Source organism: Rattus norvegicus, chromosome 2 (genome assembly GCF_021556685.1).
Source record: "Rattus norvegicus strain SHRSP/BbbUtx chromosome 2, alternate assembly SHRSP_T2T, whole genome shotgun sequence".
Taxonomy (NCBI): domain Eukaryota; kingdom Metazoa; phylum Chordata; class Mammalia; order Rodentia; family Muridae; genus Rattus; species Rattus norvegicus.
Genome location: NC_141535.1, coordinates 143,802,642 through 143,874,730, shown reverse-complemented (window position 1 = coordinate 143,874,730; position 72,089 = coordinate 143,802,642). Strand labels below are relative to the sequence as shown.

Genomic DNA, 72,089 nt, shown 5'->3' with positions numbered 1-72,089 from the left:
CCAATGCCTTTCCTTCTTAGCAGCTGCTGAGCATCTAAGCATCTGAATGCCCACTGTCAAAACCTGAATTTATCCAGTGTCTTAGTTAGGGTTTTACTGCTGGGAACAGACACCATGACCAAGGCGACTCTTATACATACAGCATTTAATGGGGGCTGGCTTATAGATTCAGAGGTTCAGTCCATTATCATCAAGATGGGAGCATGGCAAAGTCCAGGCAGGTATGGTGCAGGAGGAGCTGAGAGAGTTCTACATCTTCATGGAACGCTGCTAGGAGAAGTCTAGCTTCCAGGCAGCTAGGACAAGGGTCTAAAAGCCCACACCATCAGGGACACACCTACCCCAAGAAGGCCACACCCACTCTAAGAAGGCTACACTTCCTAATAGTGCTACTTTCTGGGCCAAGCATATATAAGTCATCACAACCAAGAAAGGTTTACATGATGACATCATTCTCTGTCCCCTTCCTGCCTTTGCAATCCCTACCATTTTTCTCTATGGGAAACTATTTTCGACAATTTCTCTTGATTTCGCTTAGAATGTTTGTATTTCCAGAGTAAAACAACTGCTATGTCATCTTTTTGTTACATATTCTGCTTGTCATTTGCATTTTTGGTTAAATATTTGTATAATATGTGTTATTTATTATGTTACCATAATGCTTATGCCGTATCTTTCATTAGGACATATGTGATCTGCAATAAACTGCTTATGTTGAGAGCCAACAGCTTGCTAAGTTTTGAAAACGTGTACATGTACACTACAAAACTATCATGCTAATCAACATAACAGCCCTGCTGCCGATCTCTGACATTGGCTGTGGCTTTATCTCACCCTTTGTTTCCTAAGCTTTCTTTTATTTTATCAACAGATAAGATACATTTGAATCCTTATTTTAATTTCATCAAACCTTTTAAAAAGTTTTGCTACATAGCCCAGGTTGGTCTTGAACTTGTTGCAATCCTGCTGCCTCAGCCTCCTAAGAGTAGGAACTGAAGGCTTGCCCCATTGGGCTTACCTTTTCCACCAGCTGTTGACACTGTCTCTATTTTTGCTTTGTGATTCACATGTATGAGCGTGCCTCCACTTTTCTCCATTTCTCTGCTCATCCCTATCCCAAGCAAATATTTAACTTTAATCTACGCCATTGAGAACAAAATGTGAATCTTTTTCTACACCTGGACCTAAGCATTTTGCTTGATCTGTGGTTTGGCACCAAGAACTGAAATTGATCAACAGAGCTTACAAAATTGTGACCCGTGTAAATGTACACTATTGATTTATTATATTCAGCAACATGACTACATCTTGTAGCTTTAGGCTTTTCTTGTTATTTCTGACTGGCTCCTCCTCTCCCTTCTCATCTCTGATACTGCCTTTTTTTCAGTTTACAGCATGATATTCTAGTTTTTAAAGATAGCATGAAATTCATGGGATTTTTCTGTTTATTCATTTTTAAGCTGCTGCTCCGCAGACTTCAAATGAGACCTATACTCTGTACGTTTGTTGAAAAGCTATCCCTGTAAGTCATGCTTCCAGCATTTTCCAAGTAGGTTGGAAAACCAAGTATGTTTTTTTGTTTACTGTCTTAATTTTCTGGAGCCCATCCTTAAATGACTCCATAGAAAGAATAGTATAAAGGTAAATTTAGAGACCATTCATAATTAAGAATAATGTATGGGGCCGGAGAGATGGTCCAGCCATTAAAGGATAGGTTCATAATAAAAAAATATAACAATAGTGTATAGTATGTGCGTGGTGTGCATGTGGGGTGCGTGCGTGCGTGCGTGCGTGCGTGCGTGCGTGCGTGCGCGTGTGTGTGTGTGTGTGTGTGTATGTGTGTGTGTCTTTTTTTTTTTTTTTCTGGCATCAGTTACAGCCACGGCTGCTGCACCACAAGGGTCTGAATAGTTAAGCTGCATCACCTTGTTAGTTTTGGCCGTCACATAGTTTAGTTTTTCTTTTTTTTTTTTCCCCCTTGTAATGTTTCTTTATTAGGGGAAAATTCTACCACATTTCATCTTTTCTGTCAAAAAACAGAAACAAAAACAATAAAATAACAACAAAAAACCCAAAAACTAACAACAAAACAACCTTTTCTCTCAAATATAAATTAAGCATAACTATTAAAACAGGCTTATAATTCCTTATCTGTTATGTCCTGGTTTAGCTTGTATCTTTTTTTTTGCATATTTATTTAACATTACTTTAATTGAAAAGTTTATACTTTTTTTTTCCTCTTTTAAAATTTATTTAATACGTAATAATAATTCTTTGGTTTCCGGGCAAACATACCCCTCCCCCCTCCCCTTCCTTATGGGTGTTCCCCTCCCAACCATCCCCCCATTGCCGCCCTCCCCCCAACAGTCTAGTTCACTGGGGGTTCAGTCTTAGCAGGACCCAGGGCTTCCCCTTCCACTGGTGCTCTTACTAGGATATTCATTGCTACCTATGAGGTCAGAGTCCAGGGTCAGTCCATGCATAGTCTTTAGGTAGTGGCTTAGTCCCTGGAAGCTCTGGTTGCTTGACATTGTTGTACATATGGGGTCTCGAGCCCCTTCAAGCTCTTCCAGTTCTTTCTCTGATTCCTTCAACGGGGGTCCTATTCTCAGTTTAGTGGTTTGCTGCTGGCATTCGCCTCTGTATTTGCTGTATTCTGGCTGTGTCTCTCAGGAGAGATCTACATCCGGCTCCTGTCGGTCTGCACTTCTTTGCTTCATCAATCTTGTCTAATTGGGTGGCTGTATATGTATGGGCCACATGTGGGGCAGGCTCTGAATGGGAGTTCCTTCAGTCTCTGTTTTAATCTTTGCCTCTCTCTTCCCTGCCAAGGGTATTCTTGTTCCCCTTTTAGAGGAGTGAAGCATTCACATTTTGATCATCCGTCTTGAGTTTCATTTGTTCTAGGCATCTAGGGTAATTCAAGCATTTGGGCTAATAGCCACTTATCAGTGAGTGCATACCATGTATGTCTTTCTGTGTTTGGGTTAGCTCACTCAGGATGATATTTTCCAGTTCCAACCATTTGCCTACGAATTTCATAAAGCCGTTGTTTTTGATAGCTGAGTAATATTCCATTGTGTAGATGTACCATATTTTCTGTATCCATTCCTCTGTTGAAGGGCATCTGGGTTCTTTCCAGCTTCTGGCTATTATAAATAAGGCTGCGATGAACATAGTGGAGCACGTGTCTTTTTTATATGTTGAGGCATCTTTTGGGTATATGCCCAAGAGAGGTATAGCTGGATCCTCAGGCAGTTCAATGTCCAATTTTCTGAGGAACCTCCAGACTGATTTCCAGAATGGTTGTACCAGTCTGCAATCCCACCAACAATGGAGGAGTGTTCCTCTTTCTCCGCATCCTAGCCAGCATCTGCTGTCACCTGAGTTTTTGATCTTAGCCATTCTCACTGGTGTGAGGTGAAATCTCAGGGTTGTTTTGATTTGCATTTCCCTTATGACTAAAGATGTTGAACATTTCTTTAGGTGTTTCTCAGCCATTCGGCATTCCTCAGCTGTGAATTCTTTGTTTAGCTCTGAACCCCATTTTTTAATAGGGTTATTTGTTTCCCTGCGGTCTAACTTCTTGAGTTCTTTGTATATTTTGGATATAAGGCCTCTATCTGTTGTAGGATTGGTAAAGATCTTTTCCCAATCTGTTGGTTGCCGATTTGTCCTAACCACAGTGTCCTTTGCCTTACAGAAGCTTTGCAGTTTTATGAGATCCCATTTGTCGATTCTTGATCTTAGAGCATAAGCCATTGGTGTTTTGTTCAGGAAATTTTTTCCAGTGCCCATGTGTTCCAGATGCTTCCCTAGTTTTTCTTCTATTAGTTTGAGTGTATCAGGTTTGATGTGGAGGTCCTTGATCCACTTGGACTTAAGCTTTGTACAGGGTGATAAGCATGGATCGATCTGCATTCTTCTACATGTTGACCTCCAGTTGAACCAGCACCATTTGCTGAAAATGCTATCTTTTTTCCATTGGATGGTTTTGGCTCCTTTGTCAAAAATCAAGTGACCATAGGTGTGTGGGTTCATTTCTGGGTCTTCAATTCTATTCCATTGGTCTATCTGTCTGTCTCTGTACCAATACCATGCAGTTTTTATCACTATTGCTCTGTAATACTGCTTGAGTTCAGGGATAGTGATTCCCCCTTGAAGTCCTTTTATTGTTGAGGATAGTTTTAGCTATCCTGGGTTTTTTGTTATTCCAGATGAATTTGCAAATTGTTCTGTCTAACTCTTTGAAGAATTGGATTGGTATTTTGATGGGGATTGCATTGAATCTGTAGATCGCTTTTGGTAAAATGGCCATTTTTACTATATTAATCCTGCCAATCCATGAGCATGGGAGATCTTTCCATCTTCTGAGGTCTTCTTCAGTTTCTTTCTTCAGTGTCTTGAAGTTCTTATTGTACAGATCTTTTACTTGCTTGGTTAAAGTCACACCGAGGTACTTTATATTATTTGGGTCTATTATGAAGGGTGTCGTTTCCCTAATTTCTTTCTCGGCTTGTTTCTCTTTTGTGTAGAGGAAGGCTACTGATTTATTTGAGTTAATTTTATACCCAGCCACTTTGCTGAAGTTGTTTATCAGCTTTAGTAGTTCTCTGGTGGAACTTTTGGGATCACTTAAATAAACTATCATATCATCTGCAAATAGTGATATTTTGACTTCTTCTTTTCCGATCTGTATCCCCTTGACCTCCTTTTGTTGTCTGATTGCTCTGGCTAGAACTTCAAGAACTATATTGAATAAGTAGGGAGAGAGTGGGCAGCCTTGTCTAGTCCCTGATTTTAGTGGGATTGCTTCAAGTTTCTCTCCATTTAGTTTAATGTTAGCAACTGGTTTGCTGTATATGGCTTTTACTATGTTTAGGTATGGGCCTTGAATTCCTATTCTTTCCAGGACTTTTATCATGAAGGGGTGTTGAATTTTGTCAAATGCTTTCTCAGCATCTAATGAAATGATCATGTGGTTTTGTGCTTTCAGTTTGTTTATATAATGGATCACGTTGATGGTTTTCTGTATATTAAACCATCCCTGCATGCCTGGGATGAAGCCTACTTGATCATGGTGGATGATTGTTTTGATGTGCTCTTGGATTCGGTTTGCCAGAATTTTATTGAGTATTTTTGCGTCGATATTCATAAGGGAAATTGGTCTGAAGTTCTCTTTCTTTGTTGGGTCTTTGTGTGGTTTAGGTATAAGAATAATTGTGGCTTCATAGAAGGAATTCGGGAGTGATCCATCTGTTTCAATTTTGTGGAATAGTTTGGATAATATTGGTATGAGGTCTTCTATGAAGGTTTGATAGAATTCTGCACTAAACCCGTCTGGACCTGGGCTCCTTTTGGTTGGGAGACCTTTAATGACTGCTTCTATTTCCTTAGGAGTTATGGGGTTGTTTAACTGGTTTATCTGTTCCTGATTTAACTTCGGTACCTGATATTTGTCTAGGAAATTGTCCATTTCCTGTAGATTTTCAAGATTTGTTGAATATAGGCTTTTATAGTAAGATCTGATGATTTTTTGAATTTCCTCTGAATCTGTAGTTATGTTTCCCTTTTCATTTCTGATTTTGTTAATTTGGACACACTCTCTGGGTCCTCTCGTTAGTCTGGCTAAGGGTTTATCTATCATGTTGATTTTCTCAAAGAACCAACTTTTGGTTCTGTTGATTCTTTCTATGGTCCTTTTTGTTTCTACTTGGTTGATTTCAGCTCTGAGCTTGATTATTTCCTGCCTTCTACTCCTCCTGGGTGTATTTGCTTCTTTTTGCTCTAGAGCTTTTAGGTGTGCTGTCAAGCTGCTGACATATGCTCTTTCCTGTTTCTTTCTGCAGGCACTCAGCGCTATGAGTTTTCCTCTTAGCACAGCTTTCATTGTGTCCCATAAGTTTGGGTATGTTGTACCTTCATTTTCATTACATTCTAAAAAGTTTTTAATTTCTTTCTTTATTTCTTCCTTGACTAGGTTATCATTGAGTAGAGCATTGTTCAATTTCCACGTATATGTGGGCCTTCTTCCCTTATTGTTATTGAAGACCAGTTTTAGGCCGTGGTGGTCCGATAGCACGCATGGGATTATTTCTATCTTTCTGTACCTGTTGAGGCCCGTTTTTTGACCAATTATATGGTCAATTTTGGAGAAAGTACCATGAGGAGCTGAGAAGAAGGTATATCCTTTTGCTTTAGGATAGAATGTTCTATAAATATCCGTTAAGTCCATTTGGCTCATGACTTCTATTAGTCTGTCTACGTCTCTGTGTAATTTCTGTTTCCATGATCTGTCCATTGATGAGAGTGTGGTGTTGAAATCTCCCACTATTATTGTGTGAGGTGCAATGTGTGTTTTGAGCTTTAGTAAGGTTTCTTTTACGTATGTAGGTGCCCTTGTATTTGGGGCATAGATATTTAGGATTGAGAGTTCATCTTGGTTGATTTTTCCTTTGATGAATATGAAGTGTCCTTCCTTATCTTTTTTGATGACTTTTAATTGAAAATTGATTTTATTTGATATTAGAATGGCTACTCCAGCTTGCTTCTTCTGACCATTTGCTTGGAAAGTTGTTTTCCAGCCTTTCACTCTGAGGTAGTGTCTGTCTTTGTCTCTGAGGTGTGTTTCCTGTAGGCAGCAGAATGCAGGGTCCTCATTGCATATCCAGTTTGTTAATCTATGTCTTTTTATTGGGGAGTTGAGGCCATTGATGTTGAGAGATATTAAGGAATAGTGATTATTGCTTCCTGTTATATTCATATTTGGATGTGAGGTTATGTTTGTGTGCTTTTCTTCTCTTTGTTTTGTTGCCAAGACGATTAGTTTCTTGCTTCTTCTAGGGTATAGCTTGCCTCCTTATGTTGGGCTTTACCCTTTATTATCCTTTGTAGTGATGGATTTGTAGAAAGATATTGTGTAAATTTGGTTTTGTCATGGAATATCTTGGTTTCTCCATCTATATTAATTGAGAGTTTTGCAGGATACAGTAACCTGGGCTGGCACTTGTGTTCTTTTAGGGTCTGTATGACATCTGTCCAGGATCTTCTGGCTTTCATAGTTTCTGGCGAAAAGTCTGGTGTGATTCTGATAGGTCTGCCTTTATATGTTACTTGACCTTCTTCCCTTACTTCTTTTAATATTCTTTCTTTATTTTGTGCGTTTGGTGTTTTGACTATTATGTCTCAGGAGGTGTTTCTTTTCTGGTCCAATCTATTTGGAGTTCTGTAGGCTTCTTGTATGCCTATGGGTATCTCTTTTTTTAGGTTAGGGAAGTTTTCTTCTATGATTTTGTTGAAGATATTTACTGGTCCTTTGAGCTGGGAGTCTTCACTCTCTTCTATACCTATTATCCTTAGGTTTGATCTTCTCATTGAGTCCTGGATTTCCTGTATGTTTTGGACCAGTAGCTTTTTCTGCTTTATATTATCTTTGACAGTTGAGTCAATGATTTCTAGGGAATCTTCTGCTCCCGAGATTCTCTCTTCCATCTCTTGTATTCTGTTGGTGAGGCTTCTATCTGCAGCTCCTTGTCTCTTCTTTTGATTTTCTATATCCAGGGTTGTTTCCATGTGTTCTTTCTTGATTGCTTCTATTTCCATTTTTAATTCCTTTAACTGTTTGATTGTGGAATTTCCTGGAATTTGTGGATTTTCCTGGAATTCTTTCAGGCATTTTTGCGATTCTTCTCTGTAGGCTCCTACTTGTTCTCTAAGGGAGTTCTTCACGTCTTTCTTGAAGTCCTCCAGCATCATGATCAAATATGATTTTGAAACTAGATCTTGCTTTTCTGGTGTGTTTGGATATTCCATGTTTATTTTGGTGGGAGAATTGGGCTCCGATGATGCCATGTAGTCTTGGTTTCTGTTGCTTGGGTTCCTGCGCTTGCCTCTCGCCATCAGATTATCTCTAGTGTTACTTTGTTCTGCTATTTCTGACAGTGGTTAGACTGTCCTATAAGCCTGTGTGTCAGGAGTGCTCTAGACCTGTTTTCCTGTTTTCTTTCAGCCAGTTATGGGGACAGAGTGTTCTGCTTTCGGGCTTGTAGTTTTTCCTCACTACAGGTCTTTAGCTGTTCCTGTGGGCCTGTGTCTTGAGTTCACCAGGCAGGTCACTTGCAGGGGAAAAGTTGGTCCTACCTGAGGTTCCAAGGCTCAAGTGTGCTCGTGGGGTACTGCCTAAGTCCTCTCCGCGGCGGCAGCAACCGAGGAGATCTGCGCCGCTCTTTCTGGGAGCCTTCATGCACCAGGGTTCCAGATGGCGTTTGGTGTTTTCCTCTGGCGTCTGGATGTGCGCAGAGTGCAGTCTCTTCTGGTTTCCCAGGCGTGTCTGCCTCTCTGTAGGTTTAGCTCTCCCTACCACGGGATTTGGGTGCAGAGAACTGTTTATCTGGTCTATTTCCTTCAGGTTCCGGCGGTGTCTCAGGCGCAGGGGTCCTGCCGCTCCTGGGCCCTCCCCTACAGGAACCCAGAGGCCTTATACAGTTTCCTATTGGGCCAGGGATGTGGGCAGGGGTGGGCAGTGTTGGTGGTCTCCTCTCCTCTGCAGCCTCAGGAGTGCCCACCTGACCAGGCGGTGAGGTCTCTCGTGTGTGTGTCTTGAACATGTCACGGCACACAGGTGGAGGTCAGAAGAAAAATTGCTAGAGTCAGTTCTCTCCTTCCAACATACAGGCGGTGGGGTTGAAAAGCTGGTCATCAGGGTTGGCAGTGCCTTTGGGTGCTAAGCTATCTCACCACCTCTAACATTTATTTTCACTGGCTTATGGAGTAGTGAGAGACAGCTTTTTCAAACAACTTTTGTTATGGCTGATCTTGGGTTCAAGTTGACTTCATCTAGAATCAACTAACACACAAGCTGCTGGGACACTCCGATAAGGGATTTTCTTGATCAGATTGTTTGTAGAAGGAATATCTTCCTTAATGTAAGCTGAACTTCTTGGTGGCAACCTAGATAAAAGGACATGACGAAGTAAACTGCGTTTTGCCTGCTTGCCTTTACTTTCTCTGGCAAGTTTATCAATCCTGTTGCTGCATGCATAAATGAATGTTTGCATGTGTGCACAAATGTATGTAGAGGCCAGAGGTCAACCTTGGTGTGCCCAGGAGCCATTCTTTTTTTAAACAAACAAACAAACAAACAAACCAAAACCAAAATTAAAATCAAACCAAACCAAACACAATCTCTTAACTGGGACAGTATGAAAAGTATTGCCATCAGCTCTTTCTTAAAACTTTTGTTGAATTCAGTGGTAAACCCACATAGTCATGGAAGTCGCTTCCTGGGAAGATGATTGCTTCAAACTTTTGTTTGTTTTTGGACAGTTAATTATACTTATTATTTTATTTTATGAGCATTTTGTTTGCGTATATATTTGTGCACCATGTGTGTGCCTGGTGCTCTTGAAAGGAAGTCAGAAGAGGGCGTCATATTCCTGGAATTGGGGTTCAAGATGGTGTGAGTCCCCATGTGGGTCCTGGGAACTGGCTCTTCTTCAAGAACAAGTGCTCTTAACCACTGAGCCATCTCTCCAACACCCGCCTCCCCGAATTCCCACCTCAGTGCCCTAGCATCCCCTTATGCTAGGATATCAAGCCTCCACGGGACCAAGAGCCTCCCTTTCCATTGATGCCAGATAAAGCCATCCATCCTCTGCTGCATAAGCAGCTGGAGCCATGGGTACCTCCATGTGTACTCTTTGGTTGGTGATTTAGTCCCTGGGTCTGGTTGATTGATATTATTGTTCCTATGGGGTTGCAATCCCCTTCACCTCCTTCTGTCCTTCCCCTAATTCTTCCACTGGGGTCCCCAGGCTCAGTCCAATGGTTGGCTGTGAGTATCTGCATCTGTATTGGTCAGGTGCTGACAGAGCCTCTCAGGGACCAGCTATACCAGGCTCCTGCCAGCAAACATTTCCTCACATCAGTAATATTGTCTGGGATTGATGTCGGCAGGTGGGATGGATCCCTGGGTGACATGGTCTGGATGGTCTTTCCTTCAGTCTCTGGTCCATCATGTGTTTGTGCATTTTCTCTAGATAGGAACAATTCTAGGTTAGAAATTTTGAGATGTGTGGGTGGTCCCATCCCTCAACTGGAGGCCATGCTTATCTACTAGAAATGGTTTCTACAGTTTCTCCCTCCCCTTTGTTGGGTATTTCAGCTAATGTCATCCCTGCTGGGTCCTGGGTGCCTCTTGCTTCTTTGGCATCTGGGACTTTCTAGTGGCTACTACCAGTTCCCCATTCCCCACTGCCACATATTTCTGTTCAATTTCCTTCTCTTCTGTCCCTTACCTGATACTGCCCCCCTTTTCCCTCCCCATCCTCTTCAGTTTAAATGGTTTTTCTCTTCTAGGTTTATTATATTAGTTTAGAAGTTTTACCATTTCTTTCTATATTTCTAGATTTCTTTTGGGATATATGTTTCCAAAGTATCCCCAAATGATTTGTACTCCATGGGAGTCTTTTTATCTCTAATATGGGAGATGAAATTATTACACAGGTCTTTTGTTTCTGTTAGCTTGACTAGAGATTTTTTTCAATATCATCAATCTTTTCAAAGAACCATGTCCTTGATTGTATACATTATTCTTTTAGTCACTATTTATGTATTTATGTTTGCCCTAATACTTGCTATTTCTTAGAATCGCCCATTCTTTTCTATAACCTTGAGTGCATCACACATGACTAATTTGGGACTTTTCTGATTTTTGGACAAGATTGCTTACAGCTATAGCCTTTCTTCTTCAGACTGCCTTGCTATGTGCAGGGTTCTGGTTGTGTGCTAGTGTTGCCATTGATTCTAGGGAGTTATTAGTTTCCTCCCTGATTTTAGTGATTCAGAGGTGTATTGTTTAGTCTCCAGGTAATTGTGCAGTGTATGGGGTCATTCTCACTGTTGATTTCTAGTTTTATTCTACTGTGTTCTGATATGTTACAGGAAACCATTTAAAACATTTTTATATTAACAAGAGAGTTACTGTGTGGTGTTTTTTAGCACAAGTTTTAGAGAGACTCCATGAGCCATTGAGAAGAATGTGCGTTCTCTCTCTGTCCAACGATATAAGTTATGTTGATGCTAAACTCACTCTATGGTCCAAGCCAACCTTGAATTCATAGCAATTCTTGTGTTTCAGCCACCAAGTGCTGGGATTTCAGACATGGGCCATCATGCTTAGCATTAGTAGACTTTTAGGAAGCATAATAATTCCATCTGTGAACCAGTAACATTGTTATTACTTCAATTGTGCCCCTAAACCATAAGCAAAAGAGATCTGTGGGTGGTCTGATCCCCCAGTAGCTCAGAATGTTCTTATTTGAAGTAATCAATTTAAAATAAGTTCATTGAGCTGACCCTAACCAAAAACAAGGGTATCCCCAAACAAAACAAAACAAGCAAATCGAAATCATGTGTGAGAGTTTGACTTAAAAAAATGTGTCTAAAGGGAGATGACATCTGTGGATGAAAGGCATAGATCAGATTCTTCCCTTACAGCTCCCCAGTCTGCTGACACCCCACCCCATCCAGATGTCTAGTCTCCAGAAGTTTGAGCTGATATTTCAGAGAAGTCATCCAGTTTGTGCAATGTACTTCAGCAATATGAGCAAGACAAAAAAGTCGTGCTGTTAAGTTGAAGGAAACAAAGTCAGGAAAGTTAGGTGGCCAATAAGTGGAGCAGAAACACTGGTAGTTTGGCTCCAGAGTCTCTCTAAATGGGTAAGATATTTGACCTGTCTGAACTCAGCTAATGCAGGCAATATACTGAGCTCCAACCCTCCGTGTCAATCTTTTTTCCACACAGTGCAGGCCTGATTATGATAAACCACTGATTGAGGCACACACAATGAAACATAACAACAAAGTATTTTAGAAACAATAGCCACGGGGTTGGGGATTTAGCTCAGCGGTAGAGCGCTTGCCTAGCGAGCGCAAGGCCCTGGGTTCCAGCTCCTGAAAAGAAAAGAAAAGAAAAGAAAAACCAAAAAACAAACAAACAAACAAACAAAAAAAACCCAATAGCCATCCAATACATATATCGACCCCTTCTTTAGGGCACTTCTCATGAGCCAGGTCTTATACCATAAATGATACTACTGAGAAGAAAGTGTTCTCTCATCTCTAAGAATTCACCCTTTAGGAAAGGGATGTGCCCCTTTAGCATGGCACAGGGCACTGTTCATAGGTATAGTGGGCAGATGAATCCAGCTTTCCTGGAAGAGGCAAAGACTGTATGTCCCCATAACTTTTGAGTTGGGTGTAAATGCTTGGGAAGAATTTGTTAGGAGCTCAGTAGGAAAGTTTTAGGAGCAGCTTTGTTTTATGAACAACCCTAGTTTTTAGGAATCCACAAATGAAAGACAAACACTGAAACCAGGTAAGTGCTTGGCAATACTGACTTCATCAAATAAGAGAACGGCCGTAAATAATATGTGTTTCTGCTTTTCGCAGTTACTCTTCAAAAGCCATTGGCTTAAAGTTTAGAAGGCATGCTTGACCTGCCAGGGGAAAGTCTTGGAAACTTTAATTGGATTCAGGGTTAATTGCTTCTGTACTGGTTGAATCTGGGTGCAGTGAGGAGGCTGATTAAAATCTAAGCATTGAGGTAACATTGGGGCAGATGTAGGAGTAAAATTATAGTTCTTGGGTGTAGATCATGGTTATGTTCTGTTTGAACTTTTCTTTATCTTTTAAAAAATTAATAAATTATTTACAGACCAAATGTTGTCCCCATCCCAGCCTCCCTCCCAGAGTTATTCCCTGCACCCCACTCTTTTGCCCCTGAGAAGGTGCCCCCTGCTCCCAGCATACCTCTTCTCTGGGGCATCAAGTCTTTTCAGGATTAGGCACATCCTCTCACTGAGGCCAGACAGATGTGCCTGATCAGTCTATGTATGGTCTTTGGTTGGTGGTTTAGTCTCTGGGAGCTCCGGGGGTCCAGATTAGTTGATACCTATGGGGTTGCCATCCTCTTCAGTTCCTTCTGTCCTTCCCCTATCTTTTCCATAGAGGTCCCTGACCTCAGTCCAATGCTCAGCTGTTAGTATCTGCATCTCTCTGTCTCATTCAGCTGCTAGTAGAGCTTCTCAGAGGACAGCCACCCTAGGCTCCTGTCTGCAACCACAACACAGTGTCAGTAATAGTGTCAGGGTTTGGTGCCTGCCCATAGGATGCATCCCAAGTTATTCATTCAGTTTCTGCTCCATCTTTGTCCCTGCATTTCTTTTAGACAGGAACAATTTTGGGGCCAGAAATTTGAAGGTGAGTTGGTATTCCCATCCCTCCACTGGGGCCCCTGTAGGGGAATACTGGAGGTGAACTCTTCAAGTTCCATCTCCCACTGTTGGACATTCCTGCAAAGGTCACACACATTGAGTTCTGAAAGCCTCCTTCATCTCAGGATTCTGGGACTTTCTAGAGATTCCCCACATCTGTTTTGTTTGAACTTAATAGCATCAACCAACATTCCAAAGCAATAGCTTTCAGAAGCATAGCATCAAGAACTTTGCTTTTATTTAAAAAGATGTCAAACAGTCCGGTAATGATGGGTCTGTATTGCTTTAGGAGATTCTTTTGTGTATTTGTCTAGGTGATTTATCCTTTGTTTAAAGTAGACCCAAGAATGCAAAGAATCAATGAAGAAAAAAAATTGTTGTAATTCAAGCATCCAGTTTTCATAAGGTGACCCATATTAATATTCTGGGCCTCTACTTGAATCTTTTAAGAGTTAGAGAGATGGTTGAGTCATTAAAGTGCTTGATAGGCAAATATGAGAATCTGAGTGTCATCCCTAGCATCCATAAAAGAGGCAGGTGCAGTGGTATGCACGCAATCTCAGTACCAAAGAGGCAGGGACAGGAGGAACCTGCAGGTTTGTTGGTCAGCCAGTGCAGGTGATTGTAACCTCCATTCTACTGAGAGATATTGTCACAAAAAGATAGGAAGTAATCAAATAAGGCACCTGACATTGAACTAAGACCTCTACACACATGTGTACACACACACACACACACACACACACACACACACACACACACACACACACTAGAACTTCAAGACACACTAAAATATAGTGAGTTCAATAAAAGTTTGTTTTCCCTCCCTCAAACATCTAAGGTCATAGGATTCAGGGAAGTTCCAAGCCATGAGATCATCCAGGAGCCCAAGCTCCTATCTGCTGGCATGCTGCCCTTCACTACTTACCCTGGTCCACATGATTGGAGGTGATTCACCATTATCAACAGTAGAATGAAGAAAGAGGAAATAGAAGGCAGCAGGATCTGGCAGTCAACCACACCCTTTCTTCCTATTTATATTCCAATAGTTCAGATGTAATTATATGGCCCCTAAAGCTCTAGGAGTCCTGGAAAAGGTGAGGTTTGAGGGCAGCTATGTGACTAGCCATAACCTGGAAAAGTCAATTACTCAGAGAATAGGAGGGACAATTAGCGGTAGGTTAAAGCCACTTAGTATGTGTGACTTTAGAAAAATACCTAATGTCTCTGTGATCTTGTTTTATGAGCAACATGTAATAGTATGTTAACTTATTTGTCAGGAAAGGGTTTGGCTGCAAATAATAGAGCCCCTACCTGCAATGGGCTAGGTAAACAGTATTTCAGCTTTCTTCTATAACTAAAGCTCTGAAGGCAGATTACTCTTTATGAAGTTGATCACATTTGGGAAAATATTTTGTGAACTGGTTTGGGCAATCCTTTGGCCTTAATCCAAATTCAGTTATCTTTTTATCATTATCAGGAGAAAAAGAAAATCTTCAAAGCTTGCAGTCTTTCAGATATAAATTTATATAATCTCAGGAATTATGTAACCATCCAGGTAACCCTGCAATAATAGGCTGAAAGAGGAGGGTTTTGAGTTGAAGGCCATTGTGGGTTATAAGTAAGAACCTGTCTCAAACAACAACAACAACAACAACAACAACAACAACAACAACAACCCCCAAACCCAAACAAATACAAATGGAGTTATGTAACTATTATAGACCTCAGTTTTCTCATCTCTTATATGTGAAGTTACTGTCTATATTTTGGAATGTTTAAGAATCCATGCATTTAGTCAGTAAAGTATAGCATCTGGCACAGCAGTTACACAGAAAAAGCTGCAGGGATTATTATTTAAGGAAGAATGCTTTGGAGAGTTCTGTGTTTGAATCCTGGTTCAAATCCATGGGATTTTAATGAATTACTTCCCACTCTGAATGTATTTCCTCATCTTGAAAGACAAGGTTAATAGCGCTTTCTTGACAGGGTTACTGTGAAGATCAAGTGAAATGAAGCACCCTTCGAAGGAGAAACTCTTTCAATGTTTAATCTAATATCCATCTTGAATTGCCATGGAGGGAGGAAGGAGGAAGGGAGAAGTGCAGATGTTGAAGGGAGAAGTGCAGATGTTGAGTCTAGACTGCGGAGATAACTTCTAGCACACTCCATAGGGATGGGGATCTACCATGCCAAGTATAGCAGATATGTACCCAGTATGGGAAAGCCAAGCACAAGGAAACCAGTAAAGGAAGCTTAAGTGTAAGGACCAGCTGGCTTTTCTCTGCCCTAGACAGTTGGCTGGGACAGTTTAAACATGTCTGCATGAAGGAGGGCAGTTCTTATTAGCCATGAACCGAGGTTATAGCAGCCTCTGAGGGACTATCCCAACAATGAGTTCTGTGGCAACAGGATAGCTCTTTCAGTACATAGCCAAGCAGCTGTAATGACAGAGGAAGGTGAGTCACTTAGATATGGTAGAGAGTGTCATGAATTACAAGGAGGCTGGAGGTAATGATTATCTGTAAAATATTTGTTTTCTATGAGCAAATATGGCCAAGTAGAGGAAGAGGACCATTCTTCCCCATGTGTACTGAAAAAAATGAGACTGAAGTATGTTTGAATTGTTCAGTGTTTATTCCAACAAGTCTACTCTGTACTCTGCCTTCTCCTCATTCCTCTTTTCTTCCTTCTTTCTTTGCTTATTTCTTCCTCCAATAAATTCTGTACTTTATAATAGCTTTATTAAGATAGGATTTATGTATTATATCAAGCTGACCAGTTTTGAAGAAAATATAAAACAAGGTTTCATTATGTAGCCTAAGCTAGCCTAAAACTCACAATTTTCATGCCTTAGATTCCCAAATATTGGCATGACAGGCATATGACACCATATCCACCTTGATCTAATAGTATGAAATTTACACAGTGAAATATCCATTCAAAAGCAAAACTACCCTGGGCAAGCCTGGGCTCACTCTAAATATACAATGCAGTGAATTTTAGTATGTTCACAAAATGTACAACTATTACCAATATTTAATTTTAGAATATTTCACCACCCTTCCCTCCAAATAAAGACTGTACCTGTTACCAGTCATTGCCTCCTACCATCCTGGACATCCATCCATGTATTTTCTGACTTTCTAGGTTTGCCTATCCTTGATATTTTATATAAATGGAACCATACAATATTTTATGGTGGCTTCTCCCACTAGGCATGTTTTCCGAATTCATCTACATTGTAGCACATGCCAGCACTCCATTAATTTTTATCATTGGATGATTTCTTTTTGGTTATACTACACTGTATTTTTCAGTTTGTTAATAGATAAATAGTTGGGCTTTTCCCTCTCATTTTTTACTATTATGAATAACATTTATTGAATATTCACACATTTGTGGGGATATGTCTTTGTTTCTTGATTATATTGTAAGTTATATATTAACTCGGTTTAGCCTTTTAACAATCAGAAAGACTCTTTTGCACAGTGATTGCACCATTTCATGTTCTCATCACAATGAATGGGAGTTCTAATTTCTCCCACCCCCACCTCTACTTCCTAGGGCTCTGTTTGCAACCTTTGTGTTAAGTGTGGATTTGCATTTCCCTGATGACAATGAGTTAAGCATCCCCCATCTTTTCTTTCCGAGGAAGTTGAATGGTTCCTTCTGTAGGAAACATTGTGATTATCATGGACTTGGGGAGAAGGGGGCCTCAGCACATTAAGTGGAGAAAAGATGGAGTTCGTGCTTATTTATAGGACCAAGGAGCACTGGGAAGACCTGTTCTGAGGTCACTAACAACTATGGACTACTGGAAGGATAGAGGCTCTGGCTGGAAGTGGAAAGTTGCTCAAAAAGCTGCTGTGTTAGAACAGGCAAGCATCCAGCCTATTAAGTTACTCTATTTGACCATTGAAAACAGAGTTTGTGAACAAGGTAAAAAAATTCATCAACTGGCCTCACATGCCTTAGGCAGAAAATGACCTAGCATGGGTCGCACTGGTTTCTAGCCACTTGCTGAGGTCCCCTTTCCTATGTGCATGGACTAGTAATTAAAAGCCCCAAACTGTTGAAGGTGAGTGAGCGAGACATTTTATGGCCATCTTCTGGGAACTAGATGGAACTGCTCTTATATGTATGTCAACATCTAGTGCGCTGGGGGCCCTGGGTACGGTCACAAACCACCAGGACAAAGGGGGTGCAGAGCAAAGCAAAGGCAGAAGCAACTGCACATAGTTGCAAGCTTTATTAACCCTTATATAGATATGAATATGCGTTACTACAATTTCCATTTTGGCAAGGTACCATAAGATCATTATTTCCATGATACCAGGAACAACTGAGGCAAGACTAAATAAAGAAATACGACTAAACAAAGGTTTCTTCTCAAAATATTCACATAACAAATCACCCCTCTTCTTTTTTTTTTTTTTTACTTTTTATGATTTTTTTTTCTTTTTATTAACTTGAGTATTTCTTATTTGCATTTCGAGTGTTATTCCCTTTCCCGGTTTACGGGCCAACATCCCCCTAAGCCCTCCCCCTCCCCTTCTTTATGGGTGTTCCCCTCCCCATCCTCCCCCTATTGCTGCCCTCCCCCCAACAATCTAGTTCACTGGGGGTTCAGTCTTAGCAGGACCCAGGGCTTCCCCTTCCACTGGTGCTCTTACTAGGCTATTCATTGCTACCTATGAGGTCAGAGTCCAGGGTCAGTCCATGTATAGTCTTTAGGTAGTGGCTTAGTCCCTGGAAGCTCTTGTTGCTTGGCATTGTTGTTCATATGGTGTCTCGAGCCCCTTCAAGCTTTCCAGTTCTTTCTCTGATTCCTTCAATGGGGGTCCTGTTCTCAGTTCAGTCACCCCTCTTCTTATTATCAAAGTATACTCGCCATTACCAAGAGAGTGTGAGAACCGCTTCCACAGAATCAGGACATAGCAGAACATAGTTTAAGGCCAAGAGAGAAAATCATTTTCTTCTTAAGGGTGGCATCCCAGCCCCTCCTTCACCTGTCACTAGTCCTTACTTGGACTGCATCTCTATGTCTTAACATATGTAGACCGGGAAGTCCCACACCGGCGGATCCCGGACCGCAGCAGCTCTCTGCTCCAAACCCCGTGGGAGAGAGACCCCACCGCCTGATCAGGTGGGCACTCCTGAGGCTGCAGAGCGGAGGAGACCACCAACACTGCCCACCCCTGCCCACATCCCTGGCCCAAGAGGCAACTGTATAAGGCCTCTGGGTTCCCGTAGGGGAGGGCCCGGGAGCGGCAGGACCCCTGCGCCTGAGACACTGCCGGAACCTGAAGGAAACAGACCGGATAAACAGTTCTCTGCACCCAAATCCCGAGGGAGGGAGAGCTGAACCTTCAGAGAGGCGGACACGCCTGGGAAACCAGAAGAGACTGCACTCTGTGCACATCCAGGCGCCAGAGGAAAACACCAAACGCCATCTGGAACCCTGGTGCACGGAGGCTCCCGGAAAGAGCGGCGCAGATCTTCCCGGTTGCTGCCACAGCGGAGAGGACTTAGGCAGTACCCCACGAGCAAACTTGAGCCTTGGAACTGCAGGTAGGACCAACTTTTCCCTTGCAAGAAACCTGCCTGGTGAACTCAGGACACACAGAGGCAAAATTCCTCTAAGGCCGGGCACTTCCTGTGTTTATCGGAAGTCCCACACCGGCGGATCCCGGACCGCAGCAGCTCTCTGCTCCCAAACCCCGTGGGAGAGAGACCCCACCGCCTGATCAGGTGGGCACTCCTGAGGCTGCAGAGCGGAGGAGACCACCAACACTGCCCACCCCTGCCACATCCCTGGCCCAAGAGGCAACTGTATAAGGCCTCTGGGTTCCCGTAGGGGAGGGCCCGGGAGCGGCAGGACCCCTGCGCCTGAGACACTGCCGGAACCTGAAGGAAAGAGACCGGATAAACAGTTCTCTGCACCCAAATCCCGTGGGAGGGAGAGCTGAACCTTCAGAGAGGCGGACACGCCTGGGAAACCAGAAGAGACTGCACTCTGTGCACATCCAGGCGCCAGAGGAAAACACCAAACTTCATCTGAAACCCTGGTGCACGGAGGCTCCCGGAAGGAGCGGCACAGATTTTCCCGGTTGCTGCCACAGCAGAGAGGACTTAGGCAGTACCCCACGAGCAAACTTGAGCCTTGGAACCACAGGTAGGACCAATTTTTCCCCTGCAAGAAACCTTCCTGGTGAACTCAAGACACAGGCCCACAGGAACAGCTGAAGACCTGTAGAGAGGAAAAACTACACGCCCGAAAGCAGAACACTCTGTCCCCATAACTGGCTGAAAGAAAACAGGAAAACAGGTCTACAGCACTCCTGACACACAGGTTATAGGACAGTCTAGCCACAGTCAGAAATAGCAGAACAAAGTAACACTAGAGATAATCTGATGGCGAGAGGCAAGCACAGGAACCCAAGCAACAGAAACCAAGACTACATGGCATCATCGGAGCCCAATTCTCCCACCAAAGCAAACACGGAATATCCAAACACACCAGAAAAGCAAGACCTAGTTTCAAAATCATATTTGATCATGATGCTGGAGGACTTCAAGAAAGACATAAAGAACTCCCTTAGAGAACAAGTAGAAGCCTACAGAGAGGAATCGCAAAAATCCCTGAAAGAATTCCAGGAAAACACAATCAAACAGTTGAAGGAATTAAAAATGGAAATAGAAGCAATCAAGAAAGAACACATGGAAACAACCCTGGACATAGAAAATCAAAAGAAAAGACAAGGAGCTGTAGATACAAGCTTCACCAACAGAATTCAAGAGATGGAAGAGAGAATCTCGGGAGCAGAAGATTCCATAGAAATCATTGACTCAACTGTCAAAGATAATGTAAAGCGGAAAAAGCTACTGGTCCAAAACATACAGGAAATCCAGGACTCAATGAGAAGATCAAACCTAAGGATAATAGGTATAGAAGAGAGTGAAGACTCCCAGCTCAAAGGACCAGTAAATATCTTCAACAAAATCATAGAAGAAAACTTCCCTAACCTAAAAAAAGAGATACCCATAGGCATACAAGAAGCCTACAGAACTCCAAATAGATTGGACCAGAAAAGAAACACCTCCCGTCACATAATTGTCAAAACACCAAACGCACAAAATAAAGAAAGAATATTAAAAGCAGTAAGGGAAAAAGGTCAAGTAACATATAAAGGCAGACCTATCAGAATCACACCAGACTTTTCGCCAGAAACTATGAAGGCCAGAAGATCCTGGACAGATGTCATACAGACCCTAAGAGAACACAAATGCCAGCCCAGGTTACTGTATCCTGCAAAACTCTCAATTAACATAGATGGAGAAACCAAGATATTCCATGACAAAACCAAATTTATACAATATCTTTCTACAAATCCAGCACTACAAAGGATAATAAAGGGTAAAGCCCAACATAAGGAGGCAAGCTATACCCTAGAAGCAAGAAACTAATCATCTTGGCAACAAAACAAAGAGAATGAAAGCACACAATCATAACCTCACATCCAAATATGAATATAACGGGAAGCAATAATCACTATTCCTTAATATCTCTCAATATCAATGGCCTCAACTCCCCAATAAAAAGACATAGATTAACAAACTGGATACGCAACGAGGACCCTGCATTCTGCTGCCTACAGGAAACACACCTCAGAGACAAAGACAGACATTACCTCAGAGTGAAAGGCTGGAAAACAATTTTCCAAGCAAATGGTCAGAAGAAGAAAGCTGGAGTAGCCATTCTAATATCAAATAAAATCAATTTTCAACTAAAAGTCATCAAAAAAGATAAGGAAGGACACTTCATATTCATCAAAGGAAAAATCCACCAAGATGAAGTCTCAATCCTAAATATCTATGCCCCAAATACAAGGGCACGTACATATGTAAAAGAAACCTTACTAAAGCTCAAAACACACATTGTACCTCACACAATAATAGTGGGAGATTTCAACACCCCACTCTCATCAATGGACAGATCATGGAAACAGAAATTAAACAGAGATGTAGACAGACTAAGAGAAGTCATGAGCCAAATGGACTTAACGGATATTTATAGAACATTCTATCCTAAAGCAAAAGGACATACCTTCTTCTCAGCTCCTCATGGTACTTTCTCCAAAATTGACCATATAATTGGTCAAAAAACGGGCCTCAACAGGTACAGAAAGATAGAAATAATCCCATGCGTGCTATCGGACCACCACGGCCTAAAACTGGTCTTCAATAACAATAAGGGAAGAATGCCCACATATACGTGGAAATTGAACAATGCTCTACTCAATGATAACCTGGTCAAGGAAGAAATAAAGAAAGAAATTAAAAACTTTTTAGAATTTAATGAAAATGAAGGTACAACATACCCAAACTTATGGGACACAATGAAAGCTGTGCTAAGAGGAAAACTCATAGCGCTGAGTGCCTGCAGAAAGAAACAGGAAAGAGCATATGTCAGCAGCTTGACAGCACACCTAAAAGCTCTAGAACAAAAAGAAGCAAATACACCCAGGAGGAGTAGAAGGCAGGAAATAATCAAACTCAGAGCTGAAATCAACCAAGTAGAAACAAAAAGGACCATAGAAAGAATCAACAGAACCAAAAGTTGGTTCTTTGAGAAAATCAACAAGATAGATAAACCCTTAGCCAGACTAACGAGAGGACACAGAGAGTGCGTCCAAATTAACAAAATCAGAAATGAAAAGGGAGACATAACTACAGATTCAGAGGAAATTCAAAAAATCATCAGATCTTACTATAAAAACCTATATTCAACAAAACTTGAAAATCTTCAGGAAATGGACAATTTCCTAGACAGATACCAGGTATCAAAGTTAAATCAGGAACAGATAAACCAGTTAAACAACCCCATAACTCCTAAGGAAATAGAAGCAGTCATTAAAGGTCTCCCAACCAAAAAGAGCCCAGGTCCAGACGGGTTTAGTGCAGAATTCTATCAAACCTTCATAGAAGACCTTATACCAATATTATCCAAACTATTCCACAAAATTGAAACAGATGGAGCCCTACCGAATTCCTTCTATGAAGCCACAATTACTCTTATACCTAAACCACACAAAGACCCAACAAAGAAAGAGAACTTCAGACCAATTTCCCTTATGAATATCGACGCAAAAATACTCAATAAAATTCTGGCAAACCGAATTCAAGAGCACATCAAAACAATCATCCACCATGATCAAGTAGGCTTCATCCCAGGCATGCAGGGATGGTTTAATATAAGGAAAACCATCAACGTGATCCATCATATAAACAAACTGAAAGAACAGAACCACATGATCATTTCATTAGATGCTGAGAAAGCATTTGACAAAATTCAACACCCCTTCATGATAAAAGTCCTGGAAAGAATAGGTATTCAAGGCCCATACCTAAACATAGTAAAAGCCATATACAGCAAACCAGTTGCTAACATTAAACTAAATGGAGAGAAACTTGAAGCAATCCCACTAAAATCAGGGACTAGACAAGGCTGCCCACTCTCTCCCTACTTATTCAATATAGTTCTTGAAGTTCTAGCCAGAGCAATCAGACAACAAAAGGAGATCAAGGGGATACAGATCGGAAAAGAAGAGGTCAAAATATCACTATTTGCAGACGACATGATAGTATATTTAAGTGATCCCAAAAGTTCCACCAGAGAACTACTAAAGCTGATAAACAACTTCAGCAAAGTGGCTGGGTATAAAATTAACTCAAATAAATCAGTTGCCTTCCTCTATACAAAAGAGAAACAAGCCGAGAAAGAAATTAGGGAAACGACACCCTTCATAATAGACCCAAATAATATAAAGTACCTCGGTGTGACTTTAACCAAGCAAGTAAAAGATCTGTACAATAAGAACTTCAAGACACTGAGGAAAGAAATTGAAGAAGACCTCAGAAGATGGAAAGATCTCCCATGCTCATGGATTGGCAGGATTAATATAGTAAAAATGGCCATTTTACCAAAAGCAATCTACAGGTTCAATGCAATCCCCATCAAAATACCAATCCAATTCTTCAAAGAGTTAGACAGAACAATTTGCAAATTCATCTGGAATAACAAAAAACCCAGGATAGCTAAAGCTATTCTCAACAATAAAAGGACTTCAGGGGGAATCACTATCCCTGAACTCAAGCAGTATTACAGAGCAATAGTGATAAAAACTGCATGGTATTGGTACAGAGACAGACAGATAGACCAATGGAATAGAATTGAAGACCCAGAAATGAACCCACACACCTATGGTCACTTGATTTTTGACAAAGGAGCCAAAACCATCCAATGGAAAAAAGATAGCATTTTCAGCAAATGGTGCTGGTTCAACTGGAGGTCAACATGTAGAAGAATGCAGATCGATCCATGCTTATCACCCTGTACAAAGCTTAAGTCCAAGTGGATCAAGGACCTCCACATCAAACCAGACACACTCAAACTAATAGAAGAAAAACTAGGGAAGCATCTGGAACACATGGGCACTGGAAAAAATTTCCTGAACAAAACACCCATGGCTTATGCTCTAAGATCAAGAATCGACAAATGGGATCTCATAAAACTGCAAAGCTTCTGTAAGGCAAAGGACACTGTGGTTAGGACAAAACGACAACCAACAGATTGGGAAAAGATCTTTACCAATCCTATAACAGATAGAGGCCTTATATCCAAAATATACAAAGAACTCAAGAAGTTAGACCGCAGGGAAACAAATAACCCTATTAAAAAATGGGGTTCAGAGCTGAACAAAGAATTCACAGCTGAGGTATGCCGAATGGCTGAGAAACACCTAAAGAAATGTTCAACATCTTTAGTCATAAGGGAAATGCAAATCAAAACAACCCTGAGATTTCACCTCACACCAGTGAGAATGGCTAAGATCAAAAACTCAGGTGACAGCAGATGCTGGCGAGGATGTGGAGAAAGAGGAACACTCCTCCATTGTTGGTGGGATTGCAGACTGGTAAAACCATTCTGGAAATCAGTCTGGAGGTTCCTCAGAAATCTGGACATTGAACTGCCTGAGGATCCAGCCATACCTCTCTTGAGCATATACCCAAAAGATGCCTCAACATATAAAAGAGACACATGCTCCACTATGTTCATCGCAGCCTTATTTATAATAGCCAGAAACTGGAAAGAACCCAGATGCCCTTCAACAGAGGAATGGATACAGAAAATGTGGTACATCTACACAATGGAATATTACTCAGCTATCAAAAACAACGAGTTTATGAAATTCGTAGGCAAATGGTTGGAACTGGAAAATATCATCCTGAGTGAGCTAACCCACTCACAGAAAGACATACATGGTATGCACTCATTGATAAGTGGCTATTAGCCCAAATGCTTGAATTACCCTAGATCCCTAGAACAAAGGAAACTCAAGACGGATGATCAAAATGTGAATGCTTCACTCCTTCTTTAAATGAGGAAAAAGAATACCCTTGGCAGGGAAGGGAGAGGCAAAGATTAAAACAGAGACTGAAGGAACACCCATTCAGAGCCTGCCCCACAGGTGGCCCATACATATACAGCCACCCAATTAGACAAGATGGATGAAGCAAAGAAGTGCAGACCGACAGGAGCCGGATGTAGATCGCTCCTGAGAGACACAGCCAGAATACAGCAAATACAGAGGCGAATGCCAGCAGCAAACCACTGAACTGAGAATAGGTCCCCCGTTGAAGGAATCAGCGAAAGAACTGGAAGAGCTTGAAGGTGCTCGAGACCCCAAAAGTACAACAATGTCAAGCAACCAGAGCTTCCAGGGACTAAGCCACTACCTAAAGACTATACATGGACTGACCCTGGACTCTGTCCCCATAGGTAGCAATGAATATCCTAGTAAGAGCACCAGTGGAAGGGGAAGCCCTGGGTCCTGCTAAGACTGAACCCCCAGTGAACTAGACTATGCGGGGAGGGTGGCAATGGGGGGAGGTTTGGGAGGGGAACACCCATAAGGAAGGGGAGGGGGGAGGGTGATGTTTGTCCGGAAACCGGGAAAGGGAATAACACTTGAAATGTATATAAGAAATACTCAAGTTAATAAAAAAAAAAAATAAATAAATAAAAAAAAATTTAAACGTCAAAAAAAAAAAAAAAACATATGTAGACCTTAAAGTCATAAAGAGGCTGCCCAAAGCCATGGGGACAGTGAAGAAATTAGTTACTTGATTCATTTGTGTGCTCTATTTTTGTTTTATGTGTAAGTACACGGTTGCTGTCCTCAGACACAGCAGAAGAGGACATTGGATCCCATTACAAATGGTTGTGAGCCACCATGTGGTTGCTAGGAATTGAACTCAGGACCTCTGGAAGAGCAGTCAGTTCTCTTAACTGCTGAGCCACTGCTCCAGCCTGTGTGCTCTACTTTTAAGTACCACAGTCACCTCTATCTCCTCCTTAACAGTCCCCACTAGCTTTCCTCATAGCCATAAAACAAGGTGGCATATCTGGGGCCTTATAAAGTTTTGCTTCAAGTTCCCTTGGCATGTATATTTCTTCGGTCAATTTAGAGAAATAAAAAGAAAAGGAAAAAAATCCCCTTTTGTGTGAGTACTAAATGTGGAGACAATGTAATACCCCAACCTTGGATTTCCAGTGTGGAAGGACTTCCTAGGAGAAATGTTGTGACACTGCAGCTGCTCTTTGAAGTGGGAGAAACTGGTGTTCTCTGAAAAGCCACCTTTCCAACTTAGGAGCCCATAAGAAGGATGGAGATGAATTTTTAAGGAATACCAACTGTCTGACAATCTGATTCTACTTAGTTGATGGAATTGTCTTCCAAGATAAATGGGACCTCATGAAATGGAAAGCTTCTGCAAGGCAAAGGACATAGTCAATAAGACAAACCGGTATCCTACAGATTAGGAAAAAATCTTCACTAATCCTACATCTGATAGAGGGCTAATATCCAAAATATATAAAGAACACAGAAGTTAACCACCCCAAAACCCAAACAACCCAATCAAAAAAATGGGGTATAGAACTAAACAAAGTCCTTAGTGATCAGAAAAATGCAAATCAAAACAACCCTGAGATTCCACCTCACACCAGTCAGAATGGATAAGAGCAAAACCTGAGGTAAGAACACATGTTGGCCAGGATGTGGAGAAGAGGAACACTTCACCATTGCTGGTGGGATTACAAACTAGTACAACCACTCTGGAAATCAATTTGGAGGTTCCTCAGAAAATTGGAAACCCAGAAATACCACTCTCAGGAATATACCCAAAAGATGCCCCACTATGCCACAGGGACATGTGTTCCACTACATTCATAGCAGCCTTATTTGTGATAGCCAGAAGCTGGAAACAACCCAGATGTCCCATGACAGAAGAACGGATACAGAAAATGTGGTTCATTTACACAAGGAATACTACTCGGCTATTAAGAATGAGGATATCCCGAGTTTTGCAGGCAAATGGATGGAACTAGAAAATATCATCCTGAGTGAAGTAACTCAGACCTAAAAGGACATGAGAGGTGTGTACTAACTAATAAGTAGATATTAGTCACAAAAAAGTACAGAATACTCAAGATACAGTTCATAGAACTCAAAAAGGTCAACAAGCTGAAGTCCCACTTGGGAGAAGAAGAAAGCAATCACAAGGGGGAGGGAAGGGAGGAACAGAGGAGATAAAGAGGATGGGGGTGGGGGAGAGGGGAACACCATCTGGTATTGGGTGGGGGAAAAGGACTGGAAATCCTGAGGGTCAGCAGAAAGAACAGAAACAGGTGACCTCGGGAGGAAGGAGGTTGGGAGGACCCTATAAAATGTATCAGAGACCTGGGAAGTGAGGAGAGACTCTCACGACTCAAAGAGGGACACCCTAGATGAAGTGCCCTACAGTGGGGAGAGGGAACTTGTTGAACCCACCTCCAGCAGAAAAACAGGGCATCAAGTGAGGTATGGGATTGCTGTCCCACAGTCAAAACTCTGACTCATAATTCTTCCTGTCTGAAAAGAACTGCAGGGATGGAAATGGAGAGGAGCCTGAGGAAAAGGAGGCCCAGTGACAGGCCCAAAGTGGGATCCAGCTCTCAATGGGAGGCCCCAAGACCTGACACTATTACTGAGGTTATGGAGCGCTCACAAAAAGGGACCTACCATGACTGCTCTCCGAAAGACCCAACAAGCAGTTGAAAGAGTCACATGCAGATATGTCCACCCAACCAATGAACAGAAGCTGCTGACCCCTTTGGTTGAATTAGGGAAAAGCTGGAGGAAGCTGAAGAGGAGGGCGACCCTGTAGGGGGATCAGCAGTCTCAATTAACCTGGAGCCCTGAGATCTCTCAGACACTGGATCACGAACGAGGCAGCATAGACCAGCTGAGATGAGGCCTCCATCACATATACAGCAGAGGACTCCCAAGTCTGGGTTCAGTCAGAGAAGATGCACCTAAGCCTCAAGAGACTGGAGGCCCCAGGGAGTTTAGAGGTTTGGTGGGGTGGGTGGGGTGGGTGGGGTGGGGACATCTTCATAGAGACAGGGTGTGGGGGAGGACAGGAAGGAGATATGGGATATAGAACAACCGGAGAATGGACCTGAAGGGGAATAAAATCTGGAGTGTAGAAATGAATAAAAAATTTGAAAAATAAATAAATAAAGAAAGAAAGAAAGAAAGAAAGAAAGAAAGAAAGAAAGGGAAAAAGAAAGAAAGAAAGAGAAAATGAAATCTGGCTTTCAGGTATTCAGGAAAGGCCTCTAGGTTTCTAACCACTTTCCTATGCTATGTAAACAGCTCACACACATTTACAAAATCACAGTCTGTAGCAGTGTGCCTGTTGTGCATGCTCTGGGGAGAAAGGAGCTGGCCATAGTTGTTAGGTGTTGGTTAAGGATGAGGACAGGATGATGTTTATAAAAGTTGGGGAGAGAAATGGGTGTATCTAGCAGCTCACTATCAAGAGCTGTTCTGGTGTGTTCTTGTATGATTTGGTGAGGAAGCAGAAGCGGGGAAAAGGTTTTCTGGCGTGTCTGAGTTGAGTTGGAAGAAACGTAGTGAGAGCACATCTTGGTCCTGACACAGAAACTGATGCCAAAGCTCACATTGAATCAAGAACTAATTGCCAATCTAACATTAGAAAAAATTTTCTTTTTGTCCCTAAATGCTGACTGCTATCTATTGCTATTCTAGTGGAGGATGAGGGCTGAGGGGAGGGAAAAGGGGTAGTTAAAGAAGTTACAACCAGTGAGGAGTTCTGGGGCAGTCCAGAACCCAGGGATCAGACTTCCCTGTGATATGTAATCCCTTTGGAGCTTCAGAAGTATTAAGACAATTTATATTATATAGGCTTTTTTCATCATCAAAACCACATTGTTAATCTACTTGCTGGAGGGAGGCCATAGACCCCAGGCCGTAGGGAGAGCAAGTTAATGAGTTCATAGGAAATAGGAACGTGCATATTTGTAGCATAGTGCAGAAGTCAGTGGGAGATAGAGGGCTATAACTATATTGGTTATTTAAAAGGAAAACAATTTAGATGTCAAAGTGGATACAAAAGCATTTCTTTGCTTAGTAAGCAATTAAACAAATACAATTCTGGAAAAGGTTCTACAATCTTACTTGGTAAATAATTGTTTTGTCAAGGATAGAGACATCAGTGGCCATATCGTACGTTCCACTGAAGTCCAAGACATTTTATTTTGCAACCAAGATTGGAAATCTATACAAATTTGCATAATTGCCAATCTCACTGGGAAAAAAAATAGAAGAGGCTAGGGAGGAATCCCACATGGCAGAGTGCTTGCCTGATATGTATCAAGCCCTAGGTTTGATGTCCTGCACCACATAAACAGAGTGTGTAGAAAATGCCCATAATTCCAGAAATGGGGTAGTGGGACAGAAGTGGGGGGTAAGGAGTGGAGGTGGGAGGATTACCCTAAGCTATAAAATACCCTGCCTCAAAAATAAATAAATACAATGTATACTCTTTATAGGTGGCCATTATAAATATAGTCACTGACCACAGTATTAAAACTAAAAGCAAAATACATAGTCTACCAGTCGGACATTTATTTTACATGCGTTGCTTGAATGGCTACTATGCATTAGGCACTCAACTGTTCCTGACTTAGGACAATGAGGTAACAGAATCACACATGGAGATCATAGATAATCCATACTTAAAATGGAAACTGACTCAGAAAAATCTAGATTATCTGATCATGGTAATTATAAAGCAAGGCTACTTGAATCTTACTGTACCTATGGCTTTTGAGATTGGATTCAATTGAAGTCTTCCTTGTTGCAAAATGTCAGTACTTGTACATAAGAAAGGTTTCTACACAGGTATAAAATAGTGTTCATGGCTGTGGTTTATCTCCAAGCTAAGTCCCTGAAGACTACAGTTTAGAAATGGCTTAGACACTACCCAAAGACTATACATGGACTGACCCTGGCCTCCAACTGCATAGGTAGCAATGAATAGCCTAGTAGGGGCACCAGTGGAAGGGGAAGCCCTTGGTCCTGCCAAGGCTGGACCCCTGGTGAACGGGATTGTTGTGGGGAGGGCGGTAATGGGGGGAGGCTGTGGAGGGGAACAACCATATAGAAGGGGAGGGGGAAAGGGTTAGGGGGGTGTTGGCCTGGAAACCGGGAAAGGGAATAACATTTGAAATGTAAATAAGAAATACCCAATTTAATAAAGATGGAAAAAAAAAGAAATGGCTTACAGTCCAAATATTTGTCTACAAATTACTTGTTAAGTGTTTGGTTTTTAAGGCCAAATAGCAAAAATCCATTTAATTTATAAAGTAGGTAAAACAATGTCTGTGAGGCTGAGGACAGCCAGAGTTCACTCTGGAATTGCAGTGAACGTTTTCCCTAGCAACGTGAACATGCCCATAAACCAAAGATAATTGGAAGACCCATCACCTAAATAAGACTAGGTCCAGGTCTGGTGGCGGCCTATGATTGTATTGTGTGAGGAACCCTCTGTAAGATGAATTCACAATCATAAATACAAAATAAGGCATGAGACATTGAAAAGGAGCTGTGGTGTCAGGATGCCTGACAGCCAAGGTTTACTAGCAGGCTACTAAGCCTGCCTCCACAGCAGTGTCCTGCCAAAGGTCATGACTGATGGATAGGAGATTTGAACCAGGAAATGAAAAATAGCTGGGAGCAATTAGGGAGCATGGAGGGTAAACACTGAGATCCTAACACAGCCAAGGTAGGGGAATGGGACAGTTTCCAGCTGGGTTGGTTGTTCCTGTACCAAGGATAGCATCATCTGGTCAGGGTTAATGGCAGGTGGTTTGGATCACAGAGCTAGCTTCTGGAGTGGCAGTTGGGACCATGTATATGATTAGAATCTGTGAAAGAATGTGTGGGGTTTGTTCAAAGGCTGACACAGGGGGATGAGAATGGGGATAAAATTTAGAGCTGAAGTAGGGTGGAGTTCACGTTAGCTACACATTTACTGTCATTAGGGAGAGAGGAAAAAAATGTAGTCAGCAATAGGATAGAGGACTGCAAAGGAAGAAAGGGATACATCCTCACCTGAAGCAGATGTAGGCGTGTAAGAAACAGTGGTGTTCCAGTTAGTCCAGAAGGACAGCACGAGCAGAGAGCGTGAGTAGAGTGAGGGTCATGGCTATGTCAGAAGCCACTCATGAGATGCAACCTATACTTATGGGGAATAATAGCACAGCCAGGCCAGAGCGTGATGAATTAAAACAGAAGGCTAACAAACCCCAAGGGAACATATAATAGGCAGGCCTTAGGCTTAGTCTAAACATCAGTGTACACCCAGTAGCTTGGTGGGAAATAATTCTCTTTCCTGACACATCAGTAAATGGGACTTGGACTTCTCACACTAGAGTAACTTGAAACAATGCTAGCTGGGAGGTATTGAATCTGTATTGGGATGCCAAACGAATCCATTAACATGTGGATTCTACCCCCTTGCAGTCGGCCAGGAGAGGCTCTGAATACCAGCCTCATATATGTGTGCCCAGTCTTTGAGAGGTCTGACCAGAGAGTTTCCTAGGCAATAGTCTAAGTGTTCTGGTTCTGAAAGGGATGCCAAAGTTGCAAAAATGTAATGTCCTTGGCATCTGGCTCTGCTCTCATGGGCATCATAGTGCATTCCAAAGGGATAGCACCAGGGCGAGTGAGTGCTGAATGCACACTGGGTGACTCTGTGACTTGCTGACAAAACCCTATTCCCCAGCCCTGGAAAACCTCCAAAGCTGACAGGCAACATGTCAGAGTACGCATTCTTTGTGGAAACTTGGTGAGGGGGATAAGAAGAAATAGTCGGCTGCTTCAGCCAACTTCAGGGTTTTCCTAAGTTGTGCTCAGAGAGGTGAAAGAGCACGTCTGCTAAAGAAAAGGGGACAGACGAGGCTTGTTATGAAAAAGAAACGAGAACCTAGATCCCTCTCAAAGGGGTCAAAAAGAATGATCCAGAGTTCCCATCAACCTTGCTTTGTCTCTTTTCTGAGTATCACCCCAAATTCAAGGAGAACATCCTGGTTTATCTGTTGGTGATGTTGCAAAGAAGCTGGGAGAGATGTGGAACCTCACTGCTGCGGATGACAAACAGGAATTTCGGTCTACAGAGCTGAAGACAAAGCTTGTGCAGCAAAAGGGGGGTTGTCAGGTGTGGAATCCTTGCACAGCTCCCATGAATTTGAACTGACATCGAGGGAATGAAGAGAGGTCAGAAACACACAGAAAAGATGGGATGGGGAGAAGCTACAGCACCCTGAAAGCTCAGCCTGTTTGATTATAAGCAGTTGAATAAAGAGGGGGTATTTTTCATATAGCTGAACAAGGAGGTGGGGGCTATACATATAAACAAGGAGGCAGGTTTAGCTAATCCCCATAGAAACATGAGCCCACCAACAAAGGCGTCTTTACCACCATCCACTATGCCTTTAGACAGCTCTGTCTTATCAGTAGCCATCAATCTTGCCTGCTAAAGTGTGAGTTCTTGTTAGTTGTGTCCAGTGCAGCTTGTATACTATCCCTGGCATTCCGTCATCTGAATATTACTCTGTAATTGTACAAAAAGCCTGCAGCTGTCCTATATCGACATTCTGAATGTTCTCATTACATGTTTTTAGTTAAAAAGAGCATCAATTAAAAAGACTTTTACAGTTAGGTATGATGGTTTAAACTTTTAATCTCAATACTTGAAAGACAAATGCAGGCAGATCTCTGTGAGTTTGAGGTCAGCTGGGGTTCTTAGAAAGTTTTTCTCTGTCTCTCTGTCCGTCTCTATCTTTCTGTCTGTCTGTTTGTCTGTCTGTCTGTCTCTCTATCTCTCTTATACACACACACACACACACACACACACACACACACACAGAGAGAGAGAGAGAGAGAGAGAGAGAGAGAGAGAGCCATCTAAAGTATTGGATAATGTTAAAAAAGTATGTTCATGCTAGAACACACTCGTAATATCAGCACTTGAGATGCTGAAGCAGCAATGTTGTCACAAGTTCAAGGCCAGCCTGGAATATGGAGGGAATTGAAGGCTAGTATAGGCGCTACAGATGAGGCTTTATCTCAAAAGAAGAAGAAGAAGAAGAAGAAGAAGAAGAAGAAGAAGAAGAAGAAGAAGAAGAAGAAGAAGAAGAAGAAGAAGAAGAAGAAGAAGAAGAAGAAGAAAAAGGAAGGAAGGAAGGAAGGAAGGAAGGAAGGAAGGAAGGAAGAAAGGAAGGAAGAAAGAGAGAAAAAGTAATAGGGGTTTAGAATACAAAAAGCCTAACCAAATGCTAGTGTGTCAGGAATCCTGTAATCTGAGTCTAAGGTCACATGCTGCTTGAAGGTCCAGAGACATCTTTCTTACTCATGGATAAGGAAGAGGATTTAGAAGAAGAAACAGAAAATGTTGTTTCTCAGTCATTCTCTCAGTCCAGAAGAAAAGAAGCCACTCCAAGTTTCCTGACAGAAAATTTGTTAGAAAGACTTGGTTCTCTTAAAGTGGAAGGACTGAGAAGCCAACCACGGTCCCGAGAGATGAGCAACTACAGGAGCCTTCTCAGCAGACAAGTTGCACTATCAGAGTCCGGGACCAGGCTCCCCCAGTAGGAGTTAACACCACACAGGAGCCTTTCCAATCAGAGCAGATCACAGAGTGGACACAGGGAACAGGGGTGGAAAACATGCCTTGACTTCTTCCTGCCCTCCACTTTTTATTCTACTGTGAGAGCATTCCTTCGGCTGCATCTAGCTGGTTTCCAGAAGTCAAAGCCACTGGGAAATGTAGTTCTCTGCAAATAAGTAGGGTCCTGGCTTGAGTAAATACACAGCAACTAGACTCCATATGAGAGAACAAATAAATACATTTTGTACAATATGCAATGTTACCAAATCACCTTAGAACTAACCACTTTTTCTATTGGAATATTGGATTATTTTCATAAGGTAATTAGAAAATATTGCTATGTCATCAAATGGGGCACAGTGGCACATGCCTTTACTCCCAGCACCAGGGAGTCAGAGGCAGACAGATCTCTATGAGTTTGAAGCCAGTCAGATCTACATACTGGGTTCCAGGTTAATTAAGGGCTGCATAGTGCTGTCTGTAAATAAATAAATAAATAAGTAAATAAGTAAGTAAGTAAGTAAGTAAGTAAGTAAATAAATAAATAAATAAATAGCAAGAAAATCCTGCTGTACCATCAGTGAGATCTGTGGATGTAAGTTTCATTATTTTAGTGACCAGTGTGGTCTTAGGTCTCAGTGTGGAAGCTATTGTTCTTGTTTTGCTGGATGGGAATGAGGTGGCTGTCAAATTGCCTTCTAACTACCTGTAGTTAGCTCTGAGCACAGGTTAGTGCTGCTGTCCGCTTCGGTCGAAGAAGCTTTGCACTGGAATGGTAGGCAATGGCTGCACAGACTCATAGCTGGCCAGAGTTAGAGTAAATGCCTGCCGAGCAGTCAGACATAGATGAGACTCAGGGGACCCGGCAGATGATGCAGGGAGAATGTAAGAGCAGAAGGGTGGTGGGGTAGCATGTGGAATGCACATTTCCAGGCGTGACATGACTCGGAACAGCTGTGACTGCCTAGACCAAAGTGATCCCATCAACACGGCCATTCAGTAAGGAAGGGCTCATGGGCTCCCTCCCTCCCTTAGGATTTACATACAGATAATGATTGATTGGTGGACCAGGGGTATGGGGAAAATGTCCTTTTCGTTGGTATAGTCACTGGTAGCTGCCCATGTTTCTATAAACAACTCTAAAGAAACTCATTGGGTCATACACATAAGAAGACATCAAAACAGAACTGAGGCAAGTTGGGAAGAGAAATGGGATTAGTAGGAGAGGGTCAAGAAAAGGCAAAGGTATGTGCACATGCATGAATACATTGTATACATGTATGAAAGTGCCACAATGAAACATATTACTACAGATAACTGGTACATGCTAACAAAACATTAACAAACTAATCCAAAAGTACACAAATAAAAGTAGGAATTTGTAAGTTTTATTATAAAACTTATTTACGAAAAGATAATTCAGGACCATTAAACAAAATTCAGATGCTAGAAGATATGAAGGGAAAATTCTTAGCCATATCTTACCTTCCTATGCAAGTATGCTATATTATGTTCCTATGCTTTTCTATATCTCCATAGAGGAAACCTAAAATCTATATACATGCACGTGCGCGCGCACACACACACACACACACTCTCTCTCTCTCTCTCTCTCTCTCTCTCTCTCTCTCTCTCTCTCTTTCTCACACACACTCTCATGGCCTCCTACACACAATGATTGTAGTATACTATATACTCTCCTCTAATTACCTAAACTTTAGAACCAATTTGGACCTAGCAATAGATAATGCCAAGCATATTTCTTCTCAGTGGAAATGCATTGGGTGTGCCCATTGGGTCAGACATGCACTTAGGTGATGAAGGGCTATAAATCACAAGGCTTGAAGACATCTAGTATTCAACCAGTCATGCAAAGAATCCTCAAGGCAATAATTCAGCAGAAACTTTTGTCAGGGCAGCCAGTATGATTCAAGGGTGTGGAATGACTCACTGGGGCTTGAGTTAAATCGTCTTGGCTTAATCATATCACTTGGCACAAATGTAAGTCAAAGATTTGAATTCTAGTGTCTCAGTATCTCGGTGACTCACAGAAGTTGCCCTAGATACATTGAACTGTACACCAAGAGATTGGTCACATGGATTAAAGAGTATTCTACACATGCATGTTTTTGTATAAATGCATGTGTATATTCACATATATCTATTCATACAACTTACCCATGTATGTACACACAGGGGAAAATACATTTGGATATTTCTCAGCTCTCTGGAGCTGAAACTCCGAAGCAATACAAGAAATCACAAAACCAAACCAATTAGGATATTAATGTATTCTGCCCATAAAAATGCAATAATGCACACACCCCACACTATAATTCATTGGGGGAATAATTTTAAAAAGTGTAACTGATAAAGGGATGGTCTCCCAACTACACAGCAGTCATTGGAGATCACATACTATGGAGAGAGTCAGACCCCCGCCCCTACGTCAGACTTCCTGTGGACATACACAGTGTGTTAGTCAGTTTCTCATTACAGCAGCAAAATACCCAAGACAACAGCTTAAGGGTGGAAAGATTTACTTAGTACTTGCTTGCAGAGGACTTAGCCCATGGGCTGTTAGCTCTATGATTTCAAGGCCTATATGAAGCAGAGGAAAAGTGTTCACTTTACGGTAGCCAGGGAGCCAAGGCAGCAAGAGGAAGGGGTCAGAAGCAAGATAAACCCTTGACAAACACACCCTCCATGAACTGCTTCACCCATCTCCTAATAACACATTCAATATGACTCAGCAGCATCAGTCCTCCACAGAAGAATTTATTGCCTCATGATCCTTCCGGTAGCACTTCAAGCTGGGACCAAGCCTGAGACACATCTTGTCTGAGGAATATTTCATATTAAAACCATAGCATGTTAGCTTTGTTTTCTTCATTCATAAAATGGTGACAATGGTAACATATTCTGTGGTGTGGTACAGGTGTAAAGCATCCAGTCATGCCACTTGACAAACTGTAGCAGCTACCTATTAATGCTATTCTTTAATCTAATTTAACTTATTGGAACAAGCCAATTGTGAGTAATAGATTAGCAAAAGGGACTAGTTCATATTTAGTTCTGAAAGGCTTCACCACTATATTACACTAAGGAGCCTTCTGGTTCAGTCTTTCTTAAGTTTATAGTTAAATGAGACACAGTATGAATGGTGGAGTTGCAACTCAAAGATACCTTTTAACAACTAGAAATAGCTTATCTTCATAGATAAAATAGCCAGCCTGTAGGTACAATAGAAACATTTAGTATAATAAGGTTCGGAGGATTTCCTTGGGTTTAAGAATGTATTATAGTAATTCCTGAGGGTATCTTAAAACTTTTCTTCTACTGTTTCATTATTGTGTGCCCATTCCTTGATTTTTATTTTACTTTATTTTTGCTTGTATCCTCAACTGTATAAAACAAAACAAAACAAAACCAAAACCAAAAAAGCTTTAGTGTTCCCAAGAAAGAGCTGTTTTCTCTTAGAGTTCAGTCAAAACTGTAAGTATGTAGCCCTTGATGCCTCCTAAGGAAGGAAATCAGAATCTCTGGCTGAGCTTCAGAGATAAACAGTGTGAGTCGAGCTTTTCATTCCTGGTAGTTGGCAGAAGTCCAATCAAGTGACCACCAGCTCAACTCATAGCCAGAGCTTTAAAGAAACGTCTAGGGAAGGGGATCAAGTCCCTGAACAGGTGGACTTCAATAAGGAACAGAACGGACACCCTTCTGCTCTGCCCTGTGCCTGCAGCCTGATAGCAGTCATCCCTAGGCTGGGACTAGGATTCACCTCTTTCAGCTTACCATTCTGGGGAGGAACAAAAAGTGTTAATATAATGTAATAACAGTTCCATTTGAAATGCTTCCTCCTCCTCCTCCCGACTCTAAGATCCCAGGGGTCAGCATTTGAGATACAGTTAAATCTGAGACAGCTGAGGAGAGGGGATCCTGCAGCTAGCTAGTGACCTGGAAAGTGTTCAAGATGACACCCTGGGAAGTGAACATAGCAGCTTATAAAAGATCAGTACGCTTCAAATATACACGGGAAAAATTCTACAAGTTAAATATCATGAAGTCCACCACATCTACTTTGAAATGGCGGGGATATAGGACACCCCTTCTTCATTTTATTGTTTATTTAAACTGAGCCTGTTGAGTGGCTACTACTACTGAGGTATTATAAGCTCTCAATAAGTATTTTACCTTTTAAAGCACATACAGTACTGATCATGGTGGCACACACTTGCAGTCCCAGTGCTCGGAAGTTCGAGACCAACCGAGCTTACTTAGTGAGTTCCAGGGCAGTCAGGAGCGAGACCCTGTATCCAAATACACAAAGCATAAATAAGAAAATACACCTTGAACGATATGATCATCTGGTTTTTTATAATAAAAATGATCTATTTTTCAGACTACCTTATACGTCTTAGAGATTTCCCTCCTCAGAAGAAAATTTAATATGCACAAATGTTCTAATTTAAATACGTTATGGTATGATCAATGTATAGACATATCGACTACAGCAGTGCAATCATAGAATAGTCTCAACATCTGATTGAATTTTTGATAATTTGTCTTAATGAGAGAAATGCAAATTCAAACTTTGTAATTGGGATTCAATTATTTATATACCTTTTGTTTAGCTTTTAAATCCAAGTTGGAGCTGGCAAATGAGAGTAAGTAAAATTGTGCTGGCAAAAATGTTCTTGTTCACAGAATACCGATGTGGTTGTAGCCTCTGTCTCCAGACTCAGCCCTGCCGTTCCTCCTACAAGCCCTGATCCCTTTCTCATCTGTAGGCGTGCTGGTTGCAGTAGTGGGGAATGCACTGTGAGGTGTGTGCATGGAGCCATAGTAACCTGATTGACATCATGCTGGTGCTGGTGCTCAAAGAATGGAATGAAATAGACTGTACTACTCCCAGGATGAACTGAGGAAGTTGGGCATCAATAGGAGTTTTGTGTGGTCCACTAGGCAGGTGGCATTGGATATAGGGAGAGGAGTACTGTTGCTGAGAACCAACACTGTCCTCTGTGGGGATAGAAAGAGTAAGAGTTGGGAGATAAAATATTCTTATAAACCAAGACTGGTGAACGTGGCAGAGTGTACTGTAGCTTTCAAGTGGCTTTGGTGGTAAAGCAAGGGTAGTCATTTATAGGTCTAGATGCACAGTGTATACAGAATACAGGAGTGCATTCTGAGAAATGCATCTTTGTCGTCATTGTGACAAAATGCCTGGAAAGATCCACTTGAAGGAGAAAGGGCTTATTTTGGCTCCTGGTTTTAGAAGAGTCAAATGTTCACTGGGGTCTGTGGTTTCTGTTCCTGTGAAGAAGTAGGGCGTGGTGACTGGGGAGTGTATTTGTGAGCAAAAGTGCTTACCATGATATTTTAGACTTTGTGTATGAATGGAATTGCACAATATACAGCCTTTTGTGTCTACATAGTTTAGCATGTTTCCGAGGTTCATTCATGTTGAAGTATATTGCAGCTTCTTGGGATCAGAATCATGTGTATATACACAGCACATTCTGTTGATGTATTTATCATTTGATGGACATTTCAGGGTTTTTTTTGCCATAGTGTTATGAACATTAAATTATTTTTAAACAACCACTTGTCTTTTTTAATTTTGTTATTTGAGACCTGGTCTTACTATTGGAGACTAGCCTAGAATTTGTGACAATCCTACTTCCTGTATGCTGGAATCTGTTAACTTGTCTGCTTCCCGCTGCTCATATTAAATTAATATATAGGAGCACCCGATAAATGCTTGAAGTTCCAAATATTTCCATCTCTGCCAAAGAACTAAGAGGTATCACTGTGCCACCTCTTCAGTTCCATCCTCCGGAATCCAGAGAAGCTTTTAAAGACCATCTTGCTCCATCTACAGGATCTGGAGTAGATCCATTTCCGAGTCCCAACCTCATACCCTCTTACTCCAGGAACAGGTGTTACCTCTTCAGAGTCTCTGAAATAGGGCTTACACAGTGCATGTCATGAGAGCTGCTGGTTGCTTTACAGGATTATGTCAATACCGTGGGGGCACTGCTATGCTGTTCTCGACTGTTTTGAAAGGAAGGGGTGGAGGATGGATTTCCATCCTGCCACAATCGGGGAGGTGGTCTCAACCTCTGGGGAAAATTTCAATCATCATCAGTCAACTGGAAAGTTGCCTAAGCTGTTTTTTAAAACAAGGAAGCATCCAGAGTGGTTGTTTAAAAGTAGCTAATATATAATAGTTGAAACTGTAATTTTTTTCTTTTAGGTTTGGTTTTTTTTTTTTTTATTAACTTGAGTATTTCTTATATACATTTCGAGTGTTATTCCCTTTCCTGGTTTCCGGGCAAACATCCCCCTCCTCCCTCCCCTTTCTTATCGGTGTTCCCCTCCCCATCCTCCCCCATTGCCGCCCTCCCCCCAACAATCTAGTTCACTGGGGGTTCAGTCTTAGCAGGACCCAGGGCTTCCCCTTCCACTGGTGCTCTTACTAGGATATTCATTGCTACCTATGAGGTCAGAGTCCAGGGTCACTCCATGTATAGTCTTTAGGTAGTGGCTTAGTCCCTGGAAGCTCTGGTTGCTTGGCATTGTTGTACATATGGGGTCTCGAGCCCCTTCAAGCTCTTCCAGTTCTTTCTCTGATTCCTTCAACGGGGGTCCTATTCTCAGTTCAGTGGTTTGCTGTTGGCATTCGCCTCTGTATTTTCTGTATTCTGGCTGTGTCTCTCAGGAGCAATCTACATCCGGTTTTGCTTCATCCATCTTATCTAGTTTGCTGGCTGTATATGTATGGGCCACATGTGGGGCAGGCTCTGAATGGGTGTTCCTTCTGTGTCTGTTTTAATCTTTGCCTCTCTATTCCCTGCCAAGGGTATTCTTGTTCTCCTTTTAAAGAAGGAGTGAAACATTCACATTTTGATCATCCGTCTTGAGTTTCATTTGTTCTAGGCATCTAGGGTAATTCAAGCATTTGGGCTAATAGCCACTTATCAATGAGTGCATACCATGTGTGTTTTTCTGTGATTGGGTTACCTCACTCAGGATGATATTTTCCAGTTCCATCCATTTGCCTACGAATTTCATAAAGTCACTGTTTTTGATAGCTGAGTAATATTCCATTGTGTAGATGTACCACATTTTCTGTATCCATTCCTCTGTTGAAGGGCATCTGGGTTCTTTCCAGCTTCTGGCTATTATAAATAAGTCTGCTATGAACATAGTGGAGCACGTGTCTTTTTTATATGTTGGGGCATCTTTTGGGTATATGCCCAAGAGAGGTATAGCTGGATCCTCAGGCAGTTCAATGTCCAATTTTCTGAGGAACCTCCAGACTGATTTCCAGAATGGTTGTACCAGTCTGCAATCCCACCAACAATGGAGGAGTGTTCCTCTTTCTCCACATCCTCGCCAGCATCTGCTGTCACCTGAGTTTTTGATCTTAGCCATTCTCACTGGTGTGAGGTGAAATCTCAGGGTTGTTTTGATTTGCATTTCCCTTATGACTAAAGATGTTGAACATTTCTTTAGGTGTTTCTCAGCCATTCGGCATTCCTCTGCTGTGAATTCTTTGTTTAGCTCTGAACCCCAATTTGTATAGGTTTGGTTTTTTAAATGTATTCTCTTCACTCTATACTCTTCTCAATACTGTAGGTTCTTCTCTCAAAACTCCATTGGTAATAGCTTCTCTGCTGTGTTTCAAAGTCTTAAACTTGAGTCTAGGCTAGCCTGGAAGTCACTGCAATGTGGCGTAGTTTGCCCTTGAACTCATGGCAACCCTTGCATCCATCTCCCGAGTATAGAGATCCAAGTGTGAACCACCATACCTGAATAGTCTATCTTCTTAAAATTCTCTTCCCCAAACCTGCTATTCAAAGCTATTCTCTAAACTCACTTCTCTGTAGGTTGAGGTCATTATGTAGGTGAAGGCAGGCAAGATAACACGAGGCCTGTCGTTGGATGAGAAGGAAGGGAGGTGGGAACAGAGGTTTTAGAAAGAGAGGGAGAAGCAGGAGAGAGAGAGAGAAGCAACATGGAGGCAGACATAAACAATCCTTGCCATGCATCTTTACACAGATACAGGTTGTTATGAATATTTCTTAAGGGATGGATTTCTATACGTCAGTTTATCTTATTTAGCTGGGTGGTTTATATACTGAGTTTATTGTGTGGATGTGTTGTGGATTGAGAATTTAACATATAAATCTGATTGCTGGGTTGCAGTTTGTTGGGTCTTGATTGTACTGGTTAGCTGGAACCAGAGAGTTCGAGGCTAGTTGAGAGCGGTCGGGAGAGATACTAACCAGAGACAAATTATAGTTAGTTCCATGTGGCCCCATGGGTGCTGGAATTAACTCTAGGGAAAAGCGTGGCAAGGAGACACACTGAAACGGCTCGTGGACTGCCTGGGTCTGAGACTACTTGGGGGCAGCGTGTTGTCATTGAGATAAAAGTACCCCTCGGTGCCATCTGGCTCAATGCAGGATAAAAAGGTCCCACCATAGCTTTTAATGTTTACCACAACACTTCCTAACAGTGTCTCTCCTGCTAATCCACTCCCTTGAGCTGCAGTCTATTTCTCGAAATCAAAGACAGTTCTGATGTTCATTAAAGCCAGCACTGCTTGGAGGGAAGACCAAGATTTTAGGATCTTGCAGGACATGGGGAAACCTAAAGGAGATGGAAACCTGAGACCCTGGTTTCAGCCCCTGCCCAGGAATAGCCTAAGACCGGGAGCCTTCCCTTGGCTGGATGTTCATTTTTCTCATTGACATGCACTAAGCCCTTGGCTCATAGGAAGTGTTGAATACTAGTACATGTTGACTTGATTAAGTGATTGGATAAAAGCAAAGTGACCTCTAAAGTCTCTGTAGTCCTCCACAGAACCTAACATCTCTGAAGACCATGCCGGGATGCTGAACAGAGATCTATAAGCTTTGAAGATCTGATACTTTATTTCCACCTCATTCCTTACTTTGCTTGTCAGTGGAAAAAAATGTTTTTTGAGATAGGATTTCACCATGTAGCTTAGGCTGGTTTGGAATTTATGATGTAGTCCAGGCTGGTCTCAACCTCCCAGAAATCCTTCTGCCTCAGCCTCCTGTGTGCTGGGGAGGCAGGCATGGGCCATCATACTAGCATAAAAATATTTTTTGGGAAGGGGAAAAACTGGAATTCTTATGAAAGCAAATGCAAAATAGTTATTCTTTTGGACTCTAGACTCCTTGATGGTTTGTCTGTCTGTCAGTAGGCTGCTAATGAAAACTGTTCATGGGCAAAGTGGTATGATGATGAATGTGACCTGGGATGCAGGATGTTCAATGCAGACTTTCTAAAATGCTCAGAAAGCTCTAATGAAAGTGAAATACCACATTAATCAATATTTGTTGACTGATTAAGGAATATGAAATACTGGATATACCTCTGATAAAAAATATCTAATAGTGCTAAGCTTATATACCAGGGACTAAATGGACACATTGATTTAATTAATGAGTAACCTCTCTTTAAAGTCCTAAGAATGTTATAATAGAAAATGAGTCACAGATTAATATCTTTTTTAAACAAAAGTGAAATAAAACTATGTAACTTCTAGAGTATTAAGAAAAAGCCTTCATGACCTTGAGCTAGGCAAGGACTTCTTACATAAAATGTCAAAAGCAGGAGCCACAGAAAAGTAGATATATTGGCTTTCTCCCACAGGTAGAAAGCACTCTGAAGAGAATAAAAAGGCAATCCTTGTGGGGTGTGATGGCTCAGGTCTATAATCCCAGCACTTAGGTGGCTGGGTTAAGTAAGAGGTCTGTTTAGGTTTGAAGTCAGTGTGGACTACATATCAAGTTCTAAGCCAGCCTGGGCTCATAGTGAGACCCTGCCTGAAACAACAAATAAAGTAATTTAACATAAACAACCCAGTAAAGCTACAGGAAATTACATTTGTTGGAATGACTAAAGAAAACAAACAGATGCTTGCAAGTGCAGACAAGTATCCAGAGCAAGTGGACTTCCACCTATTCCTGGTAAGAACGTAGCTAGAGTCACTGTGGAAAAACAGGAACAATTTTGTAGGGCTCACCGGCCTCTTAGCTATAAACCCAAAGAAACAAAAAATTCCTGCTTCTAAATATTTGCGTTTGCTCTATGTCAACAGACTAGAATCTTCCAAAAATCTCCTTTTGAGGGTGGACAGATGAAAGAAACCACGGTCTAGTCACACGATGGAATTTTATTCATCAGTAGATAAGAAAGCATTATTGGATACCCAACATTGTGACTTTCATACTTAATGCTAAGTGAGAGAAGCATAACTCAAAAGCTGGTGGCATACACCTGTAATCTTAGCCCTTGGGGCTACGAAGTGGAAGAGAAGTCCAAGGTCATTGTCAACAGTACACGGAGGTGGAAGTCAGTCTCTGTGCTATGTGAGACTCAGTCTCACAGAACAAAAGCAAAACAAAGTTTGGGGGAAAAAGAAACTGTGCTATGAACTTGTGAGATGGCAAGACAGGGGTGAGGGTGAGGGTGAAGGTTTTGGCTCCAGAGTATAGAGCATCAAAGATGGTGTTCAGCTGGTAAACAAACTTACGACACATTCTTGTGACCTGGATTCAATCTCTGAGCCCATGTACACATAGGAGAGAGCAGACACCACAGAGTTGTCCTCACTTTTACATGTGCAGTTTGACACATGTGTTCACACATACACACACACACACACACACACACACACACGTGCGCACGCGCGTGTGCAAAAAAATACCCTAGCTCCATAATAATGAATGGAGAGAGAGGGAGGGAATGGAAGGAGGAAAGGGAAGGAGGAAGGGAGGAAGGGATGGAGGAAGGGAGGGAGGAAGGGAGAGGGAGAGAAAGAGAGAGGGAGAGAAAGAGAGAGGGAGAGAAAGAGAGAGGGAGAGAGGGAGAGAGGGAGAGAGGGAGAGAGGGAGAGAGTCAAATACGGGAATAAGAGAATTGTTCTCTGTTCTGATTGTGACAAGCTACCTGATCTTTCACATTTATAAAAAGTGCAGAGTTGTATACACCCATAAAAAGATAATATATTGTGTGTGAGCTAAAAGCACTTTTGCAAATAATCGAAGCAAAAAATACGAAGTCATCAATGATCTCCTCTTGGCTCATCATGAGGCTTTGATTTTTCCCTAGGGATGATCTTGCTTAATTATTTGGTATAATACATACAAATGAGCATTTAACCCATATCATATTTACAAAGTAGTTATCGTAACCCTTAAAAACATTCCCAAGCATGGGGTAGCCTACCCCTTGCCTTTTCCAATCAAAATGTCTGACACTCAGGATCCTATGATCTCAGAAGAATCGTAACGACCTTGCCAAACAACATGTTGACAATTGCACATTCTGCACTTGTCGTTTAATCAAGTGCCATAGAGACCTCAGGTACATCATCTGCTTTGGGGACTGCACTTGCCTGAGTTCACAGGAGGCTTCGGAGACCTCTCCATCAAATCTTCCTTGGGGACCTTCCTTTGAAACAGGCGAGACCCAGTCTGGGTGTTATCGCTGGGTGAAGTTTGCCTTTGACAATCTGGACTTAGCATCCATTGCTTTCCAGCTTAAATCTTGCCTGTGTCTTCATGGTCATTTATTGCTTAGGAATTACGAGTCTCCATGAGTTTTTGTGTCTTTCGCCAGCCTCCTGTCTGACTCTTGCTACTGCTGTCCCTCTGCCAGCCCAACGTTTCCTCGGAAGCTGTTGGACAGTAAATGAGAACTTCAGAGCTCTGCATGCAACCTCTTCCTTTCTGTTCTTGAAATACCACCCACCTAAAACTGCCCAAAGCCTCAGGGATTGGGCTGGAGTCTCTGGCCTGAGAAGGAGAAGGTTGGTGTTTTTTGTTTGTTTGTTTTGTTTTGTTTTGTTTTGTTTTTTATTTTTTAATGTCTCCATTGACTTCCAAAGTTTATCATATGGAGTATCCATTAGCACTCTGCTGGAGTTTGTCAGGGTAATAAGTAGGTTTCAGAAGCCTAACAGAAGTTCCAGTCCAATTTCCAGGCTAGTAGTAGAGTTACGTTCTTTTCTTTCCTCACTCCCCACCCCCACACCCCCACCCACGGCCACAATGGATATTAAAACTTGCTGTGCCAAACTTGCTTTCCTGCAGAAATTACCTCAGAAATGGAGCTGAGATTCCAGGGCTCCTGGCCTTGAGGGGAGGTTAATTCAAGAAGACAAGCGGAACCTAGAGGCCCAGGAAGGAAGCTGGAAGGAAGGAATTCACAGCTAATTTGGAAGTTAAACATGAAAGTAATTCAGCAGAATGTGAACCATTTCCCTAGTGCTTGAAAGAGGGGCACTTGGGACTTAAGAAAAGAATGTAGTATTTAACACTGAAAATATCTACGAAGAAGATGGCTGTCATACCCTGGATTGGAAAGATTCCCTCTATCTTTCAAGTCTAACAAGACCTTTTTTTTTCCTTTTTCTTTCTTTTTTTAAAACATGGTGCAATTTTACAACTGTAGTGGCTAAAACCTGTAATTTCAATACTTGGGAGGCTGAGGCTGGAGGATGACTGTGAATTCAAAGCCAGTTTGGGCTGCGTCATATCTTGCAGGACAGCACGCACTGAGACCTATTTGCACACAGCTTCTTTTTGCAGCTCTCATTAGCTGCACCTTAAAATGTCAATCATCTTGGAAGGCCTACCCTCTGCTGCAGCTAAGGGAAAACTAAAATAAAGGTGGTCAGTGGCGAGGTAGGAGGTAATCTCCTGAGCCAGTCATCTACTGATTTTGCAAGATTAACTTTCAGAGGACGTATAAGCCTTCTGTGTTCCCTCATTTGCATTCCTCTTGGGAAAGCCCTCTTTTTACAAGACCCAAGCAGCCATCTTGATACACATACGTTTTTTCACGAGCCTCTAGATTTCAGTTTCCTAAGTCAGAACTGATGTTTTCTGATTCTAGATAGAAAATCCAATTAAACATGAAAGATGGGTGAATCACAGGTTAGGCCTGAATTGCCAACTAATGCCCAGTCTTGCAGAAGAGCATTATGTATGAACTGACCTCCCTCCCCCACCGCGCCCCAGTCCTAAATCAAAGATTTATGCTAACAATTCCTTTTGCTTTGACCCTCACCTGAAAGTCTCACCTTGGGACTCCAGATTCCATAGGTCACTTCAGTGGCTGGCCTTGGTCAAACAGTGCTGAGACATGGGCTCTGGGGCCGTCTCCTTGTGTGTAAATGTCTCTATCTGCTAAGCTAGCCATAAATACTGATTTGAAACAGGGAGAACACATGGCGCCGCTCAAACACAGCCACTGCTCAGTGCCTTAAGCTGTGAGGATCAGGCCATGGAGTGTGTTCTGGGCAATGTTAAATGGCCACGTAAGAAGAAACTATTAAAGCCTCTGTGCTGCAGTCAGTTAGCCTGGGGCGCTTACCCAGAGCAGCACATTATGTGATAATTGTAAAACAAGCTTTCGTGATATGATCTTTGTCTTTCAATGTCCCTAATAGGAAATATACTTTTAAGTTGGGCAACAGTAGCTCATGCCTGGAATCTCAGCTCTCCAGAAGCTGGAGGATTGCTGTAAGTTTGAGACCAATCTGACATACACAAATTAGTTGGCTAGTCCAAGTTGCCTCAAATGAAAAACAGCGTTAAATTAAATTTAAAAAAACAAAAAAGAGGAAAAAATAGGGAAAAAACTGCTTTTGTTAAGTTTGTAGATTGCTTAAAAGTCTGAGAAAACCAGACCTTTGCATTTGCTTTAACTTGAAATGTGGAATAGCAAATGAATTGCCAGCTATCTGGTTTTCAGGTTTTGTGAGACAGGAACTTGCTATGTGGCTCAGGCTAGCCATAGATTTATTGTTTTTCTACCTCAGCCTCCTGAGTGATAGACACGGTCTCCATGTTTGACCACTGGATTTTAATATTTATTTTATCGTTTGCTTTAGCCGCTTTGTCAATTTGTATGTTCAGTTGAGTAGCAGCAGCTAAGGAACAACTCTCATTTACAGATTCAGAAAGTTAACTTTAAGTGTTTTTAAGATGTGTTATTCTGTGATAACTAGTTCCAAAATGGGGCTCTAGTGCAGGGCTTTGACAGTAGGCCACCTGTGCACAAGGGTAGGGGGTGTGCGGAAGTCGTATGTTTTGCTAAGTCTTGATACAAACTGAAACTGACTTCAGAAAATTCACTTGTCCCAGGCATGATGGTACATGCCTATGATCACAGCACTTGGAAGGCTAAGACAGAATTGCCAATGTTAGAGGCCAAAGTGGGCAAAGAAGACAGGTCTAGGCTAAGCGGGCTATAGAGTAAGAGCCGGTCTCAAAAAATAAGTGAGCAAAAATTAAGTTGATTTATAAAAAGATACAAAAGGGGGAACACGTTCATGATACTTCTTATTGAAGGATTTTCTCAGATGGTAAAAATAAAAAAATATGAATCTGAGGGTACTAAGGTGAAGATATTACCATCTTTGGGACATGATCTGCACTAACTTTACCCTAATTGATTTGGACACGGTCAGGAGCTGCAGAAGGTGACTATAACCCCCTAATGTATTGGAACAAGTTAGGGAAATTATTCAATCATTCACTCATTCATTCATCTCCCCAACCAAACTTAATTAAGCTCTTACTGTTGGCCAGAGTCTTCTGGATTTGCATGAGCTTAGTGCTTGAATGGAAAAATGGTGCAGAGCTCTATCTACATTTTGACTATCTCTTGTTTTCACGAGCCAACATGGAGGTAGTATACTGTTCAGTTTGTGTCAATTTGAGACAAGATACAGTCATTTGGGAAGAGGGACTCTTAATTGAGAAAATGCGTCATCCACAGGATTTGCCTGTAGGCAAGACAGTTATGCATTTTCTAATTAGTGATTGGGCTAGGTCTTTGTGGGCCTGGCTAGTGCATTGTGGGTGGCAGGTGCCCCTGTGGTGTATAAAAAAGCAAGCTGAGAAAATCCTGGGAAGCAAGCCACTAAGCAGCACTCCTCCATGGCCTCTGCATCAGTCCTTGCCTCCAGGTTCCTGCCCTGTTTGAGTTCCTGCCCGGACTTCCTTCAGTGATGGACGGTTACCTGGATGTGTAAGCCAAATAAACCCTTTCCTTCTCAGGTTGCTTTTGGTCATGGGATTTTATCAGACATAGAAAACCTAACTAAGACACATGCTATTCATTGTATGCCTATAATCCTAGCGCTTCTGAGGTGGTGGCAGGAAGATCAAGACTATATAGGAGTTTAAGGTCATCTTGGGGGTACTTAAGACCCTATCTCTACAAAACAAAACAACATTGCATGGTTGTGTACCTTACACTCAGACTTCAGCTTCCACAGATGGTAAGACCTGACGGGATTCCACAGTGATTCTGTGATGCCAGGAGATAGAAACTGACTAGGCAGTTGAAGGACAGGGCTGCAAAAGCAGTACTTGCAGAAATGCCCTTGGTTCTCTTGCCAGGAATGCCGGAGGGAACCCTGGTTTCTTATGTTCTCCCAAATGGTCACCTCTGCCTGGAGGTTACACATGAGAGTGGTACTCAAAACTCCATTCCAGACTTTAGTCCCTCTGGCAAACAGCTTTGAAACTGGATTTCTGGTTGTTCGTGTTGGAGATGGATTATATCTATTGCCCAAATTGCCCAACTTCAGCCCATCTCCACAAATACCTACCACTGGCACCCGCAGTCTGCTAACATCTTAACCTAAACCACACAGCTTCAGCTTCTTCCAGAGTTTGACTTCAGACTTCAGAGACAAACATGTGTATCCAAGAAACATCCACTATCCTCAACTCTAGTGACACAAATTTGTCTGGGCCAGCAGGTGTCACAGAGTGGTCACTGCTACACAACGAAGTAGCAAAGTCAGTGACAGGGCTGACCTGTGCTTAGCCTGGAAAGATCTTAATCTTGTCTCCTTCTAGGCAGTTGTGATGAGCCTCTAGCTCTTCCTGAAGCAGCATTGGTTGAAACAGTAGACGGTCCATAGAATCCCATGTCAAAGATTGGTTTGCAAGGAGTACTTTTCCACTTAAGACAAAAAATAAAGTAGCTCACTGAGTACCCCAATACTGAGGAGTTGGAACTCTCTGAATCTGAAAAATAACCTGTGCGGTTATTACTATATGCCAAAGGTTTTTGTTTGTTCATTGTGGGTAAGCTGTGTGTGTATGTGTGTGTGTATGTATGTGTGTGTCTGTGTGTCTGTGTGTATGTGTGTGTGTGTTATGTGTGTTTGTGTGTACTGTGTGTGTTATGTGTGTATGTGTGTATATGTGTGTGTATGTATGTGTATGTGTGTGTATATGTATGTGTATGTGTGTGTATGTGTGTGTATGTGTGTGTGTATATGTGGGAGTGTGTGTGTGGGGGTGTTATGTATGTATGTGTGTTGTGTGTATGTGTGTATGTGTGTGTATGCATGTGTGTTATGTGTGTATGTGTATGTGTATGTGTATGTGTTGTATGTGTGTTGTGTGTATGTGTGTGTATGTGTGTATGTGTGTTCTGTGTGTGTATGCATGTGTGTATGTGTATGTATGTATGTGTGTGTGTTATGTGTGTATGTGTATGTGTGTATGTGTGTGTGTATGTGTATATGTGTGTGTGTTTAAGATAGGCTTTCCTGCAGTCCAAGCTACTCTTAAAGTCCCTTTGTAGAAAAGGTTGGCTTTCTATCCCTCATCTCCTTGCCTCTACTCCCACGTGCTGAGATTATAGGCATTGTGCTGTCACACCCAGTTATCCAGCTGCCAAACGATATTTACCTTTAGTTTATGATCTGGGGGAGGAGATTAAGAATTACTTTAGACAATAATAACCATGCCCTCCTTCCCTTTCGGTTTCACGCAGTTCCCACCTTCAAAGTCCTTACATCAGGAAGCTAGCTGTTCCTGGCTTCTGTTCCACTACACTGAGCTGCTGCTCTTTGGACATGATTGTTTATAACCTGGTTTTCTACTCACACTTCTCCATGGCCATGCTTTACTCCTAGTTTCAATGGTCAATCTGTGTCTGTGGTGTGTTTTTTGACACTCATGGTAATTCTTATGTTTAAAAAGAGTTCTCTGTTTTCAGGGAAGAGAGAATGTGAACATTTTGTACAGTCCCTTTTATGGAATCAGCTTCTAGTTTTTGCATCCTCCACCATGGGATTTCTCTGTCTTCCAGGCATAGACCTTGCTCTTCCGAGACTCTGAAAATCTGTCATGATGATAAGGCTGAGTCTACTTAAAGTATCCGATAAAAAAAAATGGATGTAAAGACATCTGGACTGAGATTATGGGAGCTGGTTTATATTTTCTGGAGGCCATGATAATTCTCCTGGCTGGATTTGGGGGAGGCTGGCCAAGCTGCTCTTCCTCTCATCCTCTGCAAATATACTTCTCTTTGCCTTGAAGCATTGCACACTGGAGGAGTTTCTGGAACAGAAAGTTAATAGCCTCTGCTGGTCTTAGAAGGAAATTAGACTGTTACCAGCAACACCAGGGAACAACTAATGCTAAGGGAGCCTGAACTGATGAGTGGTAATATCGTGAAGAGGGGTCACTGAGTGGAGAAACAGAAGGAACAATAATGTTCTGCTGGTTAAGGGACATCTAATATGGATAAGAAACCTATAGTCAGTGGCTGTGGGATCCTTAATAGATGCACTTAACCCTTCATCCATGACTTGAATAAGTTACTGCCTGCTATCAACAAACCACATTGTATTATCCATGCAGAAAGTTGCCTGTAGGTTCCTTCCCTAGCATCCCCAGGGAGAACAGTGGGGACTCAATTTTGTACACAGGATTTATCAATTAGAATTTTCCAAAGTAACTCTGTAAGGATTATTTCTTTAAACACACACACACACACACACACACACACACACACACACACACACACAGAGAGAGAGAGAGAGAGAGAGAGAGAGAGAGAGAGAGAGAGAGAGAGAGAGAGAGAAATTAAGCAGATTCAAGGATTCCTCGAAATACATAGCCTAAAGAAACAGAATGGAATTGTTTTGGTACTATTTATGTGGGAAAGAATTTACACAAACTAACCAGCATGCAAGTGTAATGGTAAGGTCCCTTTATTGAAGGACACAGTCGCCTTTGGCGACTAGGTGTCCACGAACATCTTAGCACACAGCTCTTCGGGCTGGCAGCACTTTGCAAATATTTGTTCAATCAATGCACAGGGGGAAATGCCAAGTTCGGCAGAGTTGAAAGAAATCCCAAGGGGTCAGGCCGCGCTTCTGCCATCTGATCATAGATATAAAACAACTGCTTTGATTGTTTGCAAAAGAGTCTCTGTCTCACTCTGTAGCCCAGGTTAGTGTTGAACTCACGACTGCTGCCACTTCAGTCTCCCAAGTGCTGGAATCACACATAACAGGCTTTTTTTTTCCTGGTGGGACACTGTGTACCTTTTGTACATGTTAGGCAAGCAAAGAGGTATATTACTGAACTGTATCTCTAGACTGAGGCACTGGGAATGAGTTAGATGGATCTATTCATGGCTAGGTTCCTTCTTCTTGGATTAGATTTTAATATGGAAACAAAACAATACCCCAGCACATAGCCACTCCCATCCCCTCTACCCTCCCTCTCTCTTTTCTTGAAGTGACTGTGTCACTTTGGTTGGCCTGGTGCTCTTATCTTTCCCCCTTCCCCTCCTCCTCTCTTTCCCTCTTCCTTCTCATCCTTTTCCTTCTCCTCTTCCCCCTTCTTGGTAGAACTCATGCAGCTCAGGCTGGTTTTAAATTCTCGGATCAGTTCTTAAACTCTTTTGCTGCAGTTGTCTTGAGACAGGGTCTCATACAGCTGTCCGGGTCAGTCTGGATCTATGTAGCCTAAACTGGTCTTGAACTCAGGATGATCCTTCTGCCTCAGTCATTTGAGTTCTGGGATTACAGGTGTGAGCTACCATGCTGGGTTAGGTCCCCATTCTTGAAGATCTAAGGGATTGGAATTCACAGGTGAAGTTCTCAGCTTTCAGAGACCCTGACTCAGCAACGATGAGGGCATGTACTTGTCAAGCACTTTGAGCAAACAGATCAGGTGACAAGTAACCAACCCTTTAGGTGAGGCAAGCACAGAAGAGTCAGTCGATACCAAGCCAGGAGGTTGAAAGAACGCTGCCTGACAATTTATGTTCCTAAACTGGCAAATGCATCACAAAATCAAGTCAGGGAGCAGTGGATTAAACCAAAAGCTGTTGCTATTTTTAGTGGATGGGCAAAGTGATAGATTCTGAAAATCCGAGCTGGCAAGATGGCAGTGCTCCAGGATTCAAGCATTGTTAGAGAGTTTGCAGAACTACAGACGGGCGTTGGTGACTCAATGTAGAAAACGTGTAAGAAAAGAATTTTTTTTTTTTTTTTGGTTTTTAATCAGCAGTGACAATCATTCCAGCTTGATAGTAATAATTCATTGAGCAACAAGTTGGTCCAAGTCTAATTCAGCAGGGTTTACAGTTCAGATCTTGGGATTGTTTTCAGGGTGTTCCCTGTCTGTGAATATGCGATTTTATGGGCAACTTTCTTCACATGTTTTGATTTGTTAGTGAAGTGTAACAGGAACTAATAACAATAAAATACATATGATGCCTCCTAACTGCATCCCATATGAAAGATTAAAACCACACTGTGATATAACGTGCTGAGGTAGGACATTGTTCAGCAAGGACTGTCAAATGATTTGTTTTATTAATTAATAACGCATTATTGTTGGCAACCTCTTCCTGACCTAGTCTTGTTTAAAAATAACTTTTCTATTTTAAAAGTAACACACACAGCAGCAAACTTGGAAAACAAAGAAAAAAGTCAAAGGAAACAGGTCAATAAGTCAATTTGAATCTTGCTACTCGGAGACAGCCACCATTATGTTTGGCAAGGCCCTCTGCTGTTTTTTCCATGTGTGTCTCTTATGTTGCTTGATTAAAACTTGTAGCACATTTTGCCTGCAACTTTGTGGACGTTTTTCTCACCTAATGGAATGCGGGGCAGTTGGCCCACATCAACAAAGATTCTGGATAACATCTGAGTAACTTCAAAGTGTATACAGTTTTGAAAACCCTGAATCCTGCCTTGCTGTGGTCCAGTGGGAAGGCTGCCCCTTCAGCAGTGGCTTCATCAAGACCCGAGCCATTCTTTGCATTCTCAGTGGAGGGTCCTCCTCTTTGGAATGTGAAGCCAATGACGCCCAGAGCATCCTTGACCTTCTGGGCAGGATGCAGAGAGCTTCTATTTTCTCAGGCTTCTTCCTGATAAGGGTGATCAAACGGTGAGATTCAAGATTTATTACTCAGGAATCTAGTTTATTTGCAGTTGTTCATGCTTTTATTCATGTGTTGATCCTTTCATCCACTTGCTGTCTTATTTTAGAAACTCACCACATGAAACTGTATCTACTTGCAAAACTCCAAAGGTTTCAGGTCCTGCCCATTTTGCAATCACAAATCAGACTTTTTGCTGATTTATCAATTGTTATGTTTTATGCTATGCAATGAAGAGGAATAGCTCAGATTTGTCTACCATATTATTTACGCAAATATCAATTTTATCTAGCTGTTACAAAGGTAAATAGAACATATTTATCTAAAAATTTATTTGTCTTTTTATTTATATTTTACACTTGATCTTAGCCAAAAGGCCGAGAAGCGATTTTATTTATATATTTTTTAGTAAAGGCCCAGTTTTGTTTTTTCTTTGTTTAAAACAATTCTTTTCTGAAATGAATCAGTTTAAAAAAAAAAAGACAAAACAACTTCTGAATCTATTAGACCCTGATTTTCTTGGCATCTTGTTATGTTTTGTTGTCTAGACTTTTATGAATCCTAGAAACCCTTAGGATAATTGAAAATGATAAATTATTTCTAAACCATGGCATAAAATAATAACAATCTTCATAACAATGACTGGTTCTTACATTCACCATGAATACTTTCCATATTTTATTAATTTCTTAATACAAGCTGAACAAAATAGGTACTATTGTGTCTCCAAGCAACAACTATTTTATTTTATTTCTTTCTCTCTGAGGCTCAATTTCACTTTGTAGCAATGGCCTGGAACTTGCTCTATAGTCGATTTGGGCCTCAAACTTATTATCCACTTAGCCTCCAGCGTGCTGGGATGGCAGACATGTGCCATCATACCAAGCATAAGTCGTATGCGTCTTCTGCAATCTCCACTTGGGTTCTGGAGTTCTAGTTCACCTCTCTTGATGATCCTTAGGCTACGAGTTGGTTTTACATTTTTAAACAGGGGAGAGGCTAAAAAGACATATATGAAATATTAATATTCATATCATAAATAGAACTTTCTGGAAATACAGTGCTGTTGACTTGCTGGCTCATCGTTTGTAGTTGCTTTCATGCTGGAATAGCCTGGTAGTTATGACATATGTCATAGGGCATCAGTTTAGAACACAGGAAGTTTGCTGATCCCTTAGAGAAGAAGAGTCACTAGGGATAGAAGATTTAAAGGACAGTATACCACAGTGCTCACACATATAGATGTGGAGACGTGTCACATTACAATACCTCTTGGGGCCTCCAGGCCCAGTCAACTCAAATGATACCCATGTGGACAGAGACACACTGCCCACTTGAGGTGAAATTTGTGATCCCATAAAAGCAATAGTTGTTTTGGGTATTATGTTTCACAGATATAAATAATCAAAATATTTTGGAGCCACCTGAAAAAGTAGCTTGGATAGCCAAATATTGAAACAAAAAGTAGAGGCTTTAAAAAATTGTATAATTCAACCAAGTTCACATAGTTTACATATTGAGAACTGCCATTGTAACCCAGGGTCCTTTGATTTCTAATCTTTATTTATGGCACAATCCCAGCATATTCAGCTTCCTGTTACCCCTACATATAGTTCTGTGACAGTCTTCATTGATTCAATAAGTACCATCGACAGTTCTTTTCACCTATAAATGCCACATTCAGCTTTGTGGAAAGATGAGCTTAAATGAAATGGAAAAGTTAGCTCTCTGCTTAACTATGAGGGCCAAGGGTAATTATGTGATGTAATGTAGTTATATATGAGGTATCAAACATGACAAATCCAAATTAAATAATTTACATTGAAGCTGATGGCCTTCTGAGATGAAATCTAGACAAACTGTTAGAATAGGTTCTATGCTAAATATTACAGTTTTCAAACTTTAAAAATAAGTCAGTAGCCAATAAAGAGACAGCTAGGAAACTCTTTTCACCTACCCACAGTTTATCAACACATTAGCTTTTAAAAGATTTTCAAGTTACTTATCTTCTTCCATGCTTTAAAACATGGATAAATACAGTAATGTAAACCATTAACACTGACTAGCAATTGACAGCATCAAGCAGAAGCCTAGGAGTGGTGGTTTGGATAGCAGGGTAAAGAATGTGGAAAAAAAATTCAGTAATGCTTCAAGCTGCTTCTAGAGTTTTCTTGATGTCATCAGCAAAAATGAGTCCTCAGTGAAGAAGAGAAGCTGTTAGAGGAAATAGAAGGAGAAGACAAAGCAACTCTGACTCCAGTGCCTTCTTTTTGGTTAGGGGTTACTTGATTCTCTACTTAAATACTGGCTTCTCTTTTGTATCTTTACTAGCATATATTAATTATATATTATAATGGGTTTCACTATGATTTTTTGAATATAATATATTTTGATCTCACAAATCATCCCCTCTTAACCTTCCTTTCACAACTTAATGCTTTGTCCCAACCTCCAACTCCAACAGGCAGTTCCTCCCAGGGCAACACAGGCTGAAGGCAGACCCACTTCTCTCCTACTGCTCCTGAGATTCAATCCCCCCAGTCTTATTCCCAGTTCAGTAGCTGGGAAATTGCTTTGGACTCCCTTTCCTTTCTGATCCCATTCCCAGTGGATCACAAAGACCTTCTCCTTCAACCTTTCTTTCCCCAGCTCATTCCTGTTACCCAGCCTCCAACACTAGCAGGTTGGTATTCCTTGTGAACATACCAGCTGAACAGGACAGGGAAACAGGCAACATACAACCATCACATTCACTGAAATCCAGAGAGGAAACAGAAACCAAGGAACAAAAGAACCTATCCAACAAAGACAAATCCAGAAATCAGCATCTAGATTTATAATCATCCCAAGCCCAGATGGCAGGATGCCAAGAGTGAAAAACACAACCAACAAAAGCCAGGGAATTATGTCTCCACTACAGCCTAGCTATCTTACTACAGCAGGCCCTGAATATTCCAATGTAGCTGAAACACAAGAAAAAGATCTTAAAATCTTATGACAATGATACAGATCCTTGAAGAAGAAATGAACAAACCCCTTAAAGAAACCTCGGAAACCACAAATTGACAATTGGAGGAAATTAATAAATTTCTTTTTAAAAAGCCAAGAAAAACACACAGTTGAAGGAAATGAATAGAACTGTTCAAGACCTGAAATCAGAAATAGAACCAATAAAGAAAACCCAAGCTGAGGGAATTCTGGAAATGAGAAATTAAGGAATGTGAACAGGAACTACAGAAGCAAGCCTCACCAAAAGAATGCAGGAGATAGAACAGAGACACTCAGGCATTGAAGATATGATAGAAGAAATGGTTACACCAATCAACGAAAATGTTAAATCTAAAATGCTCCTGTCACAAAACATCCAAGAAATCAGAGACAATATGAAAAGACCAAACCTAAGATTAATTGATATGGAGGAAGGAGAACAAACCCAGCTCAAAGGCCCAGAAAATATTTTCAATAAAATCATAGAAGAAAAATTTGTTAAAATATAAATGCCTGGGAAGTCCCACACCCGCGGATCCCGGCCCGCAGCAGCTCTCTGCTACCAAACCCCGTGGGAGAGAGACCTCACTGCCTGGTCAGGTGGGCACTCCTGAGGCTGCAGAGCGGAGGAGACCACCAACACTGCCCACCCCAGCCCACATCCCTGGCCCAAGAGGAAACTGTATAAGGCCTCTGGGCTCCCGTAGGGGAGGGCCCAGGAGCGGCAGGACCCCTGCGCCTGAGACACCGCCGGAACCTGAAGGAAACAGACCGGATAAACAGTTCTCTGCACCCAAATCCCGTGGGAGGGAGAGCTAAACCTTCAGAGAGGCAGACACACCTGGAAAACCAGAAGAGACTGCACTCTGCGCACATCCAGACGCCAGAGGAAAACACCAAACGCCATCTGGAACCCTGGTGCACGGAGGCTCCCGGAAAGAGCGGTGCAGATCTTCCCGGTTGCTGCCGCCGCGGAGAGGACTTGGGCAGTACCCCACGAGCAAACTTGAGCCTTGGAACCACAGGTAGGACCAACTTTTCCCCTGCAAGAAACCTGCCTGGTGAACTCAAGACACAGGCCCACAGGAACAGCTGAAGACCTGTAGAGAGGAAAAACTACACGCCCGAAAGCAGAACACTCTGTCCCCATAACTGGCTGAAAGAAAACAGGAAAACAGGTCTACAGCACTCCTGACACACAGGCTTATAGGACAGTCTAGCCACTGTCAGAAATAGCAGAACAAAGTAACACTAGAGATAATCTGATGGCGAGAGGCAAGCACAGGAACCCAAGCAACAGAAACCAAGACTACATGGCATCATCGGAGCCCAATTCTCCCACCAAAATAAACATGGAATATCCAAACACAACAGAAAAGCAAGATCTAGTTTCAAAATCGTATTTGATCATGATGCTGGAGGACTTCAAGAAAGACGTGGAGAACTCCCTTAGAGAACAAGTAGAAGCCTACAGAGAGGAATCGAAAAAAATGCCTGAAAGAATTCCAGGAAAACATAAATAAACAAGTAGAAACCCATAGAGAGGAGACACAAAAATCCCTGAAAGAATTCCAGGAAAACACAATCAAACAGTTGAAGGAATTAAAAATGGAAATAGAAGCAATCAAGAAAGAACACATGGAAACAACCCTGGATATAGAAAATCAAAAGAAAAGACAAGGAGCTGTAGATACAAGCTTCACCAACAGAATACAAGAGATGGAAGAGAGAATCTCGGGAGCAGAAGATTCCATAGAAATCATTGACTCAACTGTCAAAGATTATGTAAAGCAGAAAAAGCTACTGGTCCAAAACATACAGGAAATCCAGGACTCAATGAAAAGATCAAACCTAAGGATAATAGGTATAGAAGAGAGTGAAGACTCCCAGCTCAAAGGACCAGTAAATATCTTCAACAAAATCATAGAAGAAAACTTCCCTAACCTAAAAAAAGAGATACCCATAGGCATACAAGAAGCCTACAGAACTCCAAATAGATTGGACCAGAAAAGAAACACCTCCCGTCACATAATTGTCAAAACACCAAACGCACAAAATAAAGAAAGAATATTAAAAGCAGTAAGGGAAAAAGGTCAAGTAACATATAAAGGCAGACCTATCAGAATCACACCAGACTTTTCGCCAGAAACTATGAAGGCCAGAAGATCCTGGACTGATGTCATACAGACCCTAAGAGAACACAAATGCCAGCCCAGGTTACTGTATCCTGCAAAACTCTCAATTAACATAGATGGAGAAACCAAGATATTCCATGACAAAACCAAATTTACACAATATCTTTCTACAAATCCAGCACTACAAAGGATAATAAAGGGTAAAGCCCAACATAAGGAGGCAAGCTATACCCTAGAAGAAGCAAGAAACTAATCGTCTTGGCAACAAAACAAAGAGAAGAAAAGCACACAAACATAACCTCACATCCAAATATGAATATAACAGGAAGCAATAATCACTATTCCTTAATATCTCTCAACATCAATGGCCTCAACTCCCCAATAAAAAGACATAGATTAACAAACTGGATACGCAACGAGGACCCTGCATTCTGCTGCCTACAGGAAACACACCTCAGAGACAAAGACAGACACTACCTCAGAGTGAAAGGCTGGAAAACAACTTTCCAAGCAAATGGTCAGAAGAAGCAAGCTGGAGTAGCCATTCTAATATCAAATAAAATCAATTTTCAATTAAAAGTCATCAAAAAAGATAAGGAAGGACACTTCATATTCATCAAAGGAAAAAATCCACCAAGATGAACTCTCAATCCTCATCTTCGGTTGGTTTATATACAAGTGTGCAATTTCTAGGCTTGAAAGTAAAATGATGCTATCTGGTGCTGGATAGAGGAGCCTTATTTTTTATTGTGGCAGCTTGCTATTTTTGTAACATGGTGATTTGGTTGAACACAATAAAGTACAGTAGTAACTGAAAAAAAAAAAGATATAAAGACAACAGTCCAGATAGTCTCATATACATAGATGGTTTTCACAAACGTCAGAAATCCACAAAGTATGAGATTTGAAGTTATTTATCTTTTTTTGAGACATATCTGCTCCTAACTGTTCCCCTTTGGTGGATTTAACGAAGAATGTGAACATCTCTACCTCCAGGTGAGGAAATAATTTGTGGCTAGGCAGCCACTTGACAAAACTGCCTGTTTCATCTGCAGACTATACTGTCCAGAAAAGGACAAATTATGCAGAATATTTGACTGATAAACTCTGCCAAGACAGGGTGATTAGCCCTTCACAATCTCCATTTCAAGAGTCTGTCAGTTGATTTTGGGCCCGAAGACTGAAGACTTGCACTCACATGTTCCTAACAGGCGACTGCACTAGTGGAGATTTGTCTCTACAACCTCTCAGTTCTGGAAGCCATGTTAGGCTTCCTATGTGTATAGATATTTGGTCGTTCTCAGATTTCTGATGGGGTTGAAGACTGATTCTAGTTTCATAGCCTATCAGGCTGTTTAACTCTGAAAATACATATTTTATTGGATAGTTATCAGATAGTGTACAAGCTAGCAAGATATAATATAGATTTTAGGCCTTTCTTAAATAATGGATAATAATGGAATGGATAACTAAATATTCTGTATAACTGATGTAGTGTTGGACTGGGTGTTAGATATATTTTATGCTTTTAATTACAAAATGATAATAGTTGTGCTCAGCTTAAAAAAAAAGAAAAGAGAAGAAAAGAAAAGAAAAGAAAAGAAGCCACGCTATGGATCAGCAGCGGCAGTATTATGTATTTATCTCTTATGGGTGCAGCAAACCATTTGGGAACAGTTTATGGAGCAGAAATTCCAAATTAACCCTTCACTCACTGTGTCATGATATAGAACCATGGCGGTCTCTCTGTCCCGCCGTGTTTTAAACTTCGATTCTTTTAATTGGATTCTTTAGGTTGTTTGTGCATTAAGGACGCATTAGGTAAAGGGAGTAAAGAGTGTGAAGGTGTCTTTAAAAAAAAAAAAAAGAAATGATGGAATTTTCCCGATATTTTTCAGCATCTAATGATATAATCATGTGACTTTTTTCAGTTTTTATATACTGAATTATATCAATGGATTTCCACATATTGAATCATCCCTTCATGTCTTGAATGAAATCTACTGGAGTAAGATGGATGATGTATTGATGTGTTTCTGCATTCAGCTTGTGATTATTTTACTTTTTTTATAAATGATCCTAAGAGAAAAAACAAATAAAAAAAAGATTTGTTTATTTAAAAAAATATAAATGCCTATAAAAGTACAAGAAGCTTATAGAACACCAAATAGATTGAGTCAGAAAAGAATGTCACTTTGTCAAATAATAAAACACTAAATATACAGAATGAAGAATGAATATTAAAAAGCTTCAAGGGGAAAAGACCAAGTAACATATAAAGGCAGACCTGTTAGAATTACACTTCTCAATAGAGATTCTAAAAGCCAGAAGGACCTGGAAAGATATGGTAGAGACTCTAAGAGACCACAGTCCAGACTACTATACCCAGCTTATCACCGTAGATGGATAAGTTATTCCATGATAAAATCTAATTTACACAATATCTATCTACAAATACAACCTACAGGAAGTATTAGAAGAAACACTACAACCTAAGAAAGTTAACTACACATAGAAGATAAATAATATGATGACAGCAAAATCAAAAGAAGGGTAATGTGTGAACACACACACCACCATCACCACCACCAACAAAATAATAGCTATCCACAATCATTGGTTGTTGATATCTCTTAATATCAATGGTCTCAATTCCCCAATAAAAAGACACAGACTAACAGAATGGATGCAAAAACAGTATCCCCCAATCTGTTGTATACATGAAACATTCTTCTACATTAAGGATAGACATCACGTTAGGGTAAAGAGTTGTAAAATGATATCCCAAGCAAATGGACATAAGAAACAAGCTAATATAGCTATTTTAATATCTCCTAAAATAGACTTCAAACCAAAGCTAATCAAAAGAGATAGGGAAGGACAATACATACTCATCAAAAGAAAAATCCACCAAAATGACATTTGAATTCTTAATATTTTTGCCCCAAACACAAGTGTACTCAAGTTTGTAAAAGAAACACTACTATAGTTTAAATTATTTATTGATCCTCATACATTGATAGTGGAAGACTTCAATACCCTACTCTCACCAATGGACAAGTCATTCAGACAAAAACTTAACAGAGAAATATTAAAACTAACAGAAATTATAAGCCAATGGACCAAAACAGAAGATTTCAACCAAACACAAATAATATGCTTTCTTCTTGCACTTCACGAACTGTCTTCAAAACCGGCCATATACTCAAACACCAAACAAGTCTCAACAGATACAAAAAAAATTGAAGTAACTCCCTGCACCCTATTAGACCACCATGGATTAAAGCTGGATATCAACTGAAACAACAGACTTACAGACTCATGGAAGTCGAACAATTCTCTACTGAATAAAAAGTAGGTAAGAAATACAGAAAGTAAGCACTTTTTAGAATTCAATGAAAATGGACATACAGTATATTAAAACACTGTTAGTGGTACTAAGAGGAAAGTTTGTAACACTTTAAAAAATTGGAGAGATCTCATACTAGCATACCTGAAAAGCTTCAGAACACTGGTTCTCAACTTGTGGGTCATGACCCCCTTGGGAGTCAACCAACTTTTTCACAGGGATGTTATATCAGATATTCTGATTCATAAAAGTAGCAAAAGTAATGAAAATAATTTTATGGTGGGGGGGTCATCAAAACATGAGGAAGTATATTAAATGGTCATAGCATAATTAAGGTTAAGAACCATTGCCTTAGAACAAAAAGAAGTAAACATACCCAAAAGGAGTAGAGGGCAAGAAATAATCAAACTGAGGCTCAAAATCAATAATGCTAACAGAATAATACAAAGAATCAATGAAACAAAGAGTTGGTTCTTTGAAAAAAAATCAACAAAATAGACAAATCTTATCCAAAGAGAGAGAATATCCAAATTAGCAAAACAAGAAAGGAAAAAGGGACTGAAGAAATCCAAAGAATCATAAAGACATACTTTTAAAATCTGAAGTCCATCAAATAGGAAAATCTAAAAGATATTTTATTGAACTTCTGACTATAAGAATGAATGGGTCTCTGACTGTGGTACATTCTCTTGGGACTCTTTCCTTCCTGTTGGGTTGCTAGGTCCAACTTTAATATGATAGCTTTTGCATCACCTTATTTTCTATTTTATTATGTTTGGTTGTTATTTCTTAGAAGCCTTTTGTTAAAAATGAGAGGCAGAAAAGGGAGTGGATCTGGAGGGGAAGGAAGGTGGGGAGAAACTGAGAAAGTAGAGGGAGCAGAAACTATAATCAGGATATATTGTTTGAGAAAACCATCTATTTTCAATAAAAGGGAGAAAGGAATTTTAAAAAGATAAGCCAAATGTTGTGGCATATGGCTTTAACCCCAGCACTCAGAAGGCAGAGGAAGGTGGATCTCTGAGTTTGAGGTCAGCCTGGTATACATAGTGAGTTCCAGGCCAGAACTACACAATAACACCCTGTCTTAAAAACAGACAAATAAAAATAAAAAAGATTAGCCAATATATGGAACCTAAAATTTTCAATATGAAATACAAAGAAGAATGCAATCAATGCATTTCATTTGTCCTTTCAAACTATTTTTGATGGTCTGGAGTGTGTGTGTGTGTGTGTGTGTGTGTGTATGTGTGTGTGTGTGTGTGTGTGTGTAGGAGTGAGTGCATTGGGAAAAAAAGTAAAGTTAAAATAAAGATGGAATTGAAAAACTAAACAACATAATCAGAAAATTCAGGATCAAGGAAAAGATAGATTTCGGAACTTGGAAGCACAGTACAGGAACTGAATCATTCATGCAAAGAACATTTTTTTTTTAACTAACTTGTGAGAATGTGCAGAAACATTGAGCGCAATGAAAAATAAAACAAAACAATAACAACAAAACAACCACCAACCAACCAAATGAACAAAAACTATTCTCAAGTCTTCAAAATTGTAGGCACAGAAGAATCCCAAATCAATGTCCTAGACCAGATCTTCAACAGGATCATAGAAGAAAATATGATTGAATTAAGAAAGGCATACCTAAATAGATACAAGAAGCACACGAACACTAACAGATAGGGGCATAAAAGAAACTCCCCACTGCATATTGTAGATAGAACACTAAAGACACAGAACAAAGACAGGGTATTGAAAGCCTCAAGAGAAAAATCATGAGTCATATATAAAGGTTTCTCCATCAGAACAACACTTGACTGCTTAATGAAAACTTAAAAGCCAAGACAACTTGGAGAAATGTACTCCAGGCTCTAGAAGATCACAGATGCAGCCCAGATGACTTTGCAGGGCAAAACTATGTCGTAGTTGAAGGAGAAAGAAAAACTTTACATGATATAAACAGGATGAAAGAATTCGTGTCTACCAAGTCAGCCCTATAGACAATGGTTGAAGTGATACTTGGGCTGAAGAAATAAACACAGCACAGATACTGTACAAAGAACACAACCGAAACTGTAATTACTTGAATATTTACCTTTATACCCATGCAAAAGCATAGCTCACAACCCCTAATAGAATAAACATATTGCCAACATTTGATAACCATTACACAAAAAACCCCACAGCTGATAAAATGTGGAGAATATATAACTGTGTGGTTGGTGCCCAGTTCCAACTGATCTAGCTATAACCCAATTCCTGCACCTAAGGCTGAGGGAACACTGAAGAAGAGGGGGGCAGAAATATTGAAAAAAGCCAGAGGAACAGAAAGTTTGCTGTGAGATTGTTGTCTTCTACAAAGGCCAGAAAACTTACACCCAAGATATCTCATCAATATGACTGCCTGAACATGGGAAAAGCTCATGAGTTCTAGACAAGGAGCTACAGGAATGCTGAGCATAGAAGAAATAGTCCTCTATGCAGAAGAGCCTCCCAGTTGGTTATCCCATACCAAGTGGTTAGCCCCAAACTATACAATACAAGGAACAATTATATGTACTAAGCAGCATATATTTATATATTTAGGTATATATATTCCACAATTGCATCAATTAAGGCAAAAGAGGATGTGAATTTCAGAGAAAACAAAGAAGTTCAATGGGAAGGGTGGAGAGAGAAAAGGGAAGGGGGAAATGACAATTATATTTTAATTTCCAATATAAAAGTAAAAATGATACTCAACAAAAAATCTTTTAATAAAACTTAAACGCACACACACACGCACACACGCACACACACACACACACACACGTGCTAGGTTATTTCAATAACTTACAATCTTGATTAGTCAAGTCATCTGGACAAAGAAACCAACAGAATAGCACTGGAATTAAATGATATCATACATCAAATGGACCTAACAGAAACCAATAAAATATTTTACCCAAACACCAAAAAATATACACTGTACTAAACAGCCCATGAGGTTTCTCTAAAATGACCACATACTGGGACACAAAAGAAATTCTCAACAAATATAGAAAAATTGAAATAACTATTTTTCCAATTTGCTTTTTTGTTGTTGTTGTTATGTTACACACCATGACCAAAAGCAACCAGGGTAGGAAAGAGTTTAATCACTGGCTTGTTCAGTGTCCCCATCTCTGTCTGTCTGTCTGCCCCCCCCTCTGATCTATCATATATTACATCCTGACAGCAGTTTCCCCTCCCTCAACTTTTTAGTCCTGCTCCTACCTCCCTCTCCCGCCAGAGCCAGTCTCTCTGTTTCCCTTCAGAAAAGAGCAGGCCTCCTGTGGATATCAATCAAACATGGCATGACAAGTTACAGTAAGACAGGGCACAACCCCTCATATCAAGGCTGGACAAGGCAACCCAGTAGGAGAAAACAGGTTCCTTGAGCAGACAAGAGTCAGAGACAACACCCACTCCCACTGTTAAGGAATCCCACAAGAACACCAAGCTATACAAGCATAATGTATACGTAGAGGACCTAGCTCAAACACATACAGTGTGTCTGATTGTTGATTCAGGTTTTGTGAGCCCCTCTGAGCCCTGCTTAGTTGATTCTGTGGGTTATGATCTTGTGGTGTCTTCTCCTCAGCTCCTACAATCGTTCCTCCCCTTTGTTTGTGGGGTTACCCTGGCTCCTTCTAGTGTTTTGCTATGAATCTCTGCATCGGCATCCATCAGTGTCTCTCATCACAGTTGGGCTTAGCACCTATTATGAGGATAGCAGAATATAATTAGGGATCATTTCATATGGTGGGATTTCTTAAGCCACTAGAATAATGACACAGAGATGTATTAACTTTTGTTATAGCTTAAGCTACTGGCCAACTAGCACATCTAACTTTAACTCAACTATTCTAGTCCATGTCCCACCAATTGGCCTATTACCTCTCTCTATCTCCTGGTAGATCTAATCTCCTCTGTGTCTCATTGGCAAATCTTCCAGGGCCTGATTCTTTTTCCCAGAGACCCCTCTCAGACAGGAAGTTCTGCTTTCCCTATCCTGTCAAGATATTGGTCATCAGATCTTTATTAAACCATTGAGCAAGTGAAGATGGTAGATGCTGAAAGAGTACTGAGGCAGGTGATGATCCATAAGAATAAAAATACCACCACCCAGCCAGTACTCAGCTCTCTGCAGGTACAGAACTAACAACGGAATAATACAAAGACAACTTTCACACCGTGCACCGCTACAATTCATTGGCTTTTCCCCTCAGACTTGTTCAGGTTCTATTCTGTATCTCTGGACTATCCAGCCTCTGGTTCCTGGCTACCCAGGCAGTGTCAGGCATGGACTCTCTCTCATACTGTGGACCTCAAGTTGGACCAGTCATTGGTTGGCCACTCCCACAAGTACTGTGCCACCATTACTCCAGCACATCTTGTAGACGGACCAGGTTGTAGATCCAAGGTTTTATGGCTAAGTTGGTGTTCCAGTCCCCCTGCTAGAAGCCTTGTTGTTATAGAAGATGCTCCATTCAGACTCTGTTTCCTCCATTAGTAGAAGTCTTTGCTAGGGTCATTCTTACAGATTCCTGAGAGTTTCCACTGCACAGGGCTTCCTCATCAGCCCTTAACTGTCCTTCAATTCCAGTCATGTCTCCCTGTAGTCTCCCTACTCCATGGGTGATTCCTCCTGTTCCCATCCCATCTGCCCTGAGTCCAGCAGCAAAATCTTTTTTATTTCCCCTTTATAGGGAGAGCCATGCACCCCCTCCCCTTCGGCTTGCTTTCTTATACTACAAAAGACTACCTACCTACTTAGCAGTGGATGGACCCCTACCACATCACTCATTAATCAAGAAAATACCCCACAAACTATCCCATAGGCCAGTCTGATGTAGGGAATTTCTCAGATGAGGTTCCCTGTACTTTGTATGGAGTTGATTAAACAACAACAACAATAACAAAACAAGATCAACAAACACAAAAACTGCCACATCCATATATCCTATGTGACCACAATACAAGAGAGCTTATAGTCAACAGGAAAAAAATCTCCAGAAATTACACAAATTCATGAAGAGTAAGTAACAGGTCTGATTTAAATAATAGTTCTGAATGATGAATGGGTCAAAGAATAAATCAAGGAGGAAAATTTTAAAATTCCTGTAAATAATATAACCCAAAGGTTTGATAAATAAGAGCATACAAAATCAAGAAAAAATTTTAAAAATCAGAGAAGAAATTAAGGAAATAGAAACAGAGAAACAAAAGTACAAGGATTCAGTGAAACCAAGTTGTTTCTTTCATAAGAAACAAAAGTTTCTTTTCATAAGATCAAAAGTTTCTTAGACTAATAAATAAAAAAAGACTGGACTTAAATAAACAAAACCATGTATGAATGTGAAAACATTATAATGATATAGCATAAATTCAGAATATCATAAGGGGAATAATTTACAAACTTATGCTCCGTTATATGTTCAAATCTAAAAGAAACAAACAAATTTCTATATTTACCCAAACCACAAAATAATATCAAGAAGAGATCAAAAACTTAAAAAGACCCTTAAAAAACAAGGAGCTTGAAAAAGTAATAAAATGTCATCCAACTTAAATATAAAATAAAATAAAATAAAATCCGCCGCCCCAATGGATTCTGAACAGAATTCTATCAGACTTTCAAAAAGACTTATAGCCAATAATTCTTAAATTAGCACAATAAATAAACAAAAATAAAAATATAGAATGAAGAGAAAACAGAAACAGAAAGAACACTTCCAAACTCCTTCTATGAAGTCACTATTATTCAAATACCAAAGGCAGGTGAAGACTCACTCATAGAAGAGAAAATGGCAGGACAAAATCCCCGATGAACACAGATTCAAAAATGTTCAATCAAGTACTTGCAAATGAAATACAGGCACACACCAACAAGACCATTCACCACTGTCAGGTTGGCTTTATCTGGGACACGCAGAGAAGGTTAAACCTACACAATATAATAAACCACATGAACGCACTTAACGACCAAAAGCAGTGATCACTTCAATAGATGCAAAAGGGGGAGAAAAGCTTTTGAAGAAATGTAACATGACTTCATGATAAAAGTCCTAGAGAAAGCAGGACTAGAAGGGACATGGCTGACCATAATGAAGGCTATAGAGGATGAACCACAGCCAATGTCATCCTAAATGGAGGACCGTAGCATCAGGAATGACAGAGCTGCCTGCTCTCCCCAACTCCCTTTCACTGCTGTGCTTGAAGCACAAGCTGGAGCAGTGAGGCAAGAGAAGGACATTAGAGGGGAGCAAAATGGACAAGGAAGAGGCCGAGCTGTCCCCGTTTATAAATGATATATTTTTCTTAAGGCCCCACCAAAAGACTTCTAGAAATGATCAACATTTTCAGAGAAGTAGCAGGATAAAAAAGCAGTTTACAGAATTTATTAGCTTTGATACACTGGCAAGCAAAGTGAGAAAGAGATCATGGACTCACTCCCATTCAGAGGTGCCTCAAAAAAGGGGGAAAGGAAGGAAGGAAGGAAGAAAGGTAGGAAGGACAAAAGGAACGAGGGGAGGGAAGGAGGAGCATCAACCTAACTAAAGAAATGAAGGACCTCTACAATAAAAATTTTACATCTCTGAAGAAAAGGATTGAGGAAGACACTAGAAATAAAAAGATCTTCAAGCTCAAGAGTTGGTAGAATTAATATTGTGAAGATGACCATTCTACCAAAAGCAATTTATAGGTTAAATGCAATCCCAGGAAAAATCCTTATAACATTCTTCACAAAAGTACAAAAGAACTTTAAATTCCCAAGGAATAAAAGAAAACTTCAGATAATCAAAGTAGCTATGAGGGAAAAAAATGCTGAAAGATTGCTGTACTCAATTTCAAGCTATATTACAGAGCTATAGTAATAAAACAGCATGGTCCTGGCACAGTGCCAGATCACAGAACACCTGAAGGTCAGACATGAGTGCAGGTAATGACAGCCATCTGATATTTGAGAAACACGTCAAACTACAAAATCCACACTGGAGGGGTTGGGGATTTAGCTCAGTGGTAGAGGGCTTGCCTAGGAAGCGCAAGGCCCTGGGTTCGGTCCCCAGCTCCGGAAAAAAAAAAAAAAAAGAACCAAAAAAAAAAAAAAAAAAGAAAAAAAGAATGAGGGCAAAATCCACACTGGAGGAAAGATAACATCTTCAAGAAAGATAACATCTTCAATAAGTAGTGTTGGGAAAACTGGATATAGACAAGTAGAAGAATGATGTTAGACCCATAGCTGGTTCTGTGCATAAAAGTTAACTCCAAATGGATCAAAGATGTCGACATGAGACCTGAAGTGCTAAAACTGGTAGAAGGGAACATATGTGCTGTCCTAAGTGATATGGACATAGGGAGGGACTCTCTGAATATGTCTCCATTCACTCAGGAATTAGGTCAACAATTGACAAATGAAACCTCGTAACACTAAAATTTGTTTGGCCTTGTTTTGCTTTTCCCAGACAGGGACTCACTATGTAGCTCTGGCTGTCCTTGAACTCACCATGTAGACCACGCTGGCCTCCAACTCACAGAAACCTTCCTGCCTATGATTCCTCAGAGTTAGGATTAAAGATGTACCGTACCACACCCAGCTAAAAAGCTTCCTAAAGAAAAGAAAGCAATTCAGTGATGAGGAAGCCCACAGAGGAAGGAAGGATCTTTGCTAGCTGTACGCCTGATAGAGGGTTAGTATTCAGAAGATTAAAACAAAGCAAAATAAAAAACCAAAGAAAAAGCAGGGAACTTAGAAAACAAACAACTCGACAGGAGGAATATGTCTGAAAATACCTCTAAAGGTGTTAATAAAGGTGTTAGTGACTAGGGAAATACATATTAAAGCTACTTTAAGATTCCAACTTACCCAAGTCAGAATGGCCAAGATCAATAAAAAGCTGCCAACACATGCTGGTGAGGAGGTGGGGAAGAGGATCCCTTGTTCAGTGTTGGTGGGATTGTGACACAATGGAAGTCAGGTAGAGAATTCTTAAAAAGCTAAAGTAGATCTACCACGTGACTCCTCGCCACACGCCCGGAGAACCCAGTATTCTATCCCAGAGACACAGGCCCTGTGCACTGACGCTTTAGTCACCACAGCTACGAAATGGAAGCAACTTAAATGTCCTCTAACTGATGAATCAATGATGCAAATGTGATGCATCCAGACAATACTACTGTGCTGTAAAGAAAAATCAAACCATGAACAGAACTGGAGAATAGTATACCGAACGAGGTAACCTAGACCTAGAAAGACAAATGCTGCATGTCCTCGGACCCGACCTTTGGTAGCAGGGCAGGTCCAGAAAGGGAGATAGTCCAGCATAGAAGCTATGAATTGGGGAGCAGGAGACGGAGGAAGGAGAGATGAACCACACAGAGGATCTCCGAAAAAGCCATGGGGAGACATACTCTATAAAAGCACAAGTGTAATATATATGTGCTTAAAACACATCTCTTTTCCAGAATCATATTATAAAATAAAAAAACCATTAAATCAGGGACAGTGACTTATGCCTGCAATCTCAACACCCACAAGGCAGAATGACCACAAGTTTGTAGCCAGTCTTGGCTGGAGAGTGAGTTTCAAATCAACCTTAACTACAATGTATCCTCTCAACAGATCAAACAAGCAAGTAACGGATCTGAAAGCTACAATGACATTTTTATGAGTAGTTGCCTGTGATTGAAGTATAGTGGGAGGTGAAGGCAATGGGTCAGTGCCTTGGGTGTGGACTCTGATTATCCGTGGAAAGTCCTTGCTCTGTTTTACATCATCACACTGTTTGTAGCTCTTCTCAAACATCTGTATGATAAGGTCCAAATCAAGCTTTAATTAAAGTTAAAAAAATCAACAAATGGGACCTCACAAAATTGCAAAGCTTTTGTAAGACAAAAGACACTGCCAATGGGAAAAAATGGCAACTAGCATATTGGGAAAAGATCTTTACCAATCCTACATCCAATAGAGGGCTAATATCCAATATACACAAAGAACTAAAGAAGCCAGACTCCAGAGAATCAAATAGCCCTATTAAAAATGGGGTGTAGAGCTAAACAAAGAATTGTCAACTGAGGAATAACAAATGGCTGAGAAGTACCTAAAGAAATGTCATCCTTAGTCATCAGGGAAATGCAAATCAAAACAATCCTGAGATTCCACCTCACACCAGTCAGAAGAATGGCTAAGATCAAAAACGCAGGTGCCAGTAGATGGTGGCGAGGATGTGGAGAAAGAGGAATACTCCTCCATTGTTGGTGGGATTGCAAGCTGGTACAACCACTCTGGAAATCAGTCCTGAGGTTTCTCAGAAAATTGGACATTCCACTACCTGAGGACCCAGCTATATCACTCCTGGGCATATACCCAAAAGATGCCCCAACATACAACAAAGACACATGTCCCACTATGTTCATAGCAGTTTTATTTATAATAGGCAGAAACTGGAAAGAACACAGATGCCCTTCAATAGAGGAATGGATACAGAAAATGTGGTACATCTACACAATGGTGTACTGCTCAGCTATCAAAAAACAATGACTTCGTGAAATTCATAGGCAAATGGATGGAACTAGAAAATATCATCCTGAGAGAGGTAACCCATTCTCAAAATAACACACATGGTATGCATTCACTGAAGTAGACATTAACCCAAAAGCTTGGAATACTCAAGATACAATTTACAGGATACACATGAGGCTCAAGAAGAAGGAAGACCAAAGTGTGGGTGCTTCAGTCCTTCTTAGAAGGGGAAATAAAATATTCAAGGGATATTAGAGAAAGGTCTGGAGGAGCTGAAGGGGTTTGCAACCCCATAGGAAGAACAACAATATCAACTAAACAGACTCCCCCAACCCCAGTGCTCCCAGGGACTAAATCATCATCCAAAGAGTATACATGGAGGGACCAATGGCTCCAGCTGCATATGTAGCAGAGGATGGCCTTGTGGGCGTCAATGGGAGGAGAAGCCCTTG

At 41.1% G+C, this 72,089-nt stretch overlaps 1 pseudogene; it reads right to left on the bottom strand.

The window, feature by feature from the left end:
- Positions 1-53,919: 53,919 nt before the first annotated feature.
- On the bottom strand, positions 53,920-54,010 carry LOC120101116 (U2 spliceosomal RNA; annotated as a pseudogene).
- Between the last annotated feature and the right edge of the window lie 18,079 nt (positions 54,011-72,089).